We start from the raw sequence: 72,089 nt of genomic DNA on the forward strand, positions 1-72,089 counted from the left end.
AGGATGTAAGTTCAACTCTAAATCTGGGAGTAGTTTAGATAGTGATCTAAAATCTCTCTAGTCCAGCTAAGGTGCAAAATCCATGAGGGAATAGAAATAAAAAGGGAAGGATTCAAAGGTAGAAATACAAAGAAAGCCTCATGATCTCCCAAGACATTTCAAGAATTTCAAAAGAAGGGATTTTTTTTGTGGTGTTGATAGGAGAAAATCATCAAAGATAGGTCAATGAACCAACCAAAGGACTTGCCAAGGTCAAGGAAATCAATCTGGCTAGTGAAGGGCAAAACCTTGATCTTTATTTATAGCTAACAAGCTGAATGAGAAGAAGCAAAATAAAATTTTCAATCTACTAAAATAGTTCTCCCATATATTTGCATAGTCAATGGAGGAACTTCAAGGAATGACACTAGCATCATCTTGTACAACGTTGCGATTGTCCTTGATGTTGCATCAATATGACAGAGATCTTATGCAATGAATCCTAATCATGTGTATGATATCAAATAAGAGATTAATAGGCTCCTAATGCTCAATTCATTTACAAGATTGAACATACATACTGGTATCATCAATTATCATTGTACTAAAAAGATTGGCAAAATTCAAGTGTGTATCAATTATAGGAAAGTCAACACTGCTACAAAGGGAGACAACTATCCTCTCCTACACACAAAGTATATGCTAGAGAGAGTGCTACAAAAGAGGATTACAACTTCCTTATTGGATTTTTTTGGGTATAATGAAGTGCAAATTCATAAGGATAGGCATAAGATAACATTCACTGCTAAGTGGGGGTGTTTGTATATATAATCATGCCCCCTTTCAAAAGTTAGTGTGTGAAATATTCGAGGATACATTCAGAAAGTGGCTTGAAGTATTTCTAAATGACCTTTGTGCCCATACCAATTGGGAAGATCACTTAAATGTTGGTTATTGTTGATAATATAATTTCTCATTATACCCCTTAAAATATCTATTTGGATTAACCATGGATGTACTTTAGGGCATGTTGTTTCAAGGAATGGAATTGCCACAAACTTCTTAAAAGTCAAAGTGATTTTGCTAAACTTCCACATCGTTCAAGGGTGTTCAATGTTTTCTCGGCCATATAGGATACCATAGAATTTGTGCTAAACTACATGTCAATCACTAGACCTTTATAAAAATTGTCAATGATCTTTGAATGGATTGACAAATGCCAGCATACTTATAAGACTTAAAGAAGTATCTTTAAATAGTACCTATTTTATGAGCCTCAAATTGAAAAATCACATTTCATACACATATTGATGCTTCTAAGTTTTCTATTAATGCCTTATTGTATCAACTTGGAGAGCATAACCTCAACCTAATAGTGAGCTTCATAAGTAGACAACTCACCAATGTTGAGATGAACTATCAACCACTAAAAGGGGACAATTAGGAATGGTGTTTGCTATTAAGAAGTTTTGATATTATCTTTATTACATAGAAATCATATGTCAAGAGTGATGAATGGAAAACCAATAGGAAAGGGAATCACATATGACATTTTCGATGCCCATTTGTTTTGAATCTCTCAAGAAGAGGAGTTGTACTCTATATTAGGCCAATAATATTGTTGAAATTCTTGATCACTCAATTCACAAGGGAAGGCTTAATTGGCTTCATCTTAAGACACAAGCCTACTAGTTGATTGTAGGATAATTGTATCAATGAGGTGACAATGGTCTTATGAGAAGATGCATATGCAAACATGAATGGAGCTACCCAATCACAGCCCGTCAACCCTTTGAGAAGTGAGAAACAGAATTTGTTGGACTATCAACACGACAGCCTAGTACTCACAAGCAAAGTACATAATTGTAGCTACAAAAAAATATCTAACAAAGTAGGCTAATGAAAGGGCCACTCGTAAGAATGATGCCATGATAATGGTTAACTTCTTACGGGAGTAGATCATTTCCCAATTTGATCAGCACAACAACTACAAAAATCAACCCATATTGGGCTAAGTCATACACCCTGCTAGGAAAATGTTGGGTAATGCTAAGCATTGAGACTAAAAGCCTCCACATGATTTTTTTATATGCTACCAAATGTAGAGGGAGCTAGAAAAGACATTCTATTAGGCAAAACCTCCAAACAATGGGCCAAGTGCAATGTTGACTATAAATGTCAGTACTATGTACACTTACTATTACCCAACAAAAAAATCCTCATAGGTTTCAGTGAAGGAAATCTTGTTTCTACAATGCAAAATAAAAATATCAATGTAAAAAGAAAATAAGAAATCAAAACATTGAACATTCCAAAAATGCAAGAATTTGGTGTGCAATCATTGCTCCGTTGTACTCGATTCACATCCGTGATGCAATCATGAATGAGGGATCCAATGAAGGGATTATGACCATCTTAACAAAGATGAGGCAAAGACGGCCATGGAGAATAAGCACTCTTGGTACATAGAGTTACCAAGTGCATTATGGACTTGCAAGATGCTAGTGGTCCTAAGTCTTCACCTTTCCAATTGGTGTTTAGTAAGGTGGCTTTTTTTATTGAAGTTCAAGTTTCTTCTTTGAGCTTGCTAATAAGAAGTATAAGGGGACTAAGAATGCATATCAAGAAAGCCTTTTGCAACTCTAGCAGATGCAATTGGACAAGAGTTTAGACTTGGACCATTATGAGAGAGTCCAAGAAAGATGAAGTGTAAGAATGAATCAAGGATACAAAGACAAGGGTATAGGAAAAAGTAATTTGGTGATGACGTGTAACAATAAGTTGGATTATTTCTTTCAAAAAAAATCACATATAAGATACAAAGGACCCTTCAAAGTTATGAGGAAGTATACTAATGGAACTAATCAATTGGTAGATTTAGATTGGGAGTTTCATAAAAGAAGAGTAAATGGATACATGTTGAGGAAGTATGAAACCAAAATCATAAGAGTGGTAGAAGACAAATGGATAAGGAAGAAAATGTGGAGGAACCTTCTTTGGAAAACGAGAAACATTCCCTTGATTGTCTATTAGGATTTTTTTACCCAATCAGCATGAATGCTTAAACTACCAAGGAGAAGAGGGCATTGCTAACTGCATGAGGTTTTTTCCTAAAGGATGGATCAATGGCACATGGACTAGCCATGGCAAGCAAAGGGAGAACTAGTTTTGTGGCTTGAGATGGGTAGCAGGTGAAAAGGACTTAGTTTCCATGAGCTTTTGTTTTTTATAATCGTGCAATAGGGCTTTTCCTATCAAGTAGCAAGGCTTTTACCTAGCACCATGGCAACTTATGAATGAGTAGCTAGGGTTTTGCCACGGTACTAGTGGGCTCAAAGGTTTGAGGACTAATCATTTGACCTAAAATGTAGGTGTATCATCCATTGATTTGGGCTTGATAGCATAAAGGTGCAATTCACTAGCTATCATTTGGGTTTGATAGCATAAAGTCCCAAAACTAGGCACAATTGCAACTATTACAAAAGTGGTAGAAGCTTTGGGTAGTGCCATTCTAGAGAAGCAAAGGTTATTTAGCTTTGAAGTAGTCACTAATGTGCCTACAAAGGTGGTGACATGGTCGGTGTAGAGGGTCGAGGCTCAAGAGTTGCAATAGAGGTGGAGATGAGCATAGACTATGTTCTCAAGGGGATGATAAACTTGGATGGTTCTCCCTTGGTCAAGAAAGTTAATGGAGATGTATATCTCCTTTCATTGTGATACTCACTCTTGTGTACATGGGTGATTTTGGTACTAGAATTTATGTGTTTTAAGTCCTCTTATCATCATTCTTTTTCATAATGGAGTATCCATAGAATACCACTTCTCTATCACTTTGCTATTTACTTGGTGATCAACCATTGTTTATTAATATTTTTGTAAAAGGGATATTAGGTATAAGATATTCTAATTCAATCAAATATTTGCATGGGGAAATGACTAAGATTGAGCTTCCAACATTCACTATGTGCATGATTCTCATATGATCTCTTCACTACCAACAACAAAAGTTCAAGAGGATGTTGGTGGAGTTATTGAGGCAGATCATGGATAGGGAGCTATCCTTGTAGCCCAATTGATCTTCCAACATTTTCTATGTATGCCATTCTCATCCGATCTATTCAATATTGGAAAATTTTCAATAGCATATTGGTGGATGTGTGGGGGTAAGTCATGGATTGGGACCTATCCTTGCAAGTCGATGAGACTTTCTAGTTGAGGTCTCCTCTAAGGATTTTCCAAGTCTTCTACTTGCCTGCTACCTTTTAAAGCTGCGTACATTGTGGTTTGATGCTATTCGCATGGGAACCTTCTTTTAAGAGTTTGATTGTTCAAGACAAAGACTAAGAGTATAAATAATCCACCATGTCTAAAGTGAAGTTTTATTTCATGTTCACTATGCCTAAAATGATACCCTTTTCTAGGAGTTTTCTCCATACTCGAGTAAATTCAGTTGCGGATAGTCTCTTATACATCATGTTCCACTAATCCTAGTCTAAAGATGGTGCTATTGTACCAAGTTTGAGCTATGAGGAGGTTGTATTTGTATTCTATATAAGCATTTCCCCTTTTTCACTTACCTATTGAGTCATGGTCATGTTTGATCTTGAATTTTGTCACTAAAGGTTGGTGGACGAATCCTTAGTGTTTGAATAGTTGATATAGTAGCACCACCTTCCAAATTGCTTCCTGATGTGCCAGAAATACTTTTGTGGAAGTCGACATCACTCCTCTTTACTATTGAAGCCTTTGCCTCTTGCGTACTCTTTGATCGCTAAAGCCTCTTGGACTCCGATACTATGTAAAAATTACACAGTGTAGTGAATAGAATTTGAGCAAGAGATAGAGAAAGAGAGTACATAACACATAAGAGGAGAACAAAAATTTTCTTTAACTCCAAACAAGCTAATCCAAAGATGGATTTGTCCACCCGTGTGTGCCTCCAATGTGAAGCAAGTCAAACAATGCATAACTGACTATACTGATTGAATGGCACTATAACTATGCCAGCTATAGGTAGCTATAGGTGTAACAAACAAAATATAATAAGTGATAAGCCAATGGCCATGTGAGAATCATAATGACCACCAACGTGCTAAGTGTAAACATGCGGACCCATCTTACCAAGCGGTCCATCATCAATGTTTGCACATGTTGAGCTTGTCATCTCAACACTCCCCCTCAAGCTCAATTGTATCTCTACAACTCCAAGTAAGCTTTGAAATTTTTGAATCTTCTCTACTGCATCCAATGCCTTTGTGAAAATATCAACTATCTAATCCCGTGTGACATATACCAAGTTAATCTCTCCTACAAATACCTTCTCCCTCACAAAGTGGTAATGCACCTCAATGCATGGAACACAAGATTCCTAGCTAGTCATATGATGCTCATGTTGTCATAGTGATGACAATTCGACCATCTCCCTACACATCCAAATCACCCAATAACTTTTGCAGCCATACTACCTCACATGTTGCCATAGCAGTACCTCTAAACTCAGCCTTTATACTTGATAAAGCAACTATAGGTTACTTTTTGTTACTCCATGTAACTGTTGCACTACCAAAGGAAAACATAAATCTATTGGTAGATCTTCTATAAAAAATACTACTAGCCAAATCTGCATCTGTGTATCCAAAAACCTGTATATCCTTACCTACCTCATAAAAATTTCAATAATGCAAAGTGAGCTTCACATACCTCAATATACATCTAACTGCATTCAAATAAGGCTTTCTAGGCATCTGCATAAACTAACTGACAAGGCCAATAACATAACTTAAGTTTGGCCTCGTAATAGTCATGTAAATCAGACTCCCTACTATCCTCCTAAATGTAGTAGGGTCTTCTATCTCATCCCCAACATTAGCACGCAACTTTACATTTTGCTCCATTAGCACTAAAAGAGGCTTACATGTTGTCATACCACACTTAGACAACATATCCAAGACATATTATCTTTGGATTGCCATATACTATCATCACATATGATCATCTTAATACCAAGAAAGTATCTCAGCTCACCCAAATCCTTCATCTCAAACTTCTTCAAAATGTCCTTAACTTCAACAATCCCACTGTCACTATTACCTGTAATAACCAAGTCATCCACATAGATGACTATGATGACCAAGCCTACATCTCTCTTTCTCACATAAAGTGAGTGATCAGCATCAAAAATATAAAAGACAATGTTGAAAATACACTTTTCAATATTGTCAAACCATGCTCTAAATGCTTGCTTTAGATCACAGAGTGCCTTCTTTAACCTACACACATATGTAGGATGCTAAAAATCCTCATAACATGTTTCCTTAGGGGACCAAAAATATTCACAGCCATATTTCAATATCTGTAACCACTTCTTTTTCTTTAGCATACATAGCAACATTCGTAAGGAATTCCAACATCTAAGGTGAATATGCAACCAACTCTACTTCCTTTTGCAATAAACTTGCACTTATAAAGTCTTCTACAAAATAACATTTTGCATTAAATCAAACCTGCAGTTGCTCTACCACATCTGACCAACAAACACTAAATTCTTTGTGATGAATGGCACATGTAATACATGTGACAGTCTCTTTGTCTAGTCATCATGCAAGGACAAGAAAACCTTTTCTATGTGTGAAATTGGATGGCATGAATCACCAGTCTATTACATAACTTGGATTTTGTAAATCTTACATCTCTCTAAACCATTCAGCATGACTAGTCATATAATTAGATGTACCTGGATCAACATACTATACATCATCATGTGTTCTCTTTCCTGTAACAGCATTCATCATATGTTGCATAATAAATAAACATTTAATTTTCTCTTCATTAGGTCATGAAGACAATGCATAGTTTCCTTACTAAAAATTTACCACTTCTAATATCATCCTTCTTAGCATAACAATGGGACTTGTTTGCCACAATAATGACAAACAATACCAAAATTGCTAGAATCTCTTTTCTATCATCCACCTCTTCCTCTAGAGCTCCCCCTACCTCTAAAGTTTCCACGGCTTCCTGAAACATACATTTCACCGAATTGTTGATTTAACATTTTTGCTAGTTATCACCAACACATCCCATACCACAACCTCTTGAAGAGGATCTGTCATGTTCCCTTCCTAAACCTAAGTAAAATGCTTAGACCTCTTTACAGTTTCTTTCATATGATTCACCCTGGATATTGATCTCTTCAGTGATTATGAAAGTCCAACTCATTAAAATCTGGAAATGGCTTTCCTACATATACAAAAGTAACAAATTATTTCCAAGACTTCTTATTATTAAAGCCATCCAAAGTGGATGAAACCAAATCATCATCATCAAGTATTGTATCAATCATAGACAAAGCATCTACAATGCTCCTCACCTTCAAAACATACTCATTGACAGACATTTTTCATTTCTTCAAAGTATTCAACTCTTGCTTGAGTTGAATCTTCCATACCTTTCTATTTATTGAAAACATGTTCTCAAAAATTGTCCAAGATACATGTGAAGTTTCTATATTTGTCATATGCCTCAACCTAGTATTATCAAAATGACTACAAATAGCCAATACATCACCTTTTTATCCTTTGCATTCAATTATTTCTACACCTTTAATTCATCTATAGTCGCACGGTTACTTAGCCTCTAGCTCCTTTTCTTCACCTGAAATGAACTCGTAAAGGGATTTTCCAATAAGGAAGTTCATCACATGAAACTTCCATGATGGGTGGTTATTTTTGTCCAACTTCTCAATTATGGGATTTCCATTGTTCTCTGCCATTATCACAAAATCAATACAAAACACTAAGCAAGTCTTTTGCAACCTTTCACAACGTGTACAATAATACACCAAGCAACCTTTTTCACTGATTGCTCAACAATACATGTAATCAACAACCTGTTTTCGAATAAAACTTGTATTCTAAACACCTCAAAACTTTACAGATTTGAAATCTATAACCTATGTACCCACTTTCGGTTGACACAGCTAAAATTGCAGTATACCTTGAATCTGTTGTCCGCAACCTTGCAGGTCCAAAATAAGGCCCGAAAAACGGCATCTAATAGCCAAAAAAACAACAAATATTATCTACCCTAAAGGGCTTATTTGTAGAATAACTAGTACTCTGCTAGTACACCAAATCTCACAGCAATTTGAAATTTTCACTCTCCCCTACTTTCGATGCCTCCACAAGCACTATCCAAGAAAAAGAGTGAAAGAATGGGTGAGCTTCTTACCCGTTGCTTGATTACTCGAATCCTTGCTTCTTCAACTTCACTTCAGTCTTCAAAACTAGCATCTCTTAGTGGCACCACTCTAATACCATATCATGAATCATGTGGTGGGGGGGACTTGCTTGAGATGCTTAAACACACACCATATATGCAAGAGGAAGCTCACTCAAGAATACAAGAAGAGGTATGGAGGCAAAAACGTTTTTTTGTTGGTTTCTTCTTCTTCTTTCATCATCGATACAATGTACACAAAGTATAGATAAAATGCAACATAAAGGAAAGTGACCTACTAAGTCAAACAATGCATAACTTACTATACTAATTGGTTAGCGCTATAACTATGCCAACTATAGGTAGGTGCAACAAACTAAATATAATAAGTGATAAGTTAGTGGCCATGTGAGGATCATAATGATCACTGATGTGCTAAGTGTAGACGTGTGGACCCATCTAACCAAGCAATCCATCATTAATGTCCGCACGTGTTGAGCTTGTCATCTCAACATAATATAACTTAAAAGGAAGCTTATTTTGAGTGCATCTAGCCTATGTAAGATACATATCTTCGTACTTAATTAAAATTGGCCTGAAACAGAGGATTGTCTTACATGTAGTCTGCCATCATGAAACAATGGTATAAATTGGCTCTTCTATCAACTCATCAAGGACCACTGTGATATGTAGAGCTTGAGCATACGAGGCTAAAATCACCATTGCATTTATTGCATCAACCATAGGTGTTGCATGTCTATGCCCCCCACATTCTTGGCTACCACTGAGCATTCCAACCCAAGGTCCTTGGACTGAAGGGTCTCCTTCTCATAAAGTTGCAATGAGATGCTCTCACCATGGCACGGAGTAGTTAAGGGGGACTAGGGTCCAATCAACTCATTTGCCACTTGATCCTCCTTTTTATCTTAAGAAACTCTAGTATTGATGCTAGTTTAGTATTCTTTGCCTTGCATGTGTGTTTGTGACCAAGCAACATAGGCTTAGCACACCTATAGCATAACCCTTGAGCATGCATTTCTCTTATGTCATCACTAGTGAGGTATCTATAGTTAGTAGCATCATGCTACCCACAAGAATCCTTATTAAAAGCATGTCCAAAAGAAGATTGATCATATGCATCATCATCATGTGTATATTGCTACCCAAAAGATGTATGATCACAATATACATGCTACTCATAAGATAGTGGCTATCCATACTCACTGTTGTACAAATTTATCAATGGGTGGCTGATGTGTATATTTCTCCCTATGTACATACTCATATACATTTGCATGCTACTTCCCAGATAGTTGTCCATGCCCATGACCATAATGCGGCTCATAAGAATGTGCATAGTGATTAGATGTGTGTTGTTGCTTGTAATGCACAATCATCGTATGCATGTTGACCACCATAAGTATGCACATGATGTTGCCTTTGCTCATCAACCCCATATCAATGGTCATATTGTTCATAATTCCCATAAGAATGCTCATGCTATGGTTCATAATCATGCTGTTAATAATACTCATGGCGTTCATACCCATAACAATGTGCATCATAACAATGTTCATGCTCATGATCATACGGATTATACCATTGATCATGGTGACAATCAAGTTGTTGACCATATTGATCTGGTTGTGTCGCTTTAATAGTTGGTTGTGCCTCTCAGCCTTGATAGCTCCTTGTCGCCATAGAATAGCATTCAATGCATTCATTTTGGGATGCCAAGCATAAGAAAAGGAGCTCGAACTAGGAGCCATGTTTTTGTTTTGCATGTGTTGTTGCCCCTTTGTCAATGGGATGGAAGATCAAACTCTAACAATCAAATATCAACCTCAAAATTGTTATAGTATGGTCCCTCCTTACAATCTCCTAGATTTACAACAACTAATCTTGTCACCTCATTAGTGACATGCCAAAGATGTAGGACAAATGTTACAACAAAAGGAACCAATAATGCAACTTGGAGCTTATGTAGGAGTGGTAATTGTTCAGAAGATTCCTTTCAAGTACCGATCTCAAATTTCTCTGATTGTTTCTCAATGTAGAGTCCTCTCCCCAAACTTCACTATTGAACTACTTCTCAAGCCTTCTTTTGACTGGTGCTGACCCTTTAACAACAATGCCCTATAAAATTTGGGAAGGAATATGCTTAAAATGAATCCCAAAGCTTTGCTCAAAGTGCCTGTACCACTGAAATGACTTCTATTGTTGAATATCAACAGCATTCCAAAAGATATCCTTGCTTGCTTGTTCCCAGTATTTCTATATCACCTTTATATGTGGACAGGTCACTTGAATAGTTTTAGGTGATTGTTACTCATCAATGAATTGTGATTGGAATTTGAAGCAGATGAACAATCTACTCTAGTGTATCTACTCGGGAAGGAGAAGCATAGTTTGGAGGGTAGGGTGGGAGTGGGAGTGGAGCGGGGGTTTTGGAGAGTCCCTTCTACTTGCATGGGTATTGGCTTTATCCTAGTTGACAAGTATAAGGAAATGATAGAGAAATACTATCCTAAATTGGGGGATGATAGATGGTCTTTCATGACAGATTTTGTGGGTTGCAAGCCTTGCAAGAAAATGGATGATTACAATGCACATGCCTACTTGAAGAAAATGGAAAGGGCATTCAATTTTGCATCAAGGTGGAAAGCACAAAACTTTGGCATCAAGCAAGGTGGAATCCATCCAAAATGAAATAGACAAGCCCCTAGAAGTCTGTGATGAGGTCAATCTCCTACACACGAATGAGGGAAGCCATGATGTCCTAATTTAAAATATGTTTCAATCTTGTTGCAAAGGCCAATGGCCCACCCCTTTGAGATTTGGATTATCTTGAAATGGACGCCTTCATTACCCTTTGACCTTTTGTATAAATGGATGCCTTAATTATCCTTTGAGCTTTTGTTTCAGAGGCCAATCAGCCCACTCTATGAGCTTTTGATTATCCTTAATGACTACCTTAAATCTTTTGTATAAAGCTCAAGCAAGTGTGATAATCAGCTCCTCCAAATATACCCCCAATGTTGCCCAGTTCTATTTTGGTTCATCGCTATTAGCAAATCCTCATTATGAATAGTAGCATAGCAAGTACTTTGCTAGTTACAGCAAGATGAGCCATCTTCACTACAGGGCAACATGAGCTACAAGATTGTGCAAGGAAGCCATGATTTTTCTTCTCTATGCTAGTTATTATCTTTGCCTAATGGCTTCAATTAGACTCAACAAAAGGGGATCGTTGACATTAGAACATATTTGCAATTTGAGCTCAATGATCGAGGCTGCTCCATTTGTGACAAGACATGTTATCATAGGGTTGAATTACTTGATGGCATTGTTCAAAGTTGCTTTCCTCTCAACTAGATTCTAATTTTTCGCCTATTGCTACAACAAAGACAACGCTTGGCTATGCTAAGTGGGTTATGCAATTGCAAGCACCCCATCATCCATGCAATTCCAATCACATGCTCATTCAAGATCCGATCTTGTAAGGGGAAGCCATATTGCACCTTCATCAAGCTTGTTATCTAGAATTGTGAATAGAAAATTTCCATACATGTGAGGAGTTCAAGCCTGTGGAAGGTGAACCAAAGTGACAAAGCCTACACCAATTCAATCACTCATATCATTCTTTCAAGGCCAAATTCTTCAATTGTCAATAAGCTTCATAGCATAGTCATGATTATGGAAGGCAAATCTCTCAAGGTAAGTGATACTATTGGAGTATACGGCATATGTTGGGAGCCTTTCTAAAGAATAGAAAAAGCACTTGGCAAGCATAATTGAAACAAGGAAGCTAGACTTGACTAGAAGCCAAAATCCCCTTCAACACCCATATTGGGGAGTCATGCATCTTGTGAGATGACATTAGCAAAGGAAATTGTTGGCTCGTTACAAAAGGTTCCTTCCATAGTGATCAAAGAAACAAGTACCAACTACTACAAGCTTGAAGATTGAAGGATTAAGCTTGCAAGATAACATGTTGTAATCCCAAACTACCTTGAGGTGCCTAAGGCCAAATGTGCTAGTTCGAGCTTTGGTAGTTTTGATCTTGAAATAAGTGAGTACTATCGGAAGTCCTAAAGAGAATAAGCTTAGTAAATCCCACTTTCTCAACAACAACAAATGGATCCCCTTGATCATCTTCATAGCCATCATTAACAAGAAGCAGCCAACTCTTATACATTTGATGTTAAGAGGGAGGTTAGAGGAGAGAGACTATGCAAAAGAGAGAGAAAGAAAAGGCAAGAGAGACGCATAAGCAAAAGAGAGGAAAAGACAGAGAGAGCCATGGATTGTTGAGACTCGTTTTGGTTGATCTTCTGTTGCTCCTTTCAAGGTAATAATCAAATATCATGCCTTCAAGAAGCAAAACAAGCAACCCATTAGAGGGGAAAGATAATCAATCTTAATGCTCATATATGGAGTAGCCATCTGTAAGGTATAGTGTGCTTGCAACACGTCATAAAAGTTGCAACTCACTTGTGTTTTCATCAAAGGATCATCAACCCACAAACATGCTTGAAATCTAATCTTGAAATTTGTACATCAAATATAACCTTAAAATTTTGAACTCGTTCTCTGGATGTGGTGAATGCAACGTTCATGATTGACCTTCCAATCCAAGCCTACAACAGTATAGTTTCCCCAAGTTATGTACCTTTTACTCATTGAACCAAAACTCAAAATAATATTACACTTCTCTTTGGCCATCGTTTGCTCCAGGCAACCAATATTAACATTAGGGGGAAAAGGCATTTTAGCATTCACAACATACTCACTATTCCAACCACACCAAAGCACAAAAATTTTTGCACTGCTTGAGCTCTTATCTTATACATTTGCTCTTATCTTATACATTTGCCCAATCACAAATTACGACCTGCCTTAGTTTATTTGCTGCCCGTGTCCATGGTTTAGGTTGACAGTAGTTAAGAGATAGTAATAACTATATTTGTGACATCAAAAGAGAGCTAAAATGAAATTTTTTCTGCTATTAGAATGCGTGAATATTGTAGGCAGTGCATGTCTTACAACAGAATTCGTACCATTTGTACAGAGACATGTAGCATTGTTGCATTTGTGACTCTGTGCCACGGGAATACCTACTAGCAAAACCAAACACAAAAAAAGCTCATGTTGAGGAATATAATATTAAACACACAAGTTGCACATCTTTCTGGTAAGAAAAGTATGTAGTGAAAGGCATCCAAGAGGCGAAGAGGCGAATTCCAGCTCTTTGTTTCTTGTCCCACAGATGTGAATAGGCCTGCCAGACACCTTGGCAGTAAGCAAGCTTCAAGCAGACAACATGAAAGTGAACTGCACAACGGGACTGTTTACCAGGCTCAACTTTCTGAATAATTAGGCTGCAATGCCCTTCTACTTGCTATGACATGTATTTACATGTTTGTGGGACAGTAAATGTAATTACAACCAGATAACTATACAACTGGACTACTGTGAGATCCAGCCCATTGTATAGCACACACCAGTGCCTAAGAAGCTGCAGTAGAGCAGCAAGAGGCCAACCCCAAAGCTCCTGCTGAGTATCATGCCTTTTAAGGGCATCATAAGAAGTGCCCAAGCAAGGCCTGCAGTAAGAAAGCCAATAATAAAAAACAAGCTCCCATCATCATCCACAACAAGAAACGGTTCTGGGCTTGATTTTGAGCAGGCCACAATTAAAGAGAGTCCCAATCCAACAACTGTGTTAAAAAGAGGTCCTGCATAGCAACCAGAAATGGCAATTTGTACACCATCTCTACCACTACAAGCAAGAGCCAGATCAGCCACAAGGTCCCCTACAGAGTTGCCCCATGCTAGCACTGTTAGGCCCAGTAAAGCAGGGTTTATGCCAAAAACAACCCCCAGTGCCTCCAAGGTTGCAACGAGCTCATCTGCTATAAGATAAAACCACACTATGCTCATCACAAACCCCACACCAAGCCATAGCCACAAAAATCGTTGAGGTGGTTTACTGTTCTCAGTATTGAAGAAGGCAATCAATCCTGACATGATGCCTAATAACACACTTATGCCAGCTGGCAAGAGTGAGGATTCAGCAGATTCACTGCACTGAGTTATCCAGACAGTGCCTACTAACACAGGAGCAAAAGTGCAACTTGCAACAGCTAAAGGACGAGACCAGCGTTCCTCTTCAATTACAGGAATTGTGAGCCATCTAGGTAGTCCTAAAGGCCACTCTATGCAATATCTGTAGAACACAATAAAGGAGTGCCAGAGACTTGCTTGAATTGAGTGCTGTTTCTCGCTATCCTCTAGGGAAAGCTCAATGTCCCTCTCCAGTTCCTGGACATGCACATGGTAATGGTGATGAATTTCAGAAGCATGATCACCCCATTGTGGCAGAGGAGTCTCAGCTGCAACACAAACATCACATAATTAACATTGGATGAAATAAAGCTCTTCTACATGCAGAAATGATCAAGAGAGCATTTTCTGGTACCACACAAAATGGTGAATTGAGCATTTCACAAAAAAAAAGACATTGTCTTTCCCTACACTGATCAAATTTGAAGTAAGAAACTTTTTTGGGTCTCTGTCCATGCATGTTTGCATTGGAGGCAAATTATCAATAAAAGCTTATCACAATGTTGCTACAAATCTGGGCTCCCCGAAAAGTCTACCCAGGGAAAACAAAAACTTTACTCCCCCACTCACAAAGCAAGTTGTATACCTATCCCCCTCCCTCTCTCACTTTGAAAATTATGTTACAGGGAGAGCTCGAGATCAGCCACTATGCATGCTGTTGCAAAGCTTGATAGGCTACAGCTTTCACTTGATAAATGCCATGGCAGATCTGAGGATCAATAAGTTTGCAAAAACCCTGGAACTGTTCAACCTTTTCTGCCCTCCTGTTATCCTAGGTTTTCTTCATTTTTATATTCAAAAGTTATGCTGACGATGTTTCTAACACATCATGTGATGTGCCTTCCAAAGGCCAAACCCTCAAAAAGCCACTGCTTGGGAAACAATCTCTTGGGGAATGAAAGCATCTGAGAAGACCTATCTCCTTGTTTACCCACCCTAACTTGGTACACATCCCAACTCACTTCCCAAAGCTCATTGCAAGGAACCCATGGGCAACATTATCATAATTCTCCTCATGCACAAATCAAATAATTGAGACTCTCCATGCCAGTGGGCCACAAGCAGCAGAGGTATATGGTAGAATCTACTAGAACTCACATATAGGTTTACAAGCTTACCCTTCATCAAGGGGCTTGTCACAAGGGACAGGATGGTAACAAGTTGCAAACTATTCTTTTATCAATGAGAGTCATGATGCATCCTCCTCTTACCCAACATACATCAAGACTAAGAGACATTCCATGTCAAGATAAGCTATCCTCCCCAACTTGTTTCCCAATTACCAACAAATTGGTTAGCTAGAAGTCACGAGTTACAGCCATAAGTACAAAGAACCTTGTCAAAGATGTTGGGAATAAAGGGCCATCGTGCCTTTTACAAGTGCACGGGTGTGAACACATCCTTAGCACAGTTGTACTTTCATATATATCTATCTAAAACCTAAAGAGGTACACTAGTCTTTTGTACCAAACATCAAAGGTGTCGTGCTCACTCTCTTTCTACTGCTCTCTACTCTGTGTGTGTGTGTTATCCGTGGTGTTCACTCTCAGCTCAGTCAAGCTCCGTCAAACTGGTACCAAAGCCACAGGTTGTGCACGCTTCCCGAAGCCAATGACAGTGATATTTTTTCAATTTCACTAAAATTTGTGCACATCGGACCTGAGAAATTTGGGGATTTATCCAAATTTGATGCAAGCAAGATACAACAGTGATATTTGTCTCAAAATTTGCAGAAATTTGTGCCATTTTGCCTCCGACATTTGGGGCTTTTCATGTACATGCAAGAATTGGGCTGAAATTTATCCAATTTCTCAACATTGATGCATATTGGACCCCGTGCAATTAGGGGCTTTTGCTATTTTGGCCAAATTTGTGCGCCATTTAGTCATCTTATGTTATGTACATGCAGGTTTAATTCCATGCAATTTGGAAATCTAGCACTTGCAAAATTTTGAGGGTTTTGCTAAAATTTCTCTATTTTGGCAAAATTGGCCTACTCTATGCATGTCAGAGATAGTGTAGATGTATGGTTGATGCTTTGAGCACAAAATTTTGGGGCTTTTGACCGTGTGTGTCAAATTTTGTGCCCGTGGGTACATGTACAACAGAAATTGCAGCTAAAATTTGGGACTTCTCATGTAATGTGATGTATTTGTCCTTGGAACAGCTATAATCATTTGTGGAGTGCTGTAGCACAAGGTTTAGTGCTTCTGAAAATTTATTTGCAGATTTGAAATTTCTGCTTTTACGTGGTTATTTATTGCTGGTTGGTACTTGTTTGTACCTTGGTCACTTGTGTGACAATTTGGGCTCGCATTTGCTGAATTTTTTGGTCACATTTGGGCTAAAAATCATGGCTGGCAACAGTGACAACAGTCATCTCATGCACATTAAGAAGCTTGAAGGAGCACATAACTTTGCAGTCTGGCAAAAACAATGCTATAATATCCTATTGCAAAAGAAGCAGGCAAGGCCGATTAAGACCAAAGGGACAAAGCCCGCAAATATGGAACAAGAAGACTGGGATGAGTTAAATGAGCTTGCACGCTCAACCATCGAGCTATCGATTTTTTATGCCTTGCTGTTTAACATTGAAGGTTTGGATTCTGCCTATGCTATATGGACTCAATTGGAAAATTTGTATGCCCAGAAGAGTGCCGCAAGCAAAGTTTATTGGCTGAAAAAAGTTTATGGATTTGCGTATGAAAGAGGATACAACAATGTCTACTCACTTGAGTGAAGTTTAACTCCATTTTCAGCCAGCTGATTGCCTTGAAGTTCATGATTGATGAAGAATTTAAGGCTACGTTCTTGCTTTGCACTCTGCCAGAGAGTTGGGATACATTCAAGACTGCTATGAGCAATTCTAATGTGATCCTTTTGTATGTTGATGTAGAGAGTGCTCTACTCATGGAAGAAATGAATCGGCAAAACAATACATCCAATAAGTCTTCCAATGCTTTGCATACTAGGAACAGATCACAACAGAAAGGCAAATCTGATAGCAAGGGACGCAATAAATCATGTGGTAAGGATGTTGAATGCCAACATTGTGGCAAGAAGGGTCACTTTAAAAGTGACTGCTACAAATGGAAGAAAGAGAAAGGAAAGAGCAAGAAGACAGATGATAGCAAGAAAGAGAAGAAAGAGAGTCTGCCTAAGAAGAGCAGTGTCAAAATTGAAGAGGTGAATGTAGTCACTCATGACAGTGACAATGGGAATGACGTACTCTTTGTCTCTTCACACTTTAGTACACATGCTTTACTTGCAAATACGGATGATGACATGCACACTTGGATTCTACATTCAAGTGCTTCCTTTCATGTCACCCCTCATCGTGAGTGGTTTTCTGACTATACAAGGGGTCGATATGGTGTTGTCCATCTTGGGGACAACTATGCATGTGACATTGCAAGTATTAGCAATGTGTAGTTGCAGCTTCGGTATGTAGGTTCAAGTAGAATGTTACGAGTCATGCCCTCCAAGTTCAAAACTTACTCAATTGGAGCAATCAGTTTGTTTTGCCAAACTTACATGCAACACTACATGAATGCGGATATCCGAAGGTAAATCCAAGCAAGAAAATACTTTAACTACCCTTCTTGGTAATTTGGACTAATTCTAATATCTTCAAGACTATTTATATGTCAGTGTAAATTGAGAATCAAAGTCCTTTGATACCTTCAAGTGCATCCACATGCCTTCAAAGAGCTCACAAGGATTTTAATGAACATAGCAATCATACTCTTTTCAGGCATATCATACAAAAAGTCAAGTATGAGAGTACATTCTCAATCAAGTGGTCTCACCTCATAACCAACCATTAGTACAGACAAGCTATATTCAATAGCCAAAGGCTTAAGTCTTTTTATGAGCAAACTTAATCTTGCCCTTGGAATTGAATGCTTGCTATCTTATGGACAAAAAGGGACATATGCTTGATGCATATTCTCCTAGGAGTAATTATGCATTTTGATCTACCCATCAGTCTCAAGATACTCCAAGGATGAAATAGAGAAGCAGGAAACCATGTAGAGGTGTGCGTTTTCCAAAAAATGGTAAGTAAGCTAACGAGAACAATCATTGATAATCTAATCGGCCTTATGTAACAAGTGGACCTCCAACTGCTAGAAGGATAATTGCCAAAGACAACAACAAACTTGGATCAATAGCCATTATTACTGATTTCAGCAAGGAAACCATCAACAATAATGACACCTTGTCATTAGCAAGGAGAATGGAGTACAAAATTCATTAAGTTGGCAGCCACATGCAAGACAGTGGTCACTTTCACGAGTCACATTTATGATCTCTTATGAAGAAGCTCTATGAGGCTGATCCCAATTTTCATGGAGTATGTGCTCAAGAAGGAGAATGGGTAGCAAATGCATTGAGTCGGAAATGAGAAAGGATGACATATTTCCAATGGTGGACATGTTCAACCAACTAGAAGGATAATTGATGAAGACAACAGCAAACTTGGATCAATAGCCATTATTACCAATTTCAGCAAGGAAACCATCGACAATGATGTCAAATAAAAAGTAGAATGGAGTACAAAATTCATTAAGTATGCAGCCACATGCAAACGGTGGTCATTTCCATGAGTCACATTTATGATCTCCTATGAACGAGCTCTATGAATGATCCCGATTTTTAGGGAGTGTGTGCTCAGGAAGGAGAACGGGTAGCAAATGCATTGAGTTAGAGATAAGAAAGGATGACATATTTGCAATGGTGGGCATGTTCAACCAGCACGCAATAAACACATAGAGCTACATGTTGGGGCTGACTGTTGCAATCTTGATTCTTTCAGCCATTGCAATCAAATTGTTCTGTCACTGGCATTCTACTTCATTCGTCTCCTCTCCATGTTTGCTTTCCTTTATGTTGCGCACTCTCACAATGTGCATTTGTCCCACCTAGCATTCCTATGCATTCAACATTTTGTTCTAGCCTAATCATGTTTGTTTCCAGCCCAATGCACCATTTCAATTCTACCATGTGGCAATTTTGGATGGCTAGTTTATCAATATTTTGCATTTTATTGTCTCGCAAATTTTTAATGCAAATTTTGGCAGCGGCTGACCGTTTTTTCACCTACTGTATGTTTATTATGCTGCTTTATTTAGGGGTGATCATTCACCAAATTCATTTGCCTCTATCCTCTAATACATTGCCTATAACTTTGGCATTCTTCTGCCACTTTTCAGCACCTTGACTTTTTCAACCATGCCTATGGCTGCAAAAACCAAGCTTCCTCCTCAGATAGGGTGGTAAATAACCTCATTAAGTACTAATTATAGCAAGTATAAAATTCACATAAATTTAAAATGCACACTTTACCACTTTAGTATTGGATATTGGACACCCAGTTGGCCCCAAAACTAGCGCCACTTGCGGTATTTCTTTATCTTATATTGCAAATGGAAGAAGTACAACTGACATCCTCTGATCCCCTCCGCTAATCCAAGTGCCTCTTGCTATCAAAACTGACCAGCAAGCCTCCAAACCAATTTGTCCCTTGGTTTGCTTAGGAATTGGCCTTCACCCTGCTCTTTGAAAAACAAATTCAACCCCAAATTTGATATTGGTTGGCTGGCCTCTTGAGTCTCCCTGAAGTTCCTCAATTTCAATTGCTTGAATTCAAATCTTAGGCCCTCAATTCTGAGCACCATCCCGAGGCAGATGTCAAACCCTAAATTTTGCTGTAAATTAGGATTTATAGCAGAGATTGGCTGAAATCTCTTCCTCTGATGGCTCAAATTGTTAGAAGATGTTGAGATAACTTGAGAGATGGTTGGGGGATGAGAGAGAGTACTGTAGAGAGAGAAGTTTCAGAGTCTTATTGTGAGAAACACTGAAAAATTGCTACTACTCTACTCAAACAGCCATGGTCTTGAGAAATTACAAATGATGTATGCTCCAAGAAGAGATGTCTTGAATCCTATATGCATAGTGAGGAGAGTGGAACAAGCTGGAAAGCTATATAAGATTGTATTTGACTCTTATTTCAATGAAATGCTATTGTCCTTTCAATCAAGTGTCAGTGTCATTGTTCATACACACAAGAATGTGTTTATGAGTCCAAGCCTCAATCTTGGAACCTAATTCACTTGTGTGATAGTTGATATTGTCTGAATCTATGTCCTCATGAGTCTTGTCTACATTTTCCATCCTCCATAGCTCATGCCATACTCTAGATCTACGTCTTTTGACATGGTATCAAAGCTCAGCTAAGCATGGCCCAGCTTAATCTAGCTCTCCTCTTTGCTCTCTGAAGCTTTCTTAACTTCAGTCCAGCTCAATGCTAGCTTATAACCTCATTTTCATCTCTACCCTCATTCCAGCTTTCATGGCTGCCATAGCCAAGATGCACCCACCTCTATTTGAGCACTTGAATCTCTTCATCCAGGTGAAATCTTGGCAAGCTTCCTTCTAGACATCTCTTCCCCTACTCAAGGCGCTCTTTCTTGGCACATAACAACAAGAATTAGCAACTCTATGCACCAGCTTTTCGAATATTGCAGCTTGCTGTCGAAATCTGCCCTTTGCAATGTTGTACGTCCGGATCTCCACGTACAAGCCGCAATCTATTTTGCAACTATAGGGCAATGAAAGCCCACTAGAAGAGCTTCTTCCTCACCAAGCATCTCCGTCAATGGCTGCCCGAATGCAGTGCAGTAAATAAAAAACCAATGGTCTGTCAAAACCCTAAACAATCCACCATAGCCATTATAACTCGAGCCCTTGTTCACTTCATTTTCCACTTCATTCCAAGACACTGAAGCCTCAAACACTCAGGTCTGATCAGTTTCCAGGAAGAGAAATTCTCAAGAAGAAGATTTGGAACATCAAGCATCAACTATCGAGCTCAATATTGAGTCTTCAAGGCATAGTGAAGGCATAGTATCTCTTAATACTCCATTAATGCTTCTTAGCACTTGGATCATCAGCTCACTCAAGATCAACTCATTTTTATTCTATCTCAGCTGCTTATTATAATGCCCTAATTGATCAAATCTCTTGTAAGTCTTAACCCTTTTGTAAAAGGATAGATGCTGCCCGAGTATGCTCGTGGTAAGACCTCCTTCAAAATGAGTAAACTTGAGCAAATAGCTAAATTCAATGGTGAAGGCTTTCATGCTTGGAAGGAAAAGACCATGTACCACCTCATGAGAAAAGACCTCTGGATCTCTTTGATGATGATGAAGATAATGCAGATGGCGGGAAAGAAGATTCACAAAGTGGGATCCTTGCAGTAGCTCTACCAAAAACCAAAGAATGGAAGAAGATAAATAACAAGGCACTAGGCATCATTGCCTGGGGACTAAGTGATGATATGCTATATCATATCTCTGGCATTAGAGATGCTAGAACTGCTTGGAAGGAACTTGGCAAGATCTTTGGTACCCAAGCAAAAAATTCAAAGGTAAAATTACTCGTGTAGTTTAATAAACTAGTTATAAAAGATAGTGCTTCCATGACCATACACATTAACAAGTTCAAGAGCTTAAAAACCCAGCTTGCAACTCTTAAGAAGTAATGTTCCAAGTTGCTCACTTCAAGATATTGAGCACTCACTACTTGATGGAGAAAGCAAAGTTAAAAGCAAGGATGCAAAGGAACACACCACCAAAAATAGTCTCTTGTACACCAAGGGCACTTATGAAGCAAAAGACCGTAGTCGGGCACTCAATACCAACAACAAGGATCGGATTATACGTCATTACTATGGCAAGACTAGCCATACAACCAATGAATGTTTCCACAAGAAAAAAGCACAGCAGATGCAGAATGATCACCACCAGAACTAGTTCGTGAATGAAGAAGAAGAAGAAGAAAAAGAAGATGCTTCCGCTACCATCAACAACTCTGACATATTGTTCTAAAGAACTTTCATTATATCTTTCGTATGTTTTTCCCATAGTGGATCTCTATTTTACCTTAGTGGATTTGCTTTGTAAAAACCCTTACCAAAGATAAGAGTTTCAAGTTTTAACTTGACTAGGCTGCCTGTGAGCTAGTCTCCCAAGCCATGTCATCATGTAGGGAGGGAAAAAGCTAGCAAGTGTAGAAACTCATCATTTGAGATGGGATGTTGAGAAATGACAAATGATGTATGCTCTAGGAAGAGGTGTCCTGAAACCCATATGCACAGTAAGCAGAGTGAAACAAGCTAGAAAGCTATATAAGATTGTACTTGACTCTTATTTCAATGAAATGCTAGTTCTTTCAATCAAGTGTCATTGTCATTGTCCACACACAAGAATGTGTTTATGAGTCTAAGTCTCAATCTTGGAACCTAATTCACTTGTGTGACAGTAGGTATTGTCTGAGTCTATGTCCTCATGAGTCTTATCTACATTTTCCATCCACCATAGCTCATGCCATGCTCTAGATCCACATCTTTTAGCACAAGAAAGCCATTACCTAGAGTTTAGAATCACCAGAAACATTGCTACCCCCTCTTATATGTTCTGCACCAGAAGAACCTTGGGCTGCTGTCACCTGCTCCTGGAGGGCTCCAAATTTCTACCACTTGATGTAGGACCAATCCCTGGTGGCTGCAAATCACATTAGCAACCTCTCGTTGCTCTCTAACATCCTCTTCTCTCTCACGATGGCTAGTATAGACTCCACTAACCCCTACAAACGTTTTTTCCACTTGCATGGGTAAGTTTTGCCAAGTGGTAGCCTTTTAATCCCATTTTTTAACATTATCCAATATATTAAATTAATTTTTTAAATATTAATTTTAAAAATTAATTTAATAGTTATTCTAGTGCTCAAAAAATTTAATTTCACGAGCCAATAATTAAATCGGCTAGGCCAATTTGTCTTTCAAGTATCCTTGAACAATTATTGATCCTTAGACTAGCATTAAGTACCTAATTAATGTCTAGTCTCTAATGTCACTGCCAACATTAGTGGTCAATAAATGAGTCTAGGTCATAACTGGACATAGAGTACCACCTAGTACTTGTCAAGTATAACTTATTATAGCTTTTGCCTTTGACACCTCCTACATCCTCAAGATTCTTGGCTTGTTCTCATGAAATACTAGCCCTGTGTCTCACGTGCTAAACCACCATACACATTTGATTAATATCTTAATCAAATGTTATCGGCAAGATTAGAGCATCTCAAAATTTTACATCCTCGTGACAGTTTCACATTCGCATCTTGTCCAAGGAGACGAGGATTCTCTCTCTCTCTCTCTCTCTCTCTCTCTCTCTCTCTCTACCCAAGAATCCAAGATCAAGCATGCTTTCATATTTTTACTAGTATGGAGGTGGAGCTAGTGGCTTCTCTTTTGAGTCCTAAGATTCAGTTTTAGACACCTTCAGCTATCATCTTAGCAATTGTTATTCCTCATAGTCTACAAGTTTTCTCTTTGGTGAAGCTTCCCATACTTAAATTACTTGCACTTCTATTTCAATCTTCAGCTCCTAAATGGCTTAAGATGATTGTGTTTCACTTCCGTTCTAAGCTACTAGTGATCTTCGTCAACAACTCTCTTGATACGCAACTATTCTTAATGGGAAATCCGACTACTTGTTTATTGCTCTACATTTTTAAGATCATACACGAGTAGAGTATGACTCTCTTCCCTTAGGGCACCTTTTTGGGCCTGAGAGGAGGTGTAGAGTCACTAGGGGATTTGACTGTCTATTTATTGCCCTACATTTTCAAAGTTAATACACGAGTGGAGTATAACTCTCTCTTCTCTTAGGGTATCTTTTTGGACCTAAGTGAGGATATTAAACCACCAAAATCATGCACTTGCATTAATATTTGATGTTTAATTTTGCTCCTTAAAAACATTCCTAAAAGCTCTACTTGTGTCATAAGGCTTTATGTATAAGCATTGGGAAGAATGTGAGAATGACAATACTTTGAACTTAACCCAACTCAATCAATTATCACCATGAAAATTAGGAGAGAGAGAGAGAGAGGAGTCAACGCTACATTTTAAGGAAAACCAATCCCTCCACCTTTACAAGAATTTATTAGAACAAAACCATAGGCACCAAACCATCTACAACAAGACTGATTTGCTGCAATTCTGAAAATTAGGATTTTAAAATCTTAATTTTTACAAACTCCAAGTAGCAAGTTGATTTTTTCCTTTAGTGCTTGGATTAGATCAAGCTAAGTAGAAAGTGCTTCTTGGATGAGAGATAAGAGAGTATAAAGCATATGACTGAAATTTCAGCATGAGAGCTTATTCCAAATACCAAATAAAGAGAGAGACCTGTAATATACAAGTATGGGACTTGGGTGCTCAAAAGTGAAAAGTAAAGGCTACAAATGACAAGTATTTATTGAAAATGGCAAGTGCAAGAACACTTGTCTCTTCAAAATAACAAATATCTTATTTTAGATATCACATATCACTTTTCTAGAAAAAGAAGCTTCTAAACCTTCTATTATTTCATTTATGTAACTTTCAAAAATAGTTACCTCCTAAATTTTAGCACTCCTCAAATTTAGCTTCTGGAAAGCTTCATTATATAGATTCATCGATTCATGGTTTGTTTCTTTGATTGTGAGTATCTAGTTTCGCTTTCTAAAACCACTCATTATATGATCTTCTAGTCAATGTGGCTATTTGAGTGTAAAAGTCTTAATCGTCTGAGCTTTCTAGTCAATCTGACCACTCAACTAAACTTTTAATTTCTCTTGGACATCTACGACTCAAGTATAATTATTTAGTGTTCTAGCCATTGATCATCCTTAAATAGAAAGATGAACATTTAATCGTATTTTGAAACACTTAAATAATATAAATCGCTTTCAAAATACATGAGCATCAAATTAATTTGGAAACATTGAGTCTATATGTCTTCGTAACAATTAATATACAAAAGGTTTATTACATCCCTCCCTCTTGAAATCCGTTTTATCTTCAAGATGTTACTTGAAGTATTTTTTATCCTACGGCTTCTTCATAAATTACCAAGTATTTTTTATCCTACGACTTCTTCATAAATTACAAGTATTTTTTAATAGTCTTTAAAATACTCTTTTCACATCTATTTAAAATCTAAATGCGAGTAATTTTACATTTTAAAATGAAATTTTCAAAAATGTATCTTTCTTATTTCTTGATCATATAAAAGACTATTTGCTCTAGTTGAAGTATATCCTCATGTTTATCTACTTCAGATGGATATTATATTACAGATTCCAATTATAGAGACCTTTTATAAGGCTTCAAAAGATGGATATGAAAAGCATTATGAATTCTCTAATGCTCTCAACATTGTAAACTGTAATAAATATCATTAATCTTTTCAATGACTTAAAATGGCTCATAATTTCTTACTATAAACTTAGTGACTTGGGATAAACACTTGTTAGAGCTTTTTAGATGAGCTTTATCAAATTTCAATCACCCTCGATCCCTTTTTATAAAATCAAATATCTTTTATGATTATCTATTGCTTTTTATTGTTTTTCTTGAGATATTTGAATAGCTCATCTAACTTAGGCAAAAGCTGTATCCATATCACATACGAACTCATCGGTATAAAATATCTCCTCCTTTGTTTTAAGAATAAATAGTACGAGTGGTTTTCCATATATGATCTCAAATTATGCTTTACCTGTAAAAGCATGAATTGTGTCGTTACAGGTATATTCTACAAGGTAAATACTTTTTTCATTGTTTGCTAGCTTTATGACAATAGCACTTCAACATATCCAATATTATTGCTTTTTATTGTTTTTCTTGAGATATTTGAATAGCTCATCTAACTTAGGCAAAAGCTGTATCCATATCACATACGAACTCATCGGCATAAAATATCTCCTTTGTTTTAAGAATAGATAGTACGAGTGGTTTTCCATATATGTTCTCAAATGATGCTGTGCCTGTAAAAGAATGAATTGTGTCGTTATAGACATATTCTACCAAAGGTAAATACTTTTTCCATTGTTTGCTAGCTTTATGACAATAGCACTTCAACATATCCAATATTGTGAGATTGGCTACCTCACTTTGACTATCTATATAAAAATGATGGAAAGAAAAAAAAATAAGCTTTGTATCCAAATTTTCAAAAAGAGCCTGTCAAAAGAGACTAGTAATTTGTGGAACTCTATCACCCATAATGGATTGTAATAACCCATGATACTTAAAGATTTCTTGAATAAATATTCTAGCCATTTATTGAGACTTGACAATCTTCTTGACTAGAATGAAATGAGTCTGTTTACTAAACTTGTCAATAATAGTCCATATGTCATCATGGCCATTTGCTGATTTTAACGAGCTAAAAATAAAATCCATAGCAATGCTTTCCCAAGGTTGACTCGGAATTGGTAATGGTTGCAAAAGCCCTACAAGCTTTTAGCAATCAAACTTAATCGTTTGGCACACAAGACATTCATTGATAAATAGTTCAATGTCTCATCAAATAGTTGGCCAAAAGAAATACATTTCAAAAGCCTTGGTTGTGGCCAAAATACTACAATAAGCCATATAAAAAACCGCAAGACATTCTTCCATTACTTTATCCTTCAAATCTTTAATAATGCATAACTTTTTATTCATCAAAATAAATCCATCTTTAATAACATAGAAGTTAACCCTTTTCTCAAGTTGTACACTCTCCCAAATGATTTTAAAATCTTCATCAAGAGCATACATGTCTCTTATACTAGTGAAATTTAAATGATGAATTATCAACATTGCATGAATCTAAGATATTCTTAACAGTGTATCAACTGCCTTGTTTTGCTTCCCATGAATATATAATATTTGAAAGTTAAATTGAGCTAAATAATTGAACAATCAAATATACTTTCCAAAAATCTTTGGTTAGTTGAGAAAATGTCACAATCTGTCTTAATGAGAAATTCTTCACCTAAAAGATAGTATCTCCAATCTTTTAAAGCTTGAATGATAGCCATTAACTCTCTTTTATAGACAGTAGCATTTTTTCCTGCATTTTGAAACCTTTTATGATATATTATGATTTTGACATTTTATTAGTTTGCTTTCTGACATTTTATGATATCTATGACATTTTGATATCTCATTTTATAATATATTATGACATTTTATGATATATTATGCATTTTGATATCATAGATAACTCATAAATGAGACTAAAGTTCAACTCCCAAAACAAAAATAGATACTAGATTGACAAAGTCCAATAACTAAACAAAATCGCAAAAAATCAATATCTCATCCAAAATCTTGAGCCCTCACGAATCATTACACAAAATCATCATCTTATTTAACATCACCCAATTGTTTTTGCCAAAAAATCCACGTTTTAGATTCCAACTCCAAAAAAAAAAAAAAAAACCCACGTTTTTTACTCTCAAAAACACTTCTTACTTTAAGAAACATTTCGTAAGTTTCAAACTTAAAAAAAATGTGTTTCTTAGCTGCTATACCTACAATAGCCTTGATTTTTTTTAACCCATCCGAATCCCATCTTTGGATACAATATGGCCTAAGTAGTCAATCTCTTCCTCAAAAAATTTGCTCTTTTTACTAGTCACATAAAGTTTGTGTTTTTTGAGTTCTTGAAATACCATTTTGCTTATACTCTTCTTCATCTTTTAGATAAACCAAAATATCATCAAAGAAAGTACATATAAACTTCTGATGTGCTCTAAAGATTCTTTCCATCATTCTATTAAAGGTTGCAAAAGCATTAGTAAGACCAAATGGTAGCACAAGAAACTCATACAAATCAAAAGTTATACTGAATGTTGTTTTATGAATATCTTCAAGGGCAATCTTTATCTAATGGTAATCACACTTCAAGTCAATCTAGCTGAATGGTTTGCATCCATTCAATCTATCCAAAAAATCGTAAATTCTTAAAATGAAAAACCTATTCCAAATTGTAACTTTGTTGAGGGCTCTGTAATCCACACACATGCATCAAGATCCATCATTTTTTCATAAAGAGCTGGAGAGCAGAAAGATAAGAAACTAGGTCTTATTAGACCCTTCTCCCAAGAGCTCATTCACTTGCTTTATAATCTTCTCTTGTGTTGGACTCACACGGTAGGGTGGCCTATTTGAAGGTAAGCTCCCAAGAATGACATCAATGAGATGATCTTTTAGCCCCACTAATAGTAACTCGTTAAGTAAAGTGTTTACAAAACAATCGTCATACTCTTTTAAAAAACTCATTCGGTTCTCGTTCATATCTGAGATAGACTCTCCAATTTTAGACTCTTTGTGTTAGAATCTTTGACAAAAATCAAATATAAGCAAATAGACTTTTTCATTACTTTACAAATTTGTACATGGGATAAGATAGAAATAGAGTTTTCTTGGACTCTCACATCAAAATATACATTTTTACCCTTGGAAGGGAATCTAAACTTATTTTAATTCCAATCAATGGCATGATGTACATAATCTCCTATCTCAATTCGTAGTTTCCCAAGAATAGGAGTAACTTTAGACTCCATTCCTTGAAAAGCGGCACCTAACATTTCTAGTATTTTAAATCTCTCCTTTGATAAATGTAGAGCTTCAACAACCTGAGGATGGATATAATGATCTATAGCCTCTGTATCAAAATAAATAAGAACATGTTAATTAGCAATCTTATCCCAAGCCCTAAAAAGCTTCATTTTCTCTGATGGGGTTTTATCATGTTGCAAGGATTCCTTAGATACAGCATTTGCTTGAGGTGTCTTTTGGGGCTGGTTTTCCTTCTTTACCTTATTAGGACATTGACCAAGCCATGCAATCCTTCAGCTTCTAAGGCTACATCTTGGGCTATTTCCAAAGTATCAAGCTTTGTCATCTTGACAACTTGCCGTACCGTCAGATGTAATCCATAGATAAACTCTCTCATCTTCATATTGGAAGAAATTTTATTAAGAGATGTAAATTTAAGAGAAACAACTGCAAACTTATTGATATACATTTCAACATTGTCTCCATGGCTTTGCTTTAGCTCATCCTATACTTGTTACGTGTCAGCTTCAAAACATAAAGGTAGAAACTTCTTATTGAACATCTCCTTTAACTCTTTCTAAGAGTTGAATTCCTTTTCCTCTAGAACAACCTTGAGCCACCAATTCAAAACACTATTCTTCAGATGTATTTTAACCATTCTAATTTTTTAGCTTTCTATATAATCTTTACTACCAAAAAAAACGTCAAACTATCTAATTAAAAAAAACAGCTTTTTAAGAATCTCTCTTACCATAGGAAATGTCAACCTAAACGCTCTCTCTCCAGGATTATAGTCTCTTTTAGCATCATTTTCATTTGCTAAAAGTATCTTTGGATATTCAACTACTATGGAAATAGACAATTATTTGACTTTCTCCTTGCCATTCTTCATACAGGGATTCTTGGGACGAGAAATCGGCTTGTATATGATGAGACTTTCAAGTCACCACTTGGATAGATCCTTAAAAGATAGGTGATGTGTTACCTTTCATACACTTAATTCCATTAATAACATTGATACCTTTTATGCTGAGATAAGCTTTCACAGCCATAATACCATATGTCTAAAGAGCCTTCTCAATAAGAAAATCTTCAAAGACCTACGCTTCAGCCTATGCTTTAGCTCTTTTCTCCATCAAAGATTAAATTTATGGATCGGCTTCCACCTCCTTGTGTCTTTGTATCTTCTCATAATCAAAGAAGTATATAGATATGAAGTGTCAAGAGCCTTCTGGTTGTTCACCAAAATTCTCTTCACCTCTTGACATGGTGAGAAAGTTGAGTCCAAAGATCGTCACCCAAAAAAGTTTTTGCAAAGAAGAAGTCCCTGCTCTCATATCAGTGTAAATACTGGAAAGAACATCAGAATGACAATACTTTAAACCTAACCAGCACGATCAATTATCACCATGAAAATTAAGAGAGAGAGAGTGTGTGTGAGAGAAAGAGGAAAGAATCGACACCACATTGAGAGGAAAACCGGCCCCTTACCCTTTACATGAATTTTTTGAAACAAAATCACATACACTAATTGCCTAAACCATATATACAAGGGCTGATTTGCTACAATTCTGAAAATTAGAACTTTGAAACCCTAATTTCTGCAAACTCTGAGCCACAAATTGATTTTTTTCTTTCATGCTTGAATTAGATGAAGCTAAGTAGAAAGTGATTCTTAGATCAGAGATACAAGAGTACAAAGCAAGTGGTTGAAATTTCAACATGAGAGCTTATTCCAAATGGAGACAGAAACCTCCAATATATAGGTGTGGGGCTTGGATGCTTAAAAGTAAAAATAGAGACTACAAATGACAAGTGTTTATTGAAAATGACAAGTGTAGAGACACTTGTCTCTTCTAAATGACATAATCTATTCTAGATGCCACATGTCACTTTTCTAAAGCAAGAAGCTTCCAAACCTTCTACTCTAAAAATCTCACAAATGGTTAAGAATTTAAGATAACTGCTGAGACAAAATTATTTCTTATAAAATTTCGAAGCCTTTGACATGAACAAAATTTCCATTTGAGTAGCTTTCAAATAGAGTAATCTCCTAGATTGTATCAATCGCCAAATTTAGCTTCTAGAGAGCTTCATTATATAAGTTCACCGGTTCATGATTTGTGTCTTTCATCATGAGCATATGGTTTCACTTTCTAAAACCATTCATTATATAGGCTTCTAAACAATGTGACTATTTGAGTGTAAAAGTCTTAGTCATCTAAGTTTTCTGGTCAATCTAACCACTCGACTAAACTTTTAATTTCTCTTGGGCATCTCGTCAATGACAATCCAAGTATAATTATAAGACATTCTGGCCATTTAACCACCCTTAAATAAAATGCTAATATTTGATTATATTTTGAAACACTTAAATAATACAAATCACCTTTTAAAGTACATGAGCATCAAATTAATTTGAAAACATTGAGACAATATGTCTTTGTAACAATTTATATACAAAAGTTTTGTCACATTATGTACGCACACTAGAACAAATACCAAAAAGATCCCCTACAAAAAAACGTGTTACAAGCATCTTAATTCTCTCTCTCTCTCTCTCTCTCTCTCTCTCTCTCTCTCTCTCTCTCTCTCTCTCTCTCTCATCTTGCAATTAATCACTCTTCTCAATTAACTTTCCTCTCTTCGAATGCTTAGTGGATGTTCTCCTACTAGAGTTATTGATTACCTTGCAGCTACCTAGACCTGTTGTCCAATGAGCGACCTCACTGTCCTATCCATCCAAGTTGAAAGTGTGTCCACCTTCTAAACATTGTCCCCCCAGTCCATCACCTACTACATTCATTGCATTATGAACATGCGTGCTTATTGATTCTACTCTTCCCAGAGGTTCTCTGCCATAAGAGCTTTTATCTCCTATTTTAAAGAGTTACTATGATTTCTTATGCTGCTTCTACTGTGGCCATGTTCATGTTATAGTAGTCACCCACTTTAGTCGAGGCTTTATCAACCAACAATTATCTGCAATTCAGTCTTGCAGCTCTTAGAGTTTATTTCTCCTTCACCTACATTTTGCCCCCTTCACTATTGTCCATATATATTTTATACCTTCTTCAATATCCCCCTACTTGAAGGACTACATTTCACTCCCTACAACACACATTCCTTTCACATGTGATGCCACTCTTCATTAGTCTGGACAGTGAAGTTATCTCAAACCACTCCATCATCACCAAGTCCTTGGCTCACCCTTCAACCTCAATCCTAAAGACACAAGGCCTAGGGCCATTGTATAATTATTTGATTTCATTCATCATTCTTCCATTCTCTGTGTGTTCAATTTCATTCACACCCTATCGTTCCTTTCTAGTGGCAGACAATGCCATGGATAACCAAGTAGCAAGATCACAAGTAACATAATCACATGTTTGAACAAGCAATCATCAAAAAAGTAAATCATGTGTGGGTCAGCTAGTTCGACGGTTCGATCAGGCCATTAAAAGTATTGTTTTTATCAATTGTTTCTATTTTATTAAAAGTTCAAGCTATTTTGGCATAGCATTGAAGAGGGTCTGATAGCACAATCTAGGACGGCTATTCAAAGCAATTGATGATGAGATTGCAATCATCATGGTGGATCGTGTCTACTGCCAATGTGATTGTGAACAACAGCCAGCCGCATCTTCTTCTCTGATTGTCCTAGTTTTGAGGAGCAACCAAAAGCGTGTCTTTCTCATGAGCTAGAGTGACCATCAAATCAAGGCAAGCTAAAGCGTTCATGGCTTGGTCATGGTGAAGTCTATTCAAGGCAAACCAACACAAAGGGAGGGGTCTTCCCAAACAGGATAATGAGGCAACTTCATGGATTCAAAGTATAGATTCATGCTTGGGCTCTTGGAGCCATACCTTGTGCATCTAATATTCAATGTTGTGAATAAAGATTTGAGAACCACCTCAATACACAAGATTTTGGATGGAGAGGGGATCTCATTGAAAGGTTGGATAAATTCACACCGGGCAAGTGATAAACTCCCACAAATCCACTACATGTTTTTCTTCCACCTTGGATTTAAGTGCCATTGCTTGAAGCGGCAAGTGACAACCCATTGTTGCTCATTCTTTTACAAAAGCAAAGTATAGAACCCCTTACACGGCTGCCTAGGATTTTGCAAGTTGAGGAGAATCTTGGCTGAGATTGGATTCCCATAGCCACAACCTACAGTTATTCATTGGGCTAATAAGAGCTGCCTAGCCATAGCCAAGAATCTTGTAGTTCATGTTTGCGCTATAGAAATCTTTAAACCACAAATCTATAAAACTGCAATAAGTAAAGAAATGAGAACCACCTTTAAACAGAAGGGGATCCAGTAGTGCGGTTTCTTCCTTGTAATAATTCTGCACCATCTCTCCTGCTGCAACAACGATGGCGTACAGCACATAAATGCATAAAAATGCAACGGCTTCCCATAAGTAAACTTTCCCATCCAGCAAGACTACCACAAGGACTCCACATGATGCTAGCAGGAACATCACATCCCGAACAAAGCACGCAAGGTCAATTCGTATCAACCCTGCTTTGCAACTCCTGGCTGTCACAAGCGAGACAGCTCCTGAAACTACTGTGGTGATGAATAGCGCTCCCCCTAAGACACAGCTAAAGCCGATACCTCCTGATTTGTCTGATGAGATGAACGCTGCCACACTCGAGAAGACATCTGGTGCACCGTTCCCAATAGCCAGGAGAGAGACACCAGCCACGGCAGGGGAAAGCTTCAATGTGTCAGATAGCTTCTCCAAGGTGCAGCTAAAATAATCCGATGCGGTAGTGCCGAGAAGGTAGAAAAGGATAAAAAGCCAGGCTACAAGACCTGCTACATGCACCACGGGGAAGTCTCTGCCTCTGTGTGCGAATTCCTCGATCCAACGACTGAATCGTGTCGATGGAGAGCAGGGGCGGCCAGCATTCGAGTCCCCTTCTCCACTGCAGGGATCGACAAGCGGATTCTCGCCAGCCAAGCTGCTATTATGGCCGCAGTTTGCTCCATCACAGAAATAATCCGGCGCTGAGATTTGCAGAGCGTGACTACTGTTAGGGTTTTCTCCGATTGCTGTGAGGGCATTGACTGACTTCATAGATAGATGAACTCCGGTTGCCACCGCCGCCGCCGGCTGCTGCTGCTGCTGCTGCTGTTGAAAGTGGAAGAGGCGCCATGGAGGATGCCTGCGAGCCCAAGAATTAGGAGACTGGGTGGAGAAGAAGGAAGGGTGAGCGGAAGAGAAAGATATATGAAGGGACTGCAGCAACAGAGGAATCAGAAGCAGAAGATGGGGACGAAACCGAGGGAGCGTCATGTTACGGATCTCTACTACCTACATGGGCAATCGACACACACACAGACACAGAACATGGAGGACCTTGCGTCTACTCCTCTGCATGAGACCCGGGCTCTTTGCCTGGGAGTCGGACTTTGTCCGATACATTCACCCACCACATACGGAGACGTTACCAAAAGTGCCCCCTCTCGTATTCTTCGGAAAGTCTATCTTCTAAGTTCTAGCCTAGGCTATCAGAGCCATTCCAATGCACAACACTTGCCCGTCCCTGCTCTCGAACTCTCCCTATCGGCATGCAAAAGTGCATACAACATGTAATTGTAGGTGAATTGCCCAATTTCTTTGGCATGAATACGTTGTCCCATTAGCTTCCACTAAGCCATTCCTAAATGCGAGGTATGGACTAGCACATGAATGCCGCGATTTTCAAATGGCCCAAAGCTCACTATTGGTTACTGCTTCTCTAGTACCAAATTCTTGTATCTTATATGTTGGCAAGACTGGCAACTTGTACAGCATTTTTGAATACCAACACGCATAGATGGCCAAGTATATCCTACTAAAAGACAAACATTTTGAGCGGTCAAATCATGGGCAAAGTGTCCTCCACATGAATTTTCATGGCAAGACTCCACCACTTGTGGAATCCATCCTTCTTTATAAGCTCCTCTAAGCACAAGGTCCCTCCTTTGAAATAACAAGGTATCTCCACCAAGCATATATTCGATTGCCTTTCAAATTGTCCTCCTTTTCTACAAACTAGAATATTGAGAAGGCAATGGACTAGATAACAACAAGAACTCTCAAACTTCTTAAAGACTCTATGCTCCTTTCATTCCTAAACATCCATCTCAACAACTCCAATCACCACATTTGATTATTGATTGTCAAGGCTATATTGGACAACTAATTATTGTTCTAAGAATATGTGCTTTATTTGTGCATGTTCAACACCCTATAAAGCATTTTGAAGACTATGTTAGGCCTGCAAAGCTGCCGTGAACTGGCATTATGAGGGACATGAAGTTGCATGGTAGCTTCACTTTCCTCACTTCTTCCCCATTCACTGTATTTTTCTTTCCTCGTCTTTTCTAACCATGAATGCTAGGTTGCTTAATGGCAGCTTATTGCTTGAAGTTTCTACAAAGTAGCATTGTGAAAAAGAACAAACTTGCCAGTCGCTTCGCATTATTTGTTGGCCGTGAAAATGATTGCCTCTTTTGCCTATGCTCTCTCTCTCTCTCTCTCTCTCTCTCTCTCTCTCTCTCTCTCTCTCTCTCTCTCTCAAAGCAGTTAAGAAGAGAGAACTACTGATGTGTTGTTAGAGAGAGAGAGAGAGAGAGAGAGAGAGAGAGACTATAAGTGGATAGTTGACTTATTAACCTAGGAGGAAGATATGAGTAGGGAAGAACTTCTTGCTCTACATGTTCAACACTTAGAAAGAAGACCTAAGATATTAAGCTTGTAGTGATGCACTTGAGAGAAGTTGGATTGAAGAACAAGGATAGGTTTGACAAGAAGCATAGGATTTGTCCTAAGCCAATGGAAGAAGGAGATTGAGTGCTAGTCTATGAGAGTAGTATTGACAACAAACATAACACTCTTAGGAAGTTTGCAAAAAGATGGTTTGTGGCCCATACATTGTAAGTCATGTACATGACAAGGATACTTACTCTCTATACGAGCTAGATAGTATAGAGCTAATCATTCCTATATCTAGAAAGAGGATCGAGCTATTCAAGAGAAGAAATGAAAGTATTTCCTATGAAGAAGAAGAGCAAGACCAGGAGCATGATCATAACAACCTAGAAGATGAAGGCAATGAAGATGAGGAGCTTGAATATGTTGAAGTCTAAAAGAGACAACACACTCCGACAGATGTGTAGGTTTAGAGGGGGTGGATGTTGTGTGGCTTTGAGGACACATTAAAATATGAATATGACTTGATCGCATTGACCTGATAGGAGGTACATTACATGCCTATCTTATATGCTGTTGTGGAAAAGAGGATAGAAACTGAAGGACATTATGTGAGTTTGTCTACATGCCCATCTTACACGCTACGGAAAACAGGATAAAGACTGAAGAACATTGTGTGAGTTTGTCTACATGCAATTAAGGGCCAAGTGTGAACTACATTACATGAGGGTTGGGAGAGGATTAAGTAAAAAAGTAAAGTAGGACCTTTTCAAAGTCTACTAGTAGCATTGAATTGTCGTATAGAGGGTTGAAAATTAGCACAACTTGTGCCTGATATGGGCTACTCCCGGCTATCCTACTTTTGAAGACACAACAAGGAGTATAAATATATGCTTTTTGCTATATAATAAAGGGTTTTTGAGAGTTTATTTTGGTTAGATATGAGAGAATACTTTAAGGCTACTTTGAACATGATTAGGACTAATCTGTGAAGGCTGAGAATAAGGAATGCAAGTTGAATTCTAGTAGGCCTATTGTTGTCCTAAATCTATCTTTGTGTACTTCTATTATGCATAGAAGAACAAGGCTTAACAAGAGGCATGCATGATGTTCTTGCTTTATATTTATGGGTTGCTCTTTGAGGCCTATTCTATACTTAAAAATATTATTATCACTACAAGAAATTAGGGGTGTTTGTGACTAGGGGCAGGTTAAAATCGACCAACATGGCATATGTGATATAATGCTACAAACATTGCATATGTGACTAGGTTTTGTGTTACAAACATGCAAAAAGTTGGTGATGCTTAAAAAACACGCCAAGTTATTGTTGATAGGGATGTGTGCAAACTGAAAAGCATTGCTTATGCAACGCTTTATCAATTATGTCCCATAAGCAACATATGCATCACATATGCAACACTTAGCAGTTGTGTCCCATAAGTGATGCTTACAAAAATTGCATCACATGCATCCCATAAGCAACCCTTTGCAATTGCATCCCATAAGTGATGCTTTATATTTATGGGTTGCTTTCTGAGGCCTTTTGTGTGCTAAAAAATATTATTATCACTATTATAAGAAATTGGGGGCATTTGTTGCAATAGGGGAAAGGTTAAAATCGGTCAACATGGCATATGCGATATAATGCTACAAACATCACATATGTGACTAAGTTTTGCATTAGAAAAATGTGAAAAGTTGGTGGCGTTTAAACAACATGCCAAGTGATGTTGGTTGGGACATGTGCAAATTGAAAAGCACTAATTATGCAACACTTTATCAATTATGTCCCATAAGCAACATATGCATCACATAAGCGACACTTGGCAATTGTGTTCCATAAGTGATGCTTACAAAAATTGTGTCACATGTTTCCCATAAGCAACCCTTAGTAATTGCATTCGCTAAAACAAATTTCATCACTCAAGCAACACTTTGAATTTAAAAATGCCACGAAAGCCTATGACTGATTCCTCTTCTTCTTTTGCTTCTTCTTTTTCATCATCCTTGTTATTGATTTAGGAGCTATGGAGTGGGTGGAGCAAGCATCATCATTCTTTAAGTCTCTAGGTAAGCACTCTCCAAACCCTATCATTCCTTTTTTTCTCACTTTTGTCATACATTTTTTCTTTGTCTTCTAAAGCTTTGAGTATAAAAATGGAATGTAGGTTTAAGCTAGTGATGGTGTATGTGTTTTCTAAAGCTTTGATAATTAAAATGGAATGTAGCATTAAACTAGTGAAGGTGTAGGTGTTTTCTTAGAGTTCTTGTTTTCATTGAGGGAGAGAGAAAGAGGTAGAGAAGAGAAAGAGAGGGAGAGTGAGAAAAGAGAAAGACATGGAGGGTAAGAGAAGGAGAGAAGAGAGAGGAGATGAGGTCAAGACAAGAGAGAAAGAGATCAAAGCAACACACACACACACACACACACACACACACACACACACACAGAGTGTGTGTGTGTGTGTGTGTTTTTAGAAAGATATTGTATTGCAATGATATATGATTTTTTAAATATATATTGTATTGCAATGCTATATGATTTTTTAAATATAGGCATAAAGTGTGATTGGTGGGATAGCTAGAAGACTGCTTTGTTGGAGCATTAGTCATCCAATGTATCTAGGTATGTATATTCACTATTTGTAAATTATTAGTCATCAACAAGAGGAAGAGGAAAAGGGAGAGGAGAGAGAGAGAGAGAGAGAGAGAGAAATCAAAGCAGACAAAAAGAGAGAGAGAATATTTAGAGAGACATTACTTGTTGTGACATGTAAATTTTTTTAAACATAGGCATACAGTGCGATTGGTGAGATAGCTAGAAGAGTGCTTCATTGGAGCATTAGTGTTGCCCGAGAGTATCCAAGTATGTAGATTCACTATTTTCAAATTATTAGTTCGATTTAAATATCATTTAGATTGTTTGTTCAATATGAAATTAATGTTTATTGATCGATTAAATTAAATAATTTACCATTTTGTTTAATTAAAGTACATTATTTAAGATGAGAGAGAGAGAGAGAGAGAGAGAGAGAGTAGAGAGGATAGGGAAAGTAGAGAGAGGAGAGACTAGAGAGGACACGAGAGAGAGGAGTGGAGAGAGGAGAGAGAAAGTAGAAAGAGGAAAGCATGGAGAGAGGAGAGATAAAGTAGAAAGAGGAAAGAGTAGAGAGAGAAAAGAGAGTAGCTAGAGCACATAGTAGAGAGAGGAGAGTGGAGAGAAAAAAGAGAGGGTGGCTATAGTAAATATTAGAGAGAAAGGGAGTAGAGAGAGGAGAGCAAGGAGAGAGAGAAATGAGTGAGAGGAGGGAGTAGGGAGTAGGGAAAGGAGAGAGTAGGGAGAAGAGGAGATAATATGAAGAGAGGAGAGAGTAGGGAGTAGGGAAAGGAGAGAGTAGGGAGAAGAGGAGATAATATGAAGAGAGGAGAGAGTAGGATAGAGAAAGTAGTGGGAAAAGAGAGAAATTAGAGAGGGAAGAGAAGAGAGAGAAAAGAGAAAGGAGAGAGAGGAGATAGTAGAAAGTAGAGAGAAAAAAGAGAGGTAGCTAAAGGGAGTGGAGAGAGTAGAGTGGAGAGAACAAAGTAGAATGGAGAGAAGAGAGTAGAGAAAGTAGAGAGAGAAAAGAGAGGATAGCTAGAGGGAGGAGACATGGGAGAGTAGACAGTAGAGAGTAGAGAGAGAAAAGAGGGGGTAGCTAGAGGGAGTAGAGAAAAGAGAGAGAAAGTAGTAGAGAGGGGAGAGAATGTAGAGAGAGATGAGAGTAGAGAGAGGAGATGAAAGAGAGAGGATAGAGAGGAGAGAGCAAACAACAAAAAGAAAGGATAGCTAGAGTAAGTAGTAGAGAGAGAGCAAGGAGAGAGTACAAATTAGGGAGAGGGGAGAGTAGAGAGTAGAGAGACGTAGAGAGTAGGGAGAGAGAGAAAAACTATAGAGAGGAGAGAGTAGAGAGAAAAAAGAGAAAGTAGAGAGAGGAGAGAGTAAGGAAAGAAAATAAAGACTAGCTAAAGGGAGTGAAGAGAGTAGAGTAAGGAGATAAAAGAGAGAGTAGAGAGAGGAGAGAGAAAAGTAGAAAGTAGAGAAGAGAAGGGAGTAGATAGAAGAGAGAGAAAGTATAATAATAGTGGAGAGAGGGAGTAGACATATGAGAGATCCAATTCTAATGTGGTGTCATATGGCTTTGAGAATAGAACACAAAAATTCTATGACCAAACGTATTTGGATGATTCATCCAGTTCAAAGGGTGTTAACCTCGCTACACTATCATAGGTATCTTGGAGTTTATTGTACTATTGAGTTCCTAGCATTGATGATCATACAGCTCTTGAGTATGGCTATCATTTAGGCATTGATGCTATCTTGAATTAAGAGAACTACAGGTGTTTTTCTCGAATAAGAATATTTTACTACTATCCTAAAACAAAAGAAGGATATATTGGGCTAATCTAGAGAGTTGTTCTTGATCAAGTATAGGGTAAAACAAGATAATACATGTTGAACAAGAGTAGGGATGTTCATTGCAAGAACATGGCTATTCTTGAGCAATAGAAGCATAGAGGGATGTCCATAAACATCTAGGTTGTTTATAAACAATTAAGGCTATTCATAGCCAAGGACATGTTATACATAAATATTCAAAACTTAATCACATGCTTTATTTTGAGTTAAGTGCATACTCTTCTAGAAGGCTAATGTTTTGCATCATCATTGAATACAAGATTGAAAATATCACCAACTAACAAAGAAGTGAATTCAAGTTTACCCCCAACCTTTCATGTCTTTCTTATGATATCCATTTGGGCTGCTACATAAGGATTATTGGACCATTGGCTCTTGAAGCTAATTGGGCATAATGGAGAAGACAGATTTGTATAAGCCAAACTCGAGTGTCTACATCACTTGTATCAAAATGAATATTACAATAACAAATAGAGTATGTTGATCACTCAATAATGATTGCCATTTATGGGCTGACTTTGAAGTCAACTAGTCACATGCTCTAAAGGTGTCAATCTTGGTGGGTTGTCACTCCAATCAGGAACAATATCATCACATTGTTGGTCACAATGCTACATAATGATAATCCTCTATGTAGTTTATATATGGAGGGTACTCCTCAAGAGGTACCCACATGTTGGTGATCCTATGTGTAATTTGTATACCTTTTTGCATCCAAGGTTGCAAATTCTTCTACTTCTTCTCCTTCATTCTATAGTGACTTGTATTGTTGTTGTCTTACCAATATTCTCTCAACTCTAGTCTAGATTTTATTGTTATCAAAATAACATTGATGGGTGAGGATAATTATTTGGCATATAAACAAAAAGGTAAAACTAGCCCCTTAACCTATATCATCTTGATGAATAGAGTGTGCCACCACTTCCTAATTTGCAAAATTCTACATTTCTGTAGTCTCATTTTTGCTTGAAATTTGAACTAGGGGTATAGGGCATTTTAGATAGGATTGCCAAAGTGTTATAGATTTAATCCTAACATAGAGTATAAGAAAGGACTGCATTGCTATTGCAGGTATTACAGTAGAGTGTAGACCTGGATCAACAACTATAGGGATAAGACATAACCACCATTGTAGCATCATGCAAATAAAAAAGTAGTCAATGGAAATAATGATAAAGAGTAGAGAACGAACACAAAATCAACACAGTAAACTAAAATGCAAATATCCATGATCATTATGTCATCAATATCTCACAAAATACCCTCATCTCTTACACAAGCATGATGAAGAATCAAGAATGCTACCTCTCAACTATAGGTCGTGTTTGTTACAACACAAAACTAGTCAATCACATGAAATATAAAATCCTTTTACATATATCTAAGTCTATAATTAAAGAAAACCAAGGTTAAGGTGTACTAGATATGATAATAGTAAATGTCATGTCAAAGCCATGGTTTGACAAGGCATACAAGAATGGACAGAGATAAAGGTCATGGTCCAATGCTACAGTAACAATATACGATGATGTGACTTTGTGGATGGTGTTTGGCTGGTGCTACCAATCTTGTATGTGGCCTCACTACTAGGGACACCTTTTTCTAGTTTTTGGAAAGTCATGCATGAATAGGGTTAGCTATAAGAGCTTATGTTATATTAATAACTTTCAACAATATCTTTGCTTACTTCATTCTTATAGTGATAGGTAGCCCTCTGGCTCACCTTGGAATGTTGAAAACGCAGCATTAATGTCATGCTGAAATCTCCTCTTCAAATCTTGATTGATCAACCCTTGAATGTTGCTTTAATACCATATCAAAGTGTCATGAGAATGAAAACTTAATATTGAAGGAAGATATATACAAGGGTTGTTGCATATGAACATTCCAAATTGTCCAACAATCTTAAAGCTTTGCCCTAATTGATACACATTCAATTCACTGTCAAATAGAAATAATTCAGATTTGTAAATCTTCTATCCATAAACTTGTTCACATCAAGCCCTAGAAGAATTCAACATGTGTTGACCTTTAAAGGCAATCACCATGGGGCTCCCCACCATTTTCCATTCCTTCATAAGGACAAAAAAGAGAACACATAAAAAATAATATAAGAAGTTACCTTTCCGAAGCCAACAAAACTTGCATACATCTCCTTATTATACTTTCTTATTCAGAAGCCAATAACTATGCATTGTTAGTTATAAATTGTAATTTTTGGAAACTATTCTACTGTTGTCTTTCTTCAATCTACTCTCTTTTCTACTTTTTTCTCTCCGTCTCTCTCCACTACTTTTTTCTATTCTCTCTACCCTCTACTCTTGTCTAATCTAAATCCTAAACTATCTACTCTCTTTTCTCTCTCCCCTTTCTCTCTACCCTCTCCTCTTTCCTCACTCTCTTCTCTGTTCTTTTTCTACCTTCTACACTCTCCTATCCCTACTCTCTGCTCTCTCTATCCTCCTCTTCTCTCTTCTTTGTCTACCCACTACTCTCTCCTTTCCTTGCTCTCTTCTCCCTCTATCCTCCTATCTATCTTCTTTCACTCTTTCTCTCTCTATCCCGATTTTCTCTTCTCTCTACTCTCTACTCTCTCTTTTACCCCATCTCTCTCTCTCTCTCCCTCCTCCCTTATCTTGTACTCTTTTCTCTCTCCTCTCTAACTTCTCTCAATTGTTTAGTCTCTCTCCTCTCTCTACACTTTTCTCTCTACTCTCTACTCTCTACTCTCTACTCTCTACTCTCTACTCTCTACTCTCTACTCTCTACTCTCTACTCTCTACTCTCTACTCTCTACCCTCTACTCTCTACTCTACTCTCTTTCTACTATTTTCTCTCTCCTCTCGCCCTACTTTTTTCTCTTTCAATCGTTGCTACTTCTCTCTTTCTCTCTCTGTGCTCTTCTCTCTCTCTCTCTGCACTTTTTTCTCTATCTCAAAAACGGAAGAAGAAGGAAAATAAGGCAGTAAGGTTTTGCATGCAACTTGTAAGCTGTTATAGACGATGCTGAGATAGGGACGAAGAAAAACTCTTAGCTTAGGTTTTTTCAATGACATTAGTATATACATCAATGTTAGCATTAAAAAAAGTTTAAATGTTATTGGAATTGGCATAAAAAAGAGCATGAGTAGTTTCTTGAGTTATTTGTGATGTAGATATTGGAATGGCTTATATTGACAATTATACCATCACTTATATTGTTGTGCCATTAATTTTTTTGGACACGCATCGGAAACTCATTGGAAATAATTGTTAGTATACCCCTCATCCCTTGTATTGCAAGGAAGTGAGGTAACCCCTATATTGTCATCTTGGCAATCAAAGCCATGATCAAAGCTTCGAGTCTCAACCACTTTTTACATAAGTTGCAATTTGGTCAAGGCATATATCTGAGGGAAAATAATATCAAAATGATGATGAGAATTGCTTCTATTATTAAATCAATAAATTTGGAGAATTCTAGAAGTTGGGAAAGTACAAATCGATGTATGAAGTGAGATTCTAAGTCTGGTTATATGCATTATCTTTATTATTCTCTACTCTACTATTGAGGATTTTGTATATGAAGAGGAGATATAGAGGACCAACTAGATTGATAGTTTTGCACTTATCCATTGTAGAAGTGTTGGGCATCATGGTGGATATGTGTTAGTGGCACTTATATGGACACTAGTTGATTACACCTACTATATAGTTGGCATGGTTATGACACAAGCCTTTTGCTTCCAACTATATTCATAGTTAGACTTAAGTTGTAAAAGATCTACAACCATATTGTGTGAAGAAGAAAAAAAGGAGAGAAAAATAGTTTGACCACTATCTCTTTGTTCTCAAGCTTATCTCCTCAATCTTCATGTATTGGTCCCACTTTATTGTTAATGGGACCTTAAACCTAAGGTTTATAACATAATTTTTAAAGGTTTGCTAATCTTAGGTTGCAAACAATCAAATTTGCAAACCTCTGCTCGATCAAAAAAATAGTAAAATGCAAACATGAAGATATATATCTCTTGCATTTGGTTAGCCATAACAAAATATGTAAATGGTTTTGTACAAAGATGGGGGTTTAAACTTTATACTGAAGACTTTAAGTTATACTTGTGCAAGTTTTGATGAGGTTTTAATCTTGCACTCTTACTTGTATATACCATGCAATCCTTGCAATGTAACAAGCGGGATATACATCGACTAGGGTTTAGACACCCCGTCACACTGACCAGGGTATTTAAGGTGTAAGATCCCCAGATTAGGGCAATTAGTTATTATCAAGATTACACTCTTCATCTTCATCTCCAGCTTCCATGGCTTCCTTCTCCCTTCTCTCCTCTTTTCTCTCTTTCTCTCTCCTCTTCTAGTCTTCTTCCTTCTTGTTCTTGTTCTCTTTCTCTCTCCTTAGCTCTCTTTCTCTCTCCTCTCAGCTTCTTTCATTACAAGTGGTATCAAAGCTTCTAGCTTTGGTCCTTTTCCTCTTTCCCCTTCTTTTTCAAATCCCAAAAACCCTCGTTACTCAGCTTACAAGTACATGTACAGCAAGAAGGACTACATTTAACTTCAGCTTTTTGGAGCAAGCAGGAGCTATGGCTGGAGACTTAGACATATCTGGAGGTAAAACGGTTAAAATAATAGGTCATCACTTCTTTTCATGCAAATTTTAAGGGTTCAGGCCAAGTTTAAAGTCCCAGGAGTTGGAAGAGGGCAAAACCTCAGTCATTTTTTGCCTCAGCTCTCTTTCTCTCTCTTCTCCTACAAGCTACCATAGATGCCAGCCTAAAGAAACCCCAAGAAATCTGACCTAAGAGTGCTCCCTGACATCAACCAGCCCTGGGACTTCTTTCGTGACCTCCCAAGCTCTTGATCAAGGGGTGGATTGGGGGGATTTGCTGCCTAGGAGGCCTACACGACAGCCCTGTAATTTTTGGTGCTTTTGCACTGGTTGTCCTACTCCTCCCCAGCCCTCTTGCCACTCCTCCTCTTGCTGCCCTCCCCTCCCTACCACTCCAAGGCACTGCTCCACAACATTGGCCTTCCCCCTTTGGCACTTTTGCTCCCGGGAATCAACTCCCATGGTGGACAGCAGCTGGGACTATTTGAAACAGTTTGGGGCAGCCATGGATTCTCCTAATTGAAGCTTTCTCTGACTTGGAGAACTCAACCCGACAACCCCTTCAGCCCGTGAAGGATTCCTCTTGCCCAGAAGAAGCCATTGAGCTCAGCATGCATGGGAGCTTTGTGGGCAGCCATGAAAGCTTCACTTGAAGCTTCCCATTCTTGAAGCTCAAGCTCGGGGAAAAGCTTGGGAGCCTTCTTCATCAGCAAGAGCACTCAAATGCTGAAGCACTCTTCCACAGATGCCCAACCAACAACTGGACTTGATCAATGGAGCAAGCAGCATCATGATGATTCGGGCTTCGATGGTTGTCACAAGCATTAAAGAGGTATGCCATTCTGATCTTAATCTCTCAATTTAGCCACTTGCTAAGCTTAATCCATTGTTGGAGAGATTCAAGATTGCATACAAGCATCATACCTCTTCCCGAATTTCATTGTAATGGTTGATATTAACCCCTACCTTGTCTTATGAACTTGGATGAATATTAGCCATTGTAAAATGGGTAAGTAGCAGCCAGTGAGCCATTGGACTGCTAAGATAACCCCTACCCCAACCTTCATCATTCCTTGCATCTCATGAAAAGGCTCAATGTCTTCTTTCCAATGCATCTCATGCTGATTGCTAATTAAATATGTCTGCCATGTATACTCTGGCTTAGGAAAAAGGCCGATGCCAAGCAAGGTGGTAAGACAAAAGAGAGGTGACCCTCCCTTACCACTTAAGACCTTGAAGGGGTGCACAACCTGGCTCGGGGGAAACTTTGCCCACCTCCCGGTGATCCGGAGCCCAATACTTGTTTGCAGGTGCAGGTACTTGCATAAGCCCCACTTCCCTGCCCCAATGATCCCTCTTGGATACCCCACAATGCTAATGGCACCCATGTATGCCACTTGAAGTACATGCAATCAATGGAGATGTATGACAGTGAATGCACTTATGCATAAATGGTAGAGTTGATGGGTATGCAATGATGCTCAGGATTATGCTCAGTATGCTCAAGATGCTATTGATGTGGTAGATCAGGCCCCTCGAACTATGCTCTATCCATGTAAGACATTGGTACTAAGGGACAAGCAATGTTTTTGGTCACAGTCCTGCAGGACTGTCACAAAGATCCCATTGCAAAAAATTCTGTCTTGAATTTGGGGGTAAACCCAATAGCTCATTTCTAAGAGGGCTTTTCTCTCTCCGGTTTGAATCAAAAATCTGCCCAATCAGAGCTACGGTGTGAAAGTCATGCCAATTTTTGTGCACTAGGATCACTGTGGACAGGATACAAACCTCTCCAGGACAGCACTGTAAACCCCTTACAGAAAATTCTGATCATTTTTTGTCATAAAGGTTAATAGCTCATCTCGAAAGAGGCCGTCGTCCCCTCCGATTGGAGCCCAAAACCTCACTGTTTAGAGTTTCCTACAAAGAGTTACGCCCCTTTTACTGACAGCAGGTCCTATGGACTACACCCAAATGGCTGGCCAGAAAGGCAAAAGCAAGGCCCAAGTGGAACTCCAGAGGGAGATTAGAGACTCCCGGACCTCCATGAATGAGGAACCAAGCTTAGCGCAAGATTACCATGGTGACATACAAGAGAAAATGCCTGAAATGGACCCGTATGCCCTTCTTAATCACACCCTCTGCCAACATGAGCTCCGTCATATGGAACACCACAATGATATGGTCACCAACCACTGCCAGATGATGTCCAAGTTTGATGAAGTGATTGAGCACATGGCTATCTCAAACTCAAAGACCCAATAGACCTTGGAACAACTCACTACCCTTGTTGCTCAGTTAGCGACCACTTCATCCCAAGAGAAGACCAATGACTCTAGACATGAGTCTAGGTGCCCTCCACATCAGGAACCATCTCAAGGCCCACAGGGTATACTTGGTGCTCATGGAATTTCCCCTTCTACTTATGAGATCGGGGAACCCTCTCACACGCATGATGAGCCTCTATTGAATTCCCCCGTCCACCATGCCGGCAACATTCACTTGAGGCCTTCTCCCACATTGGGTCGAATTTCACCCGCTCTACCTAGGAGCCCCAATGCACCACATATGAATCAGCCCCATCAAGGACAATATTGTACAAATGGCCAGCCTAGCAATCATGGACAGCATGGCTATAATGGACAACATGGGCTAAATGCACCACAAGGGATGTATGGACAGCAGGGCATGTATTGCCACCACGGGATGCATGGACAGCAAGGATTTCATGGGCAACATGGCCCCTATGATCTATGTGACAAGATCATTATCACAAAGTACAATGGGCAATCCCCTTCACCATCTGACCTCGAAGAATGGACGTCCAAGTTGGAGTCCTACTTCAATATCTACCCCCGCACTGATGATCATAAAATACTTTTTGCTTCTCTCCATTTGGAAGGTTTTGCCCACACTTGGTGGTGCTATATCAATCGGGAGAATCAACAGTTCATTGATTGGGAAGATTTCAAAATGCATATGGTCCAAGTTTTTGTGTCCCTGTGGAAAAAGAATGGTTGGCAAGACGATGATACACTCTTGACCAACGTAACCTCACTGTACGTGACTACACCAATCAGTTCATGAACTTGACCATGCATGTGGAAAGCATTAGTGACGATGCTAAATTGCACAAGTACATCTATGGGTTGGAACCGAGTCTATCGACTGATGTCATGGCCCAAAAACCCACTACACTATTTGATGCAATCAAACTGGCTAAGAGATATGCAAGAAAGTACCGTAAGAATGAGCATTTTCAGCAAGGTGTTGGACCTCCCTGCATCCCTTCACGATCAGCCCCATATGGAGGTGGTTTTCGAGGCTCTTCTATGCCTAATAACAACCCCAAAGTACCCACTTACCCCGCCTTCCACGCTGAAAGAAAAATGGGCACTTTTGGTGACTCCACTCTCAAAGAGGGCAGCAGTAACAAGCTAGCCCATTGCTTCTATGGCCCATACCGCATCCTGAAGAGAGTTGGCGACTTGGCCTACTGCTTAAAACTCCCCCTACCACCAAAATCCACAATGTGTTTCATGTCAGTCAGCTGAAACCCTTTGTAGGCTCCTCAGTGGACTATGTGGAAGAACTTCCCCCCATAGATGAAGAGGGCATCACTCAATATGTTCATGAAGCAATCATTGGGCAATGAGATAAGCACTTACGATCCCGATCCATCAAAGAATACCTCATCAAATGGCAAGTCCTACCCTTGGAAGAAGCCTCTTGGCACCCAGCAACCATCCTCAATGAATTTTCCTACCTCCGTGAACTCCAACGGCTGGAAGACTAGCTAGTCATGCCCCAAATTGCCCACTTTTTGCCCGCAGAATGCACACTGTTTTAGAACAGTTTTGTACTTACTCAAATCACATTGTGGGAGCTTTCACTCAACCGCCAAGACCCACGGACCGCTTATTGTTTCAAGCGTTCCAAGCCGAGCACTAATGGCTACCTCTCACATAGCCGACGCGCCATCCATATCTACGGGTGTATTGAGCTTACCTTCATGCCAATCGAGTTACCTCCTCTCCCACACACTCCGGTAGCTCCACGATCCAAGTGCAAGCTTCAAGCAAGCTCCATCCTCAAGCTCCACGCTCCAAGCTCCATTGCCGCGAGCAAGACAAGAGAAGAGAAGAGAAGAGAAGAAGAGAGGAGAAGATGGAGAGCTTCTCCTCCTCGGTCCCTCACCCTCACACACTCACTCCCTCACACTCTCATACTCCCTCACTCAAGCACAAGCTCAAGCATGCAAGAAGAAGAAGAAGAAGAAGATGAGAGCTACTTTTGGCCACACACAAGAATGAGCTTCTCATTCACTTTTCAACTTTATATACAAAACCCTAAATCCCTTTTGGGCGGTCATCCCCTTTTCCCTTTTTTTACATGGCCGGCCACCATAGACTAGGGCCATAGACTAGGCCCTTTTTCCCATTGTCCTTCTATCTTCTTAGATTCCTTCCCACCGCCCGTTTACATTTACAAATTGCACGGGTGAGAGCCTGACGCTCCTTGAATTAAACCATGATGCGCTTGCGCTCTTTTACAAAAGTTTTGACTTGCGCTTTTCCTTGTGCGCCTTTCTCCCTTATTTAGGACTCTTCTCCTTGTGCGTCTTTGTCTTCCGTTTCTCTTTGCCTTGGCCTTTGTCTTTGTCTTCTACTTTAGCTTTTCCAGATTTTCCACCTTCGTTCGTTTGAGGGTTAACATTACCTTCCGGATTTTCCACCTTCGTTAGTTTGAGGGTTAACATTACCCCCCACCTAGACGAGTGCCAGTCCCATGGCACTCACCATCGTAGGTAGCAGGCTGTAGCATGCACCGAAGATATGGGTGACAAGGACGCCTGTGGTTTCCATGGAGGAGTGTTGGTGGTGGTGTGGCAGAAGCTAGGGGCCTGTTGGTGGCCAAGGTGGCTGGTGGAAGGTTGTTGGAGTTGGTGGTAGGGCTATTCTGTGTTGGGGATTGCATTGATGGCCAGCACAAGTATTGGTTTGTTGGGGATTCTGCACATGACGATTCTGTGCGGGCTTGTCGGATGGTAAGGGATAAGCATTCAGAGTTGGGTGTTGATGAAGAGCGAACGACACTTTCGTTGGAGTCTTCAACACCTGCAATTGAAAACCTCTCATGTGGTCTCTCCCTAAGGGTAGTGCTAGTCTTCTCTATTGTGCACAAGACATAGTGCAATTAGTTTGGGAGACAGGTCAAACTCTAAGCAAGTTGAGAGTATTGTCCTGCACTTGAGGACCCAAATTGTGTATATACTTCGGTGCATGTATTATGTGAGTGCTTGTGCATACTTAGATATTACTTAGTTAGAAGACTGTCGGCCTGGTTCCTTATATAGCAATGGGTCAGTGAAGCGAGGGGCTAAGTTGATGGAAAATTTTGTCGATGAAGACGGGGAGTACACTTAAGATTGCTTGAGACATCATTATGGTCTTGTCAAGGCCATGTAGCATAATTGAGCTCCTTGATGTCTAGCTCTTGGTAGTTAGTGACTACTTGTAGTGCTTGAAAAGTATAGTATACTTTTCCAGAGTCTTTCATGCCTTGCTTACCACTGTTGATTGTAATGGCATTGAGATGGAGTGCAAAAAGAAATGGCAAGTGGTTCAGGGTGACAGGTCTAACCATAGGCGAGGTGAGCTCCCTCGGTATGTCGTGCCCTTGATGTGCCCTGAACAATTGTGGGGGATGTACAAAGGGCTAGGGAATTAGAGATGGAGCCAGTTGACCAAGGTCACTGGGCATACCTAATTTGAGGACCCCTAGGTGTGGTGTTGTGATCGTGTGCGTTTTTATTTTTGTTTTTGTTTTTCTTTCCTTCTCTCTTTTTTTTTGTTTTGGGAAAAGTGAATACAATCAATGCCATACATTGAGACTGTTAGCCTGTCCTTTGGATTGAGAAATGTTGGGATTCAAAGGCTATGAAGAATTGATATTACAGAGATGATTGTGTCACCAGCCTTGATGCTAGAGGAACTATTGTTGAGATGAAGATATACACTTGAGATTTTGCAAACCTCTTTGTAACATGTGAGACATCGAACAATTGAGGTAACACTTGGAGTGAGCTGTGCATGGACAAGGGCAGAGCATCTTGCGAATTGAATCCTGGAAGATGAAGAGACGTTCACCCTTGTTGAGAGCGTGGCTCCTGCCCGAACATAGAGTTTGGCCAAGAAGGAGGAGGTGATCGATGATTATGCTTTGGCCATGCTTAGTTGCAATACGTGCTTTTTGTGCAGAGGTGTCCTTGGGTTCTCATCCAGCGGTGTTTCCGTCATGGCTTTTGTTTCTTGGTATTCCTGTCACTTCCTCCATAATGGTTCTTTGTGGGGTTGGTGGTCTTGTAGTGACTTGGATATTAAACGCTTCTAGACATTGACCTGTGTCATTCTGCACCCACTTGTCACTTCGTGAGAGTATATGCTCACTTGTGTTAAGTACATCGAACCAATGCAATCCTGTTAAGACATAATTTTTCAGAATGCTATGATGCCTATCTCATTACTTGTTAAGATCGCATACATTAACGGTAGGTGAAGGAAGTGTGTACAAGTGGGGATCTTGCCCCTTTACTCATCAAGAACAAAAAGTTATGGCATGATGACTTGTCAAGCTTCTTGTACATCATAGTGGCTTAGTCGATAGGTACTAGGTGGGGAGAGTCCGGTTGGCTAGGCGACTGGGCCGATGCTAGTGTGGGGCTCTTGTGAGATTGGGCAGGAAACATGTCGGCCAGGACATGAATGGTATAGTCCCGGGTCGCGACCGTTTCCAAAACGTCTTTAAACTGTTCATTAAATTCTTCCGTGTCTCGGGCCACCTTTTCTGCCCTTAAGCATCTGGTGCTCGAGCGTACGTTGGGGGTTTGTGCCACTGGTGTTGCCACATTGTGTGCGCCTCCTTGAGCGTCCGCTCCCCTAGCCCGCGGATTCTTCGGCCTTCATCCAGGGCGGTGTCGCTTGGGGCCGCGTTTCTTGGCGTACCTTTTAAGAGTGGGCACGTAGTGCACCGGTGGAGGGGCGTGTGCTGCATGTTCCCGTCGGCTGCAGAGAGCGTCCTTGGTTCTCCATGTTTTCCTCGCGGGGGGACTTGTAAGATGCGAATCAAGGATTAGGATTTATTATATGATAAGACCATTCATATGTAAGGGATTATAGTGCAGGTTATCAAGCGCATAGGACGAGAAGGGGAGGGGTGGGGCATGCAATGTTGTTGTAGAGGGATGGTCCCCGTGATGCATATTTAGCCTCTTGCCATTAGCAGATCTTGGTTAACGCCGAGTTACGTCAGCTGGCGGTCATGGATTTAGTCAGGGCTCCTCCTCGGAAGGATAGACCGAAAAGGAAAGAAGGTATATAGAAAGGGACTACACCGTGTCTACACCATCAAAGTTGTTGGTCAAGGCTTCCTATGGCGGTAATGTGGGTTGCGTGCCCTTCACTTGGAGGTGGGGATGGTCACACGGCTTTTAAATGCGTGATGAGAGGAGGACTTGAGAAGCTTAGCTTGTCAGACCCAACTCTTCTCCTTGCGCTTGACTATCATTGCTTGTGTGTGTTGATATTGTTTATACAGGGTGACACAAAAAATCATTGTTTATACACACACACACACACACACACACACACACACACACACACACACACATATACATATACGAATCCCTATCACCTCACGAGGATAGAAACCAATTGTAGAACTCGGGATTGTACTGGAGCGTGCACATGTATCTAGTATTCGTGGCAGCTTACTCAATACCGATAGATATTTTGCCACATCGAGTAGCATGGAGCCTTGTTCGAGTCTATTGGCAATATGTAACTCCTCCTCAGTGAGAGCCTTATCAAACAAAGCATTCTTTTGGCTAGTTTCAGCTAAGTCCGTACCCCGAATGGCAGTCAGCACTCGAAGGGAAGTTGGTGTCACATAGGTTGGGTCTCTTTGGGATCGCCATTTGGCCAATCACTCCTCAAAGACTGTCATGATCTGAGCTCCTATTTCAGCCATTGCAACGCGGTTTTCACACCAATGCTGCTCAAATTGACTCTGGCCTGCTAACAGTCGCTTTAGTTGCTCTATGTTTATGAGATTCGGTCGGCAGAGCACTTCATTGAATGTCATATTCCTGCTCTTCCCAAGATAGAGGAAAGGGTAAGTAATCTCCAAGCTGCTCCTTGGGGATTGTGCCCATGTCCGCAAGGACGTAGACTCGTGTGAACACCTTGAGCTTAGGATCCAACTCAGCTAAGCACTTTGCAATACTTCTATGTTCAACGAGGGCTTGCTCGGTTGCCATTTCATGCAAGGTTCTAGGAGTTTGTCTAGGCTTTAGCATAACTGGGGGTTCAGGCCTATATGAAGAAGGTTGGTCAACGCTAGGATTGCTCATGCTCTTGGGGTTTCCATGTTTCTCTTGAGGCTTCGTTATTGCGTCATGGTTCTCCTTGGGTGTGACTGGTGTGAATTCGTCATCCCGTCGTGACAGTGTTGTATCCACTCTTGATTGCTCGATGTGAGTTCTATTATCGGTGGATTGAGTGTTGAAAGCAATTGTTGATGGCAACAACTACTTTGATTTTTCAGAGCACACGGATGTGTCTGAGGTGGATGGACTTGATGCTTTATTCCCCAGCTCTCCAGTGCTCTTGGTCTCAACGTTCTTGGGGTCCACAACCACATGTAACTGCTGTTATTTTCGATGTTTTCTCCTCTTTTTCTTGGTCAGTGAAGGTGCATCTCTCAATGACTCAAGACCCTGGACTAGGTCAACCGTTGATGTGCTTGGTTGGGCCTCAACATTCTCTTTCTCTAGTGTGTCCTTATGGGACATGGCTGTGGCCTGCTAAATAGCCTCGCTAGGTTGTGAGAGCACAACTGCCTCCCTTTTCGGAGAGTCTAGCTCTTCAATCAACTCCCTTGTGTGTAACTCCTCCAGCCTAGGCTTTAGGCACTTTGAAAGTACTGGAGTTGTCGAGGAAGTTGGTTGTGACACCTCCTCCACAGGTAAACTTCTAAGGACATGTTCCACAAGGGGCATTGTCACGGCCAAGGGCTGTGACTGTTGTGATCCCTGATTGGAAGTAGTAGCAGCTAGTTTAGTGGGCTGGCTATCCTTGGTGGATTGCGGTGTCAAGTCCCTAGGGCGATCAGAAGTGGTTATGTCTTTTGTTGGCCTTTGAGCACTCATCTGTGTAGATCGAGTATGAGTTGATCTAGTCACATTAGGTTGCTCATGCATATCCTTGGGTCGAGAGCTACAGATGGGGTCATGTCCCACCTCTTGGACATTTGAAAGCTTAGATGGAGATAGAGATTGGAATTGAGCACTTTCCCTTGACAACCACTATTGTGCTTCCTGTGTCCTTTTGGAAACAGAGGATGTAGGAGATCTAGGACTCTTAGGTGGACTTGGCACTGACTGAATGATTTGCTCGAGGCTATTAGACGATTGTGCCATTTGCTTTGTTGAGCGATTAGCCTTGCCTTGAGCAATGTTGTGTCAAGATTGTGGGAGAGAAGGAAGGAGTCTCACTTGTAGCTTTCTTGCTTGCACAATGGGGGAATACACACAAGGGTGGAGGTTGAAAACAATTTTCCTATTCTTAGTTGTGTAAGCCAAAAAGAACTCTAGTACATAGAAATAGAAGAACCCTATATATGGGTCTCAAACCAAACTCAACTAACTAAGGTGGCATACTAACTGAGCCACGAACTAGAGTAGATAAGGATAGTTGTCATCTAGCTATTATTCATGGGCGGTGTACCAACCGCATCTGCAACTGACAAGTCGGTGACATAAATGCACAACGGTCACCCTGGCATATCACGAGTGGAGCTCGATATCTCAACACTCCCCCTCGAGCTCAATCCCAATTCCTGCACACCAAGCAGGTCTCTGAACTTGCGCAGCTTCTCTGCGCCCAATGCCTTCGTGAATATGTCAGCTACCTGATCCTCTGTGCTGACATAAACTAGATCAATAAGACCTAGTAAAACCCTCTCCCGCACATAGTGATAATGCACCTCAATGTGCTTTGTTCTAGCATGATAGACTGGGTTATTTGCCAAGTGTATACTACTCATGTTGTCATAATAAATGACAATTAGCCCATTTGTAGGCTGATGCATATCATAAAGTAGCTTATGCAACCAAGCTACCTCACATGCAGCCATTGCTGCACCCCTGTACTCAGCCTCTGTGCTCAACAAGGCAACTGTAGGCTATTTCTTGCTGCTCCAAGTGACTGCAACACTCCCAAAAGAGAACACATATCCACTGGTAGATCGTCTATCAAAAATACTACCAACCCAATCAGCATCAATGTATCCATGCAACTGTATCTGAACCCCGGTCTCATAAAATAGTCCATACTGCAATGTGGACTTCACATATCTGAGTATGCGTCTAGCCGCATCCAAATGTAGTTTCCTTGGAGCCTGGATAAACTGACTTACCAATCCAACAGCATAGCTCAAATCTGGCATTGGTAATAGTCATATAAATCAAACTTCCTACTATGCGTCTGTACATAGTAGGGTCTTCGAGAAGCTCACTTGCATCTGCGCTCAACTTCACATTCTGCTCCAAAGGAACTGAAATAGACTTACAGCCTGTCATCCCATATTTGGACAGCATGTCCAATCCATACTGCCTCTGTAAGAGCCATATCCCACTTGGTGATCTAATCACCTCAATGCCCAAGAAATAACGCAGCTCTCCCAAATCCTTCATCGCAAACTTTTGCTGCAATAGCATTTTCACATGAAGGATATCTTCATCACTATCACCTGTGATAATCAAGTCATTAACATAAATGACAAGCAATATAATACCTTTCTCTATTTTTTACACATAAAGTGAGAAATCTGCCTTGGAAATCTGAAAGCCAATAGTGACAAGATACTGTCCTATCTTGTCAGACCATGCTCTAGGTGCTTGCTTCAAGCCATACAAGGCTTTCTTCAACCTGCAAACAAACTCAGGATGAACAACATGCACATAACCTGGTGGCTGCTCCGTATAGACCTCTTCTTGCAAATCACCATGCAAGAAGGCATTCTTTACATCCATCTGATGCAAAGACCATCCCTTTGATGCAGTCATAGCAATGACTGTTCTTACGGTTGCCATCCTTGCAACCGAATTGAATGTTTCTTCATAGTCAATGCCATATGTTTGTGCATACCCTTGACTACTAATCTTGCCTTGTATTTGTTCATAGAACTATCTGCGTTGTGCTTCACCTTATAAACCCACTCACAGCCAATTGCATTCTTATCTTTAGGCAAATGTACCAACTCCCATGTAGCATTTGCTTCCAAGGCATCCATTTCTTCATCCATGGCTTTCTCCCATTTTTCTTTTTCCATGTCTTGCTCAAAAGAAGTGGGTTCTGGTTCCTGTATCACTTTGACTATATATGCATAGTGAATGGCTGTAAATCCATCATATTTCAGCCTATCCACAGGATACCTAGCTCTGGTAGACCTACGCAAAATAGGCTCACTTTCAGGTGCTCTCAAAACATCCCTGGTCTTTCTTACTCCAGGTGTAACAATAGAAGGAATACCCAACTCATCATCAATGCTCTGTTCTGAGCCACTGGATTCACCATCCACATAAGAGTGACCTGCATTCACATCAAACATGGGCTGATCTACCTTCTCTTTTCCTTTCCGTGATACCTGCATACCACTATCTGCATTGCTTTGAGAAGATTCTCCTGATCTCAATCTGCCTGTCCATGGCGAAGAATGTGAACCACTGCTAGAGGACGCTCCAGGTCCACTAATATCTTGTGACTGCTGCTGTGAATTCTGTGCAGCATTACCATTTTGTACATCTACATTATCAATCACATTTACTGGTTTATACCAACTACTCATCTCATAAAAAATGACATCTCTGCTCACTGTAAACTTACGAGTAGAAGGGTTATAGCATCTATACCCTTTCTGCTGCAAAGAGTAACCAATAAAGATGCACTTCTCAGCTTTTGGATCCAACTTGGATCTCAACTCATCTAGCACATGAACATAGGCAATGCAACCAAAAATTTTCAAATGAGAAATATCTGGTTTCCTACCAGTATACCTCTCCTCTGTCATCATCCCATGTATTGCTGCAGTGGGAGTCCTATTCATTATGTAGACTGTTGTAGCAACTGCCTCAGCCCAATAAAAATCTGGCGGGTCTTTTTCATTGAGCATGGCACGAGATACCTCTTCAATATGCCTGTTTTTCCTTTCTGCAATTCCATTTTGTTGTGAGGTATGACTGCATGAATATTGTTGCTTTATGCCATGCTCCTGCAGGAACCTTGCAAACTCATTTGAGAGGTACTCTCCCCCTCCATCTGACCTTAGGTATTTTATTTACAGGCTTGTTTCTTTTTCAACCATAGCTTTAAGAGTTTTGAAATGCCCAAAAACTTCACTTTTCTTTTTCATAAAATATATCCAAGCTTTTCTGCTATAGTCATCAATAAAAGTGACAAAATAATGACAGCCTCCAAGAGATGCAGTCTTAGTAGTCCACACATTAGAGTGGATTAATTCCAATGGCTTCTTACTCTCTTGAACATGTCTAGGAAATGGTTTCCTTGCCTATTTTCCAAACTGATAGGCTTCACATACCTTATGCATTTTAGCAACCTTGAATTCAGGCAATCCTGCAACAATATTTTGGGCCTGCATTGATTTAAGTCGCTGTACATTAACATGACCAATGCGTTTATGCCAGATATCAATATCTGCAACTACATCGGTCCCATGTGCAAACATTGCTGCACTCAATTCAGGCATGTCTGCATCCAATGTAAATATTATGCCCTTCTTCTTTCCTTTTGCTATCAAGCGACCTTTATTTTTCATATCCTCAACAAAGCATCCGTGAGGATTAAATCTGACCTGCAAGCCCTGCTCAATCATTTGACCAACAGAAACCAGATTCTTGGTGATATTCGGGACATGAAATACATCTGACAGGTATTTCTTTTTCCCATCCTGCATAGACAAAGGAATTTTTCCAATTTGCACAATAGGATGTGCAGTATCATCACCAGTCTCCATAAATCCTGCTTTTTTCATTTTTCTTGCATCCTGCATCCACACATGACCTGTCATGTGGTTTGATGCACCTGAGTCAACATACCACACTTCGTTACTTTCTTCTGCATTTGTCATAGAATTGTTCATGTGCTGCACCATAAACAAATGCTCATTCTTGTCATCACCCTGTCTACTAGAAGATGCATAGTTTCCTTGTTGCAATTTTCCATTCATGATGTCATTCTGCTTTTTATAGCAGTCTTTAGCCATATGACCCATTTTACCACAGTAGTAGCATAACCTCTTCCAGCATTTGAGTAGAAGATAGTTTCTTTTGAAGTTTCTCTTGAAGAAGATGCACCACCATTTCTTTGCTCCTCAGAAATTAGAAGAGCAATCAACTCCTCAAAATCAGGAAATCTTTCACGAACTAAAATGGATATTCGAAACTATGCATAATCCTTTCCTAGACCATTCAAGGTCACAGAAACTAAATCATCATCTTCCACTGGCGACCCAATGGAAGTAAGTGCATCTGTAATCTTCTTCACCTTCATGTGGTAGTCATTGATGCTCATACTTTCTCTTTGCACATTATGCAACTCTTGCTTGAGTTGCATTTTCCTGGCTTGCGTATTTGTGCTATACATTTTTGACAAAGTATCCCATGCCTCCTTTGGCATACTTGCATCCTGAATATGCACAATCATAGAGTTTGAAATATTGATAGATAGCCAGTACATAACTTTCCTGGCTCTCTCATGCCATGCTTTAAATGCCTGCATTTGCTGTTGATTGGGAACATCAGGAAGAACTGGTTCTTCTTCATTTCCTGCAACAAATTTCCAATATCCTTTTCCCATAAGGAAATTCGTCATTCTAAACTTCCATGCTTGAAAGTTGCTCTTGTGAAGCTTTTCAGTCACAATCTATGAAAGAGAATCAGACGCCATTACAGAACACTGCAAAAAATTCTGTCACTGCAAAAAACACAGCTTCACCCTCACAAGGGCAAATCTGCAAAACTCGCAAAAGTGGTGTTTGACCACACAGTCACTTCCTAGTGACGATTTTGCATAAACAGGAAACAAGGATGATTCTGTAACTCCCAATGTCTCTGCACACAAGCATACGATGCAATTTCTGTGGTAACTTTTCACCGACCTGTAGAACAGTGGTCACACAGCATCAAACAGGGCCTTTTCTTGAGTGTGAGCATAAAACTTTCGCCTCCGAAATGGCCTCAAAATTGCCCTCTTGCTACACCGCGAAGGGCGTCTCAATCTGAGACAATGCACTCTTGCACTTTTCGCTGTGCTACCTGTAGAGACTTGCTCCCAAAACAGAAAAATGAAAGCAACACTGGTCCTCTTACCAGAACACCGCGAACTTGGCTTGCTTTCTTGAGCTCCTTACCACGAACAAGGCTCTGATACCATATCAAGATTGTGGGAGAGAAGGAAGGAGTCTCACTTGTAGCTTTCTTGCTTGCACAATGGGGGAATACACACAAGGGTGGAGGTTGAAAACAGTTTTCCTCTTCTTAGTTGTGTAAGCCAAAAAGAACTCTAGTACATAGAAATAGAAGAACCCTATATATGGGTCTCAAACCAAACTCAACTAACTAAGGTGGCATACTAACTGAACCACGAACTAGAGTAGATAAGGATAGCTGTTATCTAGCTATTATTCATGGGTGGTGTACCAACCGCATCTGCAACTAACAAGTCAGTGACATAAATGCACAACGGTCACCCTGGCATATCACGAGGGGAGCTCGATATCTCAACATGTTGTGCCTATGATGCTTGTTCTCCCCTTGGGAAATCAAAGGCTCTTTAGGCACTAACGATTTTTGTGCATGCTCAATGGCTACATATGACATCTGTCTATTTAGCATGCTAGGCTGAGGCTCTTTCCTTCGAACAATCATGTCTAGTTTCTTGCCTCGAGACCTAGAGTTTCTCTTAGGTTTCCTCCTGTGCTTGGTTGCTTTTGATGCACTCTGGCCTTCAGCTGATAGAGGTGGTTTAGCAGGGAATTTTGGTACCCAAATCCATTGGTTACCTGCGTAGTACCCTTGAGCACGTAGCAACGCTTTGGATATCCATCGCCGCGTTGTGCTGACCCTCCATCGATGCCTGTGTCTATAAGGCTTGGGCTTCCTTTGGGGTCTTCTACAATATTTGTAAGTCCAAAGTTCGTCCTTGGCATTGTCTCTTGACCTTCTTTTTTCAAGCCTGGCCTCACTCACTGGTTCTTGTTGTTCGACTTGTGCTTGTATCAGTTTTTCCAACAAGTCCTTGCTCTTGTTAGTATGCTTGACTATTATGTCAGCACCTTCCTTGCCTTTCCCTTGAGGTTTGATGAGGTCACCCTTGCTAAAGGTCGTGACTATCCTCACACTCGGTAGTGTCAAGTATATCCTCTGAGCTACGTAGTCAGCCTCACACTTGGTAGCCTTTTTGAAGGGTCGTCCTAGGAGGATTTCCTTTCCACCATTCTCGCTATTGGGAGGAACATAGAACAGGAGTGGCAAGCTTTCTGTTTCAATAGTTACAAGGATTCTGCACTTCCCTAGAAGTGCTTGTGGATGTTCCCCGTAAAGATTAAGAGTTGCATCAGTCGGTGTGAGCTCTAGTTGGCCTAGTAGAGTCCATGATTCATAGGTCAAGATATTAAAATATGCTCCTTCATCAATTAGAGCATCAATAGTATGCTCTCTTTTCGCGGTGAGTTTGACCCTAAGATAAGCAGGTGGTACTATGTCTTCATCTTCTAGGTCCTGGCTTGTAAATTTAAGCCTTCTAATAGATGCCCTTGAGTCCCCACTTGCATGACCAAACGTGGATTCTCCACCAATGTCTTGGGTTGTTTGTGCAGTATTGCTCAAGGTACATCTCTCGTCAAGAGTGTCATGTCTAGTCATCTTGGCATTTGCAGCTTGCTGATGTTGCATTTTGCTCTGACTGGACATGGTATGAACACAATGTCTTTGTGTTCTCGTGGCGTGGCCTTTTTACCCTTGATGGCTAGATTGGCCCATTGATGTTCTAGGGTCTCTGTTTCTCTCTGTTTGGGCATGGGCTTTTGGTTGCTCTTTTGCAAGTGAGAATCCATGCTCGCGTAGAGCCATTACTACACTAGGGTCCAATTTGGAGGACCTGTCACGGCGTGCGTTTTCTCTCCAACCTACTTGGGGGAGGTGTGGAGGGGGGGGGGGCAGTCCCCCCGGCCCACAGGGCCGTTACGATAAACACCATGCGAGATTTGGAGGACCGTTTATAACCAAATTTTGAACTACTTACTCTAAATTTTAGCCCAGTGATGGATCTGTGATGTGCCTTTAGCTCTATGTAGCCTTTGGGGTCAATCTCAGGGTTTAGATGTGTCAAAATTTATGTTCTAGATACGTGTCCGATTTTGACAATTTTTTTTCCGATTCTTAGATGTCCGATTTTCAGGAGTCCGATTATCAGAATCGGACGTCTGATTTTGGGTTGATCCGATCGGCCCAGTGGTTCGATTTTGCTCACATCCGATTCTGGGTATCAGATCGGACAAGGTGGTCCGATTCTGGCTGGTCTGATTCTGACTTTTTCGCCGATTTCAAAAATCGGACGGGCTGGTCCGAGTGGTCCGATCGGACGGTAGTCCGAGCGTCTGAGTCGGACGGGTTGATCCGAATGGTCCGAGTATCCGAGTGGTCCGATTTGCAAAATCGGATGGGTTGGTCCGAGTGGTCCGATCGAACGAGTGTCCGATTCTAGGTGGTCCGATTATGGATTGGTCCGATTCTGGGACTCGGACGGCCTGGTCCGACTACGCGGTCGATGGCCCGCGAGCTGCACGCGATGCCTCTAGACTGACGTCTACTACACCGAATCGGCCAGCGCCTTCCAGATAGGTGCAAGACACTATAAGGGAATGCCAGACATGCCTGGAATCACTGTGGTGCTTGAATCAAACGGCACTCCAAGGATTTGTGCCCCTATTTTCCTGTTTTAGCCTGTTATACAACAACAGAAAACCCTACTGTTTGCTTCTTTTACTTTGTTTTTTCCTATCCTAAATGCATATAAATCACAAAGCAATCACCTACACTACTTCATTCCACAACATAAATCTCAAGAAAGCAAAAAACCTACTTGCCAAGGAGATCGAATACCATCTTCAATCCCCTCCCTTCCTACCTATCTCAAGCAGCACCGGTTCGGGGGAAACCCCTTACTTTGATGCTCGATTTGAAGCACGCAAGCGCTCAAGGCTTGAATTTGTTGGTCCTGGCAACGAAACCAAAATGTGGGAGCTTTCACTCAACCACCAAGACCCACGGACCGCTTATTGTTTCAAGCGTTTCAAGCCGAGCACTAATGGCTACCTCTCACATAGCCGATGCGCCATCCATATCTATGGGTATAGTGAGCTTACCTTCATGCCGATCGAGTTACCTCCTCTCCCGCACACTCCGGTAGCTCCACGATCCAAGTGCAAGCTTCAAGCAAGCTCCATCCTCAAGCTCCACGCTCCAAGCTCCATTGCCATGAGGAAGACAAGAGAAGAGAAGAGAAGAGAAGAAGAGAGGAGAAGATGGAGAGCTTCTCCTCCTCGGTCCCTCACCCTCACACACTCACTCCCTCACACTCTCACACTCCCTCTCTCAAGCACAAGCTCAAGCAAGCAAGAACAAGAAGAAGAAGAATAAGAAGAAGAGGAGAGCTACTTTTGGCCATACACAAGAATGAGCTTCTCATTCACTTTTCAACTTTATATACAAAACCCTAAATCCCTTTTGGGTGGTCATCCCCTTTTCCCCTTTTTTACATGGCCGGCCATAGCCTAGGCCCTTTTTCCCATTGTCCTTCTATCTTCCTAGATTCCTTCCCACAGCCGGTCTACATTTACAAATTGCATGGGTGAGAGCCCGGCACTCGTTGAATTAAACCATGATGCGCTTGTGCTCTTTTACAAAAGTTTTGACTTGCGCTTTTCCTTGTGCGCATTTCTCCCTTATTTAGGACTCTTCTCCTTGTGCGACTTTGTCTTCCGTTTCTCTTTGCCTTGGCCTTTGTCTTTGTCTTCTACTTTAGCTTTTTCGGATTTTCCACATTCGTTCGTTTGAGGGTTAACATTACCTTCCGAATTTTCCACCTTCGTTCGTTTGAGGGTTAACACACATGCATGCACATTCTACATAGGCTAAAAGTACTCGCCATAAGCTCCATTTTGACATATAGTACGCCTTATTGGGAGCAGCCTATCAAAAGCTATGACCAGTTTACTTCAGCAGACTGTTTCAGGACTGCATGCTGTCCCTAGTCTCTCCACACTTATTCTTCATTGTCAAAGAGCTTTGAGTAGTACTCTGCAACCCTTCCTTAGCCCACCCATCACTCCCCTCTATTTCTCCTTGCTTTTGAGGGCAAAAACCTTTCGAGTGGGGATGGATTGTAATAAGCAGGATACACATCGACTAGGGTTAGACACCCCGTTGTTACGTGAGCAGTGATCGAGAGCAAGCCTCACTCACAACTCGATAACGAGACGTTAAGGAGTGCCGGTTGGGGTAATTGCCTTTGTTGAATGCTGTCGAAGGGTTTTTGAAAGCAAAGTCGCAACCACAGAGGTCCTTCAGAAATTCCAAGATAGAATATCAATCCAGTGAATAAGTAAGATAAGAAAATGATGTCAAGTCTCTGTTTTTATTTCTGCCAATAACTGAAGACGAATAGAAAGCCAAATTAGCTTACAGTGGCAACCTCCACAACATTCATGTTTACATTCCAACAACTCTTCAGAAGACTGATGAGACAAACAGCTTTCTAGCTTAGCAACTCCCTTTTTTTTAAACATTAGAAGAGCTGAACTCTGTTGTGACAATATGGTCTTTTGATTCAGACATGTAATTATTATCTATGTTCAAATCCATAGCCTCACGTAGCTTTTGAGAATTCTGAACCCAATCTGGGACAACAATTCTGTATGTCTCAGCCCTCAAAATAGCTAAAAGAGCCTATTCAGGGGTGCAGCCTTGGCAAGGAGAAGTGAGCATTCCTATCACAAGACCTTCTCCAAAAACGCCCTGAATCTAGCAATCCAGCACCAGACCGTACCACGTTACATAAATGGAGCTCTCTACTAAAGCATTAGAGGTCAATTGCAAGAGTGAATGCTGCCACCATACATCAAACTAAAGTGACCAAGTTTGTATGTGAGGGTCTTGCTAAAGTATAGACAGAATTGGCTTTGTGTTGGTTTCAAAATAGAAATCACCAATAACCGCTTGCTGGCATAGCAGGTAATGTCCACCACAACATTTCTCCAGATGCAGAAAAAGGGTGGCTCATTTGGAAAGCATCATTCTCACAAACTCCTCATAATTCACTTGTCCATCATCATCTACATTTGCCTCACGAATCATCTCATCCACTTCCTCATCTGTCAACTTCTCTCCAAGATTCGTCATCACATGGTGCAGCTCTGCCGTAGAAATAAAGCCATTCTGGTCTTTATCAAAAACCTTGAAGGCTTCCTTTAATTCCTCTTCAGAATCAATGTCCGTTTCCATCCGCATCAACCTCTTTGATTATCTCTTGTAGCTCTGCCTCCATTGGATTCTGGCCAAGGGACCGCATCATAGTTCCCAATTCTTTTGTGGTGATGCTTCTATTCTCGTCTTTGTCGAACAAACAAAACGCCTCTTTGAATTCAGCAATCTGCTCTCCTGTGAGTGTTGTCCACATGACTGACATTGAACCTCTATGTTGAACCTGCCCACTCTGTCCATAGTTGGTATGAAGCCATCTCAAAGCATGAAAGGTAGAAGTTCTGATGCCAGGAGGCATATTTTACGGTGGATTTCGTGAGGTTTTACGGTTGATTCCGTAAACTTTGTTGACCGGGGCTCATACACAAAGTGGATTCTTTGTGCGAGAAGTTGATGGGGACGCCTATCCTTTTCGGGCATTTCATTAATTTAGTGTATACATGGGTGATTCCATAGCGGGTGATTCTGCAAAATAATTATAAAATTAATAAATGTTTATGAGTTTAGAGTGCGCACTCGTGATAAATTAAGGTTAGGATTCATTTCTAACCAGTTGATTTATTTATGTAGATGAAGACTGCTAGGTATTCACTTTTGTCGGTTTAATTGTATTACTTTACTAACGATTGTGAATGCTTCAGTTGATGTGTAGAGATAGTAGCAGTGGCGGAGGAAAGCATTGGAGGGTAGCGTGTATTCGAGTTATCACTTATATTTTGATGGGCGCATACCTTAGGCATGGCATCTATATTTTGTCGCGCCTATTTATTAAGGCGTTGGATATTTATTTATTATTTTGCATGCGCATGGGCGCAGATTATGATATTTGTATTTGGACATTGTATCAGGTATGCCTGACTCTTTGGGCGCCCGCCCATTAGCTTTATTTCTATTTTGTGCTAAAGCAAACTCAAAAAGCCAAAAGGGTGCTATTTTGTAATTTGGGCTATTATTTGAGCTTGAAGATGATTAATACATAAAAATACATGCTTTGTGGAGCGCTCACACAAGGCATGGGGGGAGATTGCACAATTGGTCTCTTGTTCATGTTGTGCATGCTTTCTACCTTGAGTTTTGTGCAAAAAGTAGAGTTCTTTTGTTCTTGGGGACCTTCCGGCGTTCACTACGCGAGCATACAACATCCGATCTGTGCACCAAGTTCTCTTGTTGTCGATACCATTTGTATCTTCAGCATAAGCAAACAACTTGAAAAGCTCGGGAAAACCATACTCATTACAGATCTAGAGCCCATTCTCCTTCTAAATTGTTTGTAACAAATACCAGATTCGCTCCCAAACAACACTTGTCTCTTCTGTGAAATTGAACATGAACCAATTGAAGGCAAAACTTTTAGGCAGAGCAAAGCACAATGTCTAAGTATGTACAAAGTAACAAATGTCACACACATAACTTTTTGGTGGATTTCACACCTCGGATGCGCAGTAGTAGGACATCCACCCCCTCTGATCCTGCGCATCCTCCAGATGGGCCAACTACCCATGATCATTGTCGTCAAGATCCACGAATAGATCAATCTCTTCATTGACTATTTCTGGTATATCAGCAAGCTTATCTGTCATATCATCTGTCTCTTCTATTGGAGTTTCTTCTCGTTGCTCTTCTCTTGCAAATTCTTCAAATGCATAATCCTCATCATCTCTTTTCTTGAAAATCTTGATTCTTTTTTCTGCAATGGGCACTCTAAGCACTGTCCCATCCAATTTTGTCAGCTCATATGTTGCATTATCGAAGACATGCCTGACTATGTATGGCCCAAACCATCTTTTCACCATCTTCCGAAGTGCAGTATGCTGATTTTTAAGGCTGTCAAAGACTAATACCCAGTCTCCCTCTTCTATTGCTCTAGGCCGCAAGTGATGCATGCTATCAAACCTGTCCTTATTTCTTAGTCTAGCAACCTTCAACCTGTCAATAGCTAGCTGAATATCCTCTAGTCTTCTCTTCAACTACTGGATCCGAAGAGCTAAGAGCTCCTCTCTCGTCAAATCCTCCTACCAAGGTAAAACTAACCAAGTCAAAGCACAAGTCTCAGTCGACATAACTGGTTTCTGACCATACATCAACTTTGCGGGCATATATCCTGTGGTAACACTGTGAGTCGTACGATCAGCCCACAAAGCAAATGGTAGAAGTCTCTCCAATCCGTCCTCTGCATGCTTTGGCTAATGCTTTCACTATCGGTGGATGCCCTCTTTCACTCTTTCCATTTCCCTCTAGATTGTATGCTGTGGTTAGAGCCAACTTGATTCCTAGTTGAGAGAAAAAATCCATGGCTTCATCTGCATCTAATTCATCGCGATCTGCAGTGATCTTACCCACACAACCATACCTGCAGAAAATTTCTTCCAATAAGAACTTACACACTGAACTAGTGGTCTTCGTTCTCAAAGTTCTGCCCTCAACATGATTGGTAAGATCCTCTCTAGCCAAAACAATATACCTCATCTGCCATAGACCCATAGGCATAGTAACCAAGTCAACTACCCACTTATAATGAATGCATAGCGGATAGGTCAGATGAAGCTCATCTCGATGACGCACCACGGAATACATCTGACAGTCTCTGCAAGTCTCTACGAAGCGAGAAACATATCTGCACATGCCTTTCCACCAATATTTTTCCTTGATTTTCTCATAAGTAGCCCACACTCCTCTATGACCAGCCCAAGGACTCTCATGAAACTCTCTCATCACCTGTAATTGGGTCTCTTTATTGCAGACAACCCGTAAGGGTAATCCACCTCTTTTATTTGGGTGCTTCCAAAGAAATCCGTCCTTGAGAAAATAACCATAGGCTTTTCTTTGATCTTCTTGAACTCTTCATCTGTCCATTCATCTCTTTTGCTTAGTGTACTAAGGTACTTGCCAATCTGCAACCAATCTCCAACATAGAGTTCTTCTATGAAAGCCACAATATCATAGACATGGCAAACATGATCAACCATAGCGGCTGAAATTTCTGCATCATCCTCTTCTGCAAGTAGTGTCTCCTCATCATCATATCTGGATCTAGACAACATATCTGGCACTGGATTATCTTTCCCTTCTATGTGTTTAAATTCTGTATTTAATGATTTGATGTATGCAATCCATCTCAACATAGCTATATCTGGAGTAGAGCAACTCGTAATCATACCTATCAATGGCAAGCAATCTGTCTCTACCACAACTGGAGCTCCAATAAAGTACTCATTATCACATTTGAGAGCTGTAATAATTCCCAGTAATTCCCTCTTGATTTGCAGATACCTCCTCTGTCTCTCGTTTAGGACTTTTGCCCCAAACCAAATAGCATACTTGTTTCCATCTGCATCATCTTGACCCACAGCCCAACCTATGCCAATTGGACTAGTGTCACCTGTCAATACAATAGGCCTTCCGCAATTATAATCCGCTTTCCTGAGAGTAGGAGCAATCTACAATAACTTCTTCAATTTCCGCATGGCTCTAGTGTGGCTCTCATCCCAATTAAAATTCTGCCCCTTTCGAAGCAGCTGATATAAACAATCTGCTATGTGTGCAAAATGGGGTATCCAAATCATGTAAAACACATAGGCTCCAATGAATCTCCGTACCTCTGAAGTGGTAGAACAATACTCCGTAATCTTTCCTATAGCATCCATTTTCTCAGCTGAAGGTTTCTTGCCATAATACCCACACATATGTCCAACAATGACAACCTCATTTACTCCAAAAACAGATTTTTGCCATGATAGTGTCAAGTTCACTTCTTCTAACCTGGCCAAAATCTTTTCACAAGTTAAAATATGATCAGCCACAAAGTATTTGCATCCCTGCTCATTTAGACTCTCATTCTCCTCTTCTTCTGCACACCCCTTAATGGGCATATCATCCAAGAAAGGCATGGTAAGTTGAGGTATATACTCACGAAGGACCTTATGCATGGCATTCATCATATGCACAACAGAATTAGTGGCACCTTGAGGCAAGGTACACATCTTGACAAGCCCAATAGGAGTTCTCATAGTGGTTATGTCCCCGCTTTCCAAGGCCAGCTGAAACTGATCATATCCCGAATACAAGTCACCTAAAGAATAGATGGCACGTCCAGCAAATGCTTCTGCAAACTCATCCACAACTGGACCTATACCAACATTCTAGATAGTAACTCTGTTTACTGGCTGCATGTCTTGTATAAATTGGAGAGTACCATTCTTGTTTGGAACCGTAAACCACCTATTTGAGTACGGTGCAGATGATGGCTCTAGGATTCCCATCCTGGTTTTCTCATTCAACAAGTCAACTAGCTTTGGCAGGTGTGCCCTAGGCACTGGAATAGGTCGAAGGTTCCATGGAATATGAGGAATAGTAAAGATCACCATAGGGGCAAAAATATCCGGATTCACACATCCAATCTCATGAGAGAAAAAAGCAAACCCCCTTCCATGTCGCTCAAGAATATCCTGAAAGCATTGCTTCTCTGAGGGTAGCAAAAAATCACCATTTCCAATTTTTAATTCAGCAAGAGTCTCTGCTAAAAATTTATGGCCTATATGCTCTAGATTCCTCAAAATTGGCTGCTTGGCAGCCCTCTCTATTTGCTGATCACTGTCAGGTGGAAGTGGTCCAGCTACCGGCTTCACCTTCTTATCCGCAGTCTTGTATTTTGTGTCAACCCTGGCTTCATTACGATCCTTTGCATTACTCAAATCATGTTGTAAATCAGCAATTCTGCCCTCTGGTGGAAATATCCTCAGCCCTTTGCTCTATGGACTGCATAATAGGAACATCCCTAAAGTCTGGATGCTGAAATATTTCAGCAGTAAACTCTATTGGCTGAAAGTTTTCAACCCTCTGTGTCTCTGTAGGCTGATCATAATCAACCAAAAACTCTGTTTGCTGAATTTCTTTAGCACTCAACACTTTTTGTTGAGTCACCTCAGCCTTTGACTCTATTAGTGACACAAAATTTGAAATTTCATGAAACATGTCGAGGGACTGCACTGATACATTACTGAGACAACTCTGCATATCAATTTTTAGCATATTTTCCATCTCTTTCATCGTATCTGCACAAACCATACTATCATACATCCCATCTATATGCTCATCATCCTCTAAAATACTTGCATTTTTCAAATCCTTCTCCTTCTTGCATATGTACTGCCTGGCATCTCTAGGCAACTTAGAAATCTTCTGATAACTCATCGAACTGTTTGTTGAAATTCCAACAAAATTGGAGGAGAAAACACTACTGCCAGGAGGCGAGAACTCCAATCTCCTCTGCTATGTACCACCGTCGTCTCGCGGGACAGCGGTACCTAATGAAAACCCGAATCCCTCACAGTGGGCAAAGGCGCATCTTGAAGAGTATCCCTGTTTCTAGCATGATTTACACACACAGTCATAAACTGGACTGCTCTCATACCATCTTTAGTGCGAATCCGTGCATAAACAGACCCATCATCCATTGCTTTCGTCTCCATGTGCATCTCTGTGATGAATAGTTGTCCTAGGATTATGGGGTAAGAGCATGAATCCTGCACAAAGAAATGGAAATCCTTCTCTACATCTCCAATAGAAATCCTGACACTAGGAGAGGCAGCATACAAATCACTTGCAGTGTTGTTGGCGGCTCTCATACGCCACCCATGCTCTGCATCCATAGGCCATCTATTACTTTCATAAACTCCACGAACTATGAGATTAATCTCTGAACCATGATCCACCAAAGCAACATAAGGCACCTGTTTCTCTCCAATTTTTACCATTGTTTCTATAGTTGCCCTAGCCCAATGACTTCACGAAAAGTGACTGTGCGGTACCAAGATACGCTCATCAGTTTCAACATAATGCATAGGCTGAACTCTCTTCTCTGTCTGTGGAAAAATAGAAGCATTCTCAACCATAACCTCATCCTCATCCTCATCCAACTCCCTAATCAAAACTCCCTGTGTATCAGTAGTAGGCAATGTATGTCTTTTTCTCTTCAGGACTTCTTGGAACTGATCTTGAAACTCTCTTTTCGAGATGCCCAAAACCTCAAAAATAGTAAAAGTCACCTCACTGCCAAGTATCTTGTCATTAAAGATTTTCTTCATGTCCATAGATGTCTCAATATCGGACATTAATCTAAATCTTGGCTGCTTTCTTTGTCTAGGCTCCTGCCTCTTTTCTTTCTTTTGAGCATCTTCCATTTGTCGTTCTAGCCCTGGTCTTAAAGATGGCCCTGCAGTAGGTGGAGTAACAAACTCACCCCCTCTAGTATTTTTAGCTGCATTTGGATTCTCTTCATCTTTCTTATGCTTCTCCTCAACAAGTACATCTGCTCCTTGAGACTTAGCCAAGTAGGCATAAATAGTGTACCTGTCAACAGGCAAATCCCAACCTGTCTTAGATTTGATGCTAGAACCTGCACTAGTCAAAACAATCTGCTGAATTTTCCCCTTGTTTGCCGTCTCTAAAGCATAGGTCCATAATGCTGACTGACTCTCTGAACCTTTCTCAATCTGGACTCCATATGTAGAGGCATCTCCTCTAGCTGTCACATAAGAAGTATGCGCAGCCATATCATCTACTAATTTCTTCATTCTGCCTTTCCCAAAATTGGTAGCAAGTGGAGCTCCTATTTCGGTCAACCAGATCTTGCCATCTTGTCCCCAAAATACCAAATTCTTCCTCCTTGCATCTTGAAAAGATTCGCAATCCCTACAATGCTGATGGTCCGTACTATCACACCAAATACATCTTCGATCTCTCCTAGGTGCACTAGGAGCACTAGAAGAAATAGTAGGCACAGTCGAAGCAAACTGCTCTTTCAATTTTCCCACCAATTCTGCTTTAATTGACTCTAGTGTCAAATCTGTTATGCCTTTGATTATGTCATCAAGAGAGGAAGGAACCAAAGGAACGAAAGATTTTGGAGCAGAAGGAGCTGGCATCGGTCTTGGAACAGGAGGATTAGAAACAGTAGGCATTGGCATAGGCCAAGTAATTGGTTGAGGAAGAGAAGAAATAACAGGGGTAGAAGCAGACATAGGAGTAGAAGACGACGTCGGTGTCATGGATCCATTCTGTAGGCGGGTCTTCCATATCCACCTCTTGGTCAAAATCGAGACCGCATCTTGGGCATCTTGCCAATCTGTTTTAAGACCCATAGGCTTCGTGCGATCCTCAAGAAGCTCTCCTAATTCTTCCTGAAGAGCAGGATCTGCAACTTGCAAGAAAAGCTCCACATTCTCAACATCCAATGCTCTTTGTTCAATAGCATCAAGCTGACTATACCTCTCTTCAAATTCTCGTATCAATTCTGAAGCAGTTAGACCTTTGTTTGGCATGTAGATCCACTCTCGGAATGACTGCCATGTAGCCATCCCAAAGTCCTCAAGAAAATATGGCACACAGATCGGATGTCGTAAGCGCGCGTAGTGAGCGTCAGAAGGTCCCCAAGAACAAAAGAACTCTACTTTTTGTACATAAATCAATGTAGAAAGCATGCACGACATGAACAAGAGACCAATTGGGTGCAATCTACCCCCATGCCTTGTGTGAGCGCTCCACAAAGCATGCATTTTATGTATTAATCATCTTCAAGCTCAAATAATAGCCCAAATTACAAAATAGCATGCTTTTGGCTTTTGAGTTTGCTTTAGTGCCAAATAGAAATAAAGCTAATGGGCGGCCAAGAAGTCAGGCATACCCAATACAATGTCCAAATACAAATATCTAAATCGTGCGCCCATGCACATACAAAAATAATAAATAAATATCCAATGCCTTGATAAATAGGCACGGCAAAATATAGGCGCCATGCCTAAGGTATGCGCCCATCAAAATATAGATGATAACTCGAATACACACTATCCTCTAATGCTTTCCACTGCCACTTCTGCTATCTCTACACATCAACTGAAGCATTCACAATCGTTAGTAAAATAATACAATTAAG

At 40.0% G+C, this 72,089-nt stretch overlaps 1 protein-coding gene and 1 pseudogene across 2 annotated transcripts; both read right to left on the minus strand.

The window, feature by feature from the left end:
* Positions 1-13,561: 13,561 nt before the first annotated feature.
* LOC148040696 (cation/calcium exchanger 1-like) lies at positions 13,562-34,276 on the minus strand. 2 transcript variants are annotated; one of them, XM_087661158.1, is made up of 3 exons: positions 33,076-34,276; positions 14,461-14,591; positions 13,562-13,802 (listed from the first exon to the last, which is right to left on the minus strand). In XM_087661158.1, the coding sequence occupies exons 1-3, from the start codon at positions 34,079-34,081 to the stop codon at positions 13,779-13,781; spliced, it is 1,161 nt and encodes a 386-aa protein (XP_087517284.1). In that variant the 5' UTR covers positions 34,082-34,276; the 3' UTR covers positions 13,562-13,778. The 2 variants fall into 2 exon arrangements, with proteins under 2 accessions (XP_087517284.1, XP_087517275.1); XM_087661149.1 differs by having other exon boundaries at positions 13,562-14,591; positions 33,076-34,274.
* Positions 34,277-63,872: 29,596 nt separating this feature from the next.
* Positions 63,873-64,355, minus strand: LOC148040697 (calmodulin pseudogene; annotated as a pseudogene).
* Between the last annotated feature and the right edge of the window lie 7,734 nt (positions 64,356-72,089).

The sequence above is a fragment of the Lygodium microphyllum genome, chromosome 2, assembly GCF_053477565.2.
Source record: "Lygodium microphyllum isolate KBCC chromosome 2, Lygodium_microphyllum_v1.1.10, whole genome shotgun sequence".
Classification (NCBI taxonomy): domain Eukaryota; kingdom Viridiplantae; phylum Streptophyta; class Polypodiopsida; order Schizaeales; family Lygodiaceae; genus Lygodium; species Lygodium microphyllum.

Coding starts and splice junctions, on each gene's coding strand:
- LOC148040696 (XM_087661149.1), bottom strand. CDS start 34,081: ATGACGCTCCCTCGGTTTCGTCCCCATCTTCTGCTTCTGATTCCTCTG. Junction 14,592..33,075: donor GGATCCCCTTCTGTTTAAAG/GTGGTTCTCATT, acceptor TTTGTGTTGCAG/CTGAGACTCCTCTGCCACAA.